We start from the raw sequence: 72089 nt of genomic DNA, 5'->3' as shown, positions 1-72089 counted from the left end.
GGGAATATAACGCCAGCCGACGTAAATCATGCATTGTGATGTCATATTTAGCCTCAACATTTTTTTTCTCTTTCAAATCAAACAATTATTAACAACAATACACCCCGTTTGCAATTTGAAAGACAGTTAAAACAAAACAAAATTAACCAATAAATTCAAAGTGGTAAAAAGTAAGCGTAAATATGTCGTATATTTTTATTTAAAGAAACTCATGAACTCGTTCATTTATTTAGTTGTATTACTGTTTTTCTATTTGATGATTGGCTAAAGACTGTAACAATAATAATCATACCATTCATTTTTAACAAACTGGGTGTTTGGATTACAAATTGCACGTCAGTTTTGTATTTTTGGCATTCAAAATTAAAACATGAATAACTGTAGAAGCAACTAATGATCAAATCATAATGGCGGCGCCCATATGGATCACAAAATTTTCAGTGAACATATATAGAAATTATCTGTATTCATTTGCAAATTTTCTCATTTTTTATTTTACTTATACGTGTTACCTTTAGAGCCTTGCTTCACGGACGGGCCAAAGGCCCATCCGAGCTTTGCTCGGTACAAATCATTTACAACCTATTGCAATTTACAGTTGGGTATTTGAATTATATGTATACACATGTAGCCTTTTCTTTGTAACTTTGATATTTACATATGTATATGCTATATGTGTATTCATTTAATATGTAGGTCTATATACGGTGTGACTGTTGGATCGAGCGAAGCATGAAATGGTCATTGGCATGTCCCAAGTAATAATCATAATTCTGTTAAGCACAGTAAATTATAATTCATTTAAAAATATGTATTTATGAAATTCCCCTTGCGCTAAACGCCCAGTAACATCTAAATATTAAAGGGGGGACATACTTATGGGAATAACTATAGGTTCCGCTTGTTCATTTAACTCAGGAAATATAATGCCAACCGAATTAAACTGTGCGTTGTGACATCACATTCAGCCTCAACTTTTTCTCTTTCAAATCAAACAATTATAAATAACAATACCTCTCATTTGCAATTTAAAAGACAGTTGAAACTAAAAAAAAAAATACAAATTCAAAGGCATTAAGTGATAAAAAGTAAGCGTAAATATGTTGTATATTTTTATTTAAAGAAACTCATGAACTATTCATCTATTTAGTGGTATTACTGTTTTTCTATTTTATGATTGGCTAAAAATTATAACTGTTCAATAATAATTATACCATTCAATGTTGACAAATTGTATGTTTGAATTACATATTGCACGCCAGTCTTGTATTTTCGGCATTCAACATCAAAACACGAATACCTGTATAAGCAACTAAATGAACAAAACAAAATGGCAGTGCCCATATCGATCAAAAAATTTTCAGCGAATGTATGTAGAGATTATCTCTATTTATTTGCTGATTTTCTCTTCTTTTTTTTCTTTTACACTTTTAAGTAATCTGCTGACGGTTTCTTTTCATGGACAGATGGCAGACTGTTTCAAACCGGAATTAGAGTGGTCAGTAGACGATCCAATCACTAGCGAGTCCAGTATTGATGGAGCAACATGCCCGACTGTTACTCTTTCTTCTACGAGTGAAACTGGTTCTCAGCCCCCTACTAATGAGTCCAGTATTGATGGAAAGACAAACAAAATTGGTACTCAGCCCCCTTCTTTCAGTAATCCTTGTCCAGGAACCAGTAAACTAGGACTGGAGAATTTATCAGGGAAAGCTAGAAGAGCACTCATCAGGGTTAGTGTGTTCACAGTATTTCATACCAATACCAAGGTTCATCCGGGTTAGTGTGTTCATATTATTTGCTACTGATTCCGATGTTCATAAGAGTCAATGTGTTCAAACTATTTGCTACATCAGGGTCGGTATGTTCATACTGTTTGCTTTTGACTATGATACTGATAGTATAAATATTTGCTTATGTAATCCATGCATATATATGCTACACAATATGTATAGAAAGACACCCAGTTAACTTGTCAAGCAAGAGACCAGGTTGTATATTTTAAAAATCTTTTAATTCATACTCATTCAGACATTTGACAGCTGAAGATTTGCTTTTGCCACGTTAAACAGTTTTAATGCTTCAGTTTTTCAATTCCTAGAAAGAGAAGTACAAAGAATTGAAAAGAAAAAATAAAGGGCTGACCAGCAATCCTAGCCCAGGCTACAGCATCTTTAATGAGACAGACTACTACTTTGAGAATGGTAATTCAAATCAATGAATAAAAAACAAATGGCACTGCATCGTGAAAGTTGCCTTCAGGTGTTGACCTAAGTAACTGTTAACACACACTGGATACATTTTAGCATAATTATTTAAAATTTAATGAAATCAGAGCTAATGTTCTCCTTGACCAAATTATTAATCTTTGGTAATAATGCATAATTAGATAGAGGACTTTTTATGTCAGTGCAAATCAATAATTAGCACATTTGCATTGACATCAGAATATGACTCTTGCTAAAATATGTACATAGTGTGTACAAAACCACAGAAAGGACACCGTCATGTTGTTCCGATCAGTGTGGACCTTTGTTTATCCAACCATATAAACGATAATTCTAAATCTATCTTTTCTCATGTCGATGTTTTATTGAGTATTATGGTGGGTTTCTCTCTTTTCTCATGTCGATGTTTTATTGAGTATTATGGTGGGTTTCTCTCTTTTCTCATGTCGATGTTTTATTGAGTATTATGGTGGGTTTATTTTTTCTCATGTCGATGTTTTATTGAGTATTATGGTGGGTTTATTTTTTCTCATGTCGATGTTTTATTGAGTATTATGGTGGGTTTATTTTTTCTCATGTCGATGTTTTATTGAGTATTATGGTGGGTTTCTCTCTTTTCTTTTGTCGATGTTTTATTGAGTATTATGGTGGGTTTATTTTTTCTCATGTCGATGTTTTATTGAGTATTATGGTGGGTTTATTTTTTCTCATGTCGATGTTTTATTGAGTATTATGGTGGGTTTCTCTCTTTTCTCATGTCGATGTTTTATTGAGTATTATGGTGGGTTTATTTTTTCTCATGTCGATGTTTTATTGAGTATTATGGTGAGTTTCTCTCTTTTCTCATGTCGATGTTTTATTGAGTATTATGGTGGGTTTATTTTTTCTCATGTCGATGTTTTATTGAGTATTATGGTGGGTTTATTTTTTCTCATGTCGATGTTTTATTGAGTATTATGGTGGGTTTCTCTCTTTTCTCATGTCGATGTTTTATTGAGTATTATGGTGGGTTTCTCTCTTTTCTCATGTCGATGTTTTATTGAGTATTATGGTGGGTTTCTCTCTTTTCTCATGTCGATGTTTTATTGAGTATTATGGTGGGTTTCTCTTTTCTCATGTCGATGTTTTATTGAGTATTATGGTGGGTTTCTCTTTTCTCATGTCGATGTTTTATTGAGTATTATGGTGGGTATCTCTCTTTTCTCATGTCGATGTTTTATTGAGTATTATGGTGGGTTTATTTTTTCTCATGTCGATGTTTTATTGAGTATTATGGTGGGTTTATTTTTTCTCATGTCGATGTTTTATTGAGTATTATGGTGGGTTTATTTTTTCTCATGTTGATGTTTTATTGAGTATTATGGTGAGTATCTATCTTTTCTCATGTCGATGTTTTATTGAGTATTATGGTGGGTTTATTTTTTCTCATGTCGATGTTTTATGAGTATTATGGTGGGTTTATTTTTTCTCATGTCGATGTTTTATTGAGTATTATGGTGGGTTTATTTTTTCTCATGTCGATGTTTTATTGAGTATTATGGTGGGTTTATTTTTTCTCATGTCGATGTTTTATTGAGTATTATGGTGAGTATCTATCTTTTCTCATGTCGATGTTTTATTGAGTATTATGGTGAGTATCTATCTTTTCTCATGTCGATGTTTTATTGAGTATTATGGTGGGTTTATTTTTTCTCATGTCGATGTTTTATTGAGTATTATGGTGGGTTTATTTTTTCTATAGGTCTGAGAAAAGTGTATCCTTATTTCTATGCATTTACCACGTATGTCAAAGGTCGCTGGTTCAACCGCACGCTGTGTGAAATCTTCGGAGAAGAGTTTACGTTGTCAAAGGAATACGATGTGGTAAGACTGAATTGTTCAGTTACATTCCGATTTCCCTATGATGAAATGGTTCATCTCATGCATAAAATAGCTGTGTATATATTTCCTTTCTATTCCCTGTATATTTCTCATTCTTTTCCTATATATGCCCTGTACATTCCCTTTAAAATTTTCTGTATATTCCTTGTTCAAACACCTGGCCATTTGTGCATGATTCGAAAATAAATGGAAAGTAGAAACTTCACTCTTTTATTGTTTTTAAAGCATATATTCAATGGAGTTTATATATACAGATAAACGGAAAAACAGTATGTTCAAATCAAATTTCTAAAGTTCATGATTTTTAAGAGAAAATATATGACATGTTGCAATAAATTTAGATTCAATGAGTCTAGCCCTTGATTAAAAATTTTAAAATAATTCATGCATCTTAATTATCGATGATATTTCCAAATGGCTGTCAATATAAATGTGTAAATATTAGATCAAAAAATGTGCTCTACGATTAAAATCTCAACATAAGATCTCTTAGTCCTAATTCATTTTCTAAATATTTCAAATCCAGAAATGTGCAAATCACCAATTTTGAAATTAAGCTTATTATTATATGAACCATGTCTTTCACACCCATCTATAACGAGCGAAGCTCGCGTCGGGACGAGCTCGCTCCAATGATTATGCAATTGAGTCACATGGTTTGCTCTTCATTAGCTGAAAAATGATGGGGACTACCCATAATGCCTCCGGAAAAATGTCACCGTCACTGCGGTATACTTCATTGACAACCCCGTAGATAAAACAAATAAATAGTTTGGAAAGTACCACAAATGATTTTAAATTCCAAACAAGCTTTCCCATACCTTCGTACGTTTTGTTGTGGATAATTGATTGGTTTGAAAGAAAAAAAATATCGCAGCTAATGATGACGTCACAGTGCACTGTTTACATCAACCACGTTATATTTCCCTGTGTATGTCATGGGTCTTCGCTCGTCTCAACGGTCACACCGTATGCATATTATATTGAGATGTTTTGTGTATTAACATGTATACAGTACTTGTTTATTTGTCTTTCTTTATTTTTAGAAAGCTCTGGTAACAGAAGGTCTGATAACAGTAAATGGTCAAACTGTGTCACTGGACTACAAGATCAAACAGGGGGACATTATTGAAAACAATATACACAGGTACATACTTTTATTGCCACTGTTTTTTCTTCTGAAGTTAAGGAGATGGTATTGTCTACACGTAAATCACTTTTCCTACACAGAGAGTAATTAGATGAATGTTGTCCTTTGTTATGATTGTTAGAATAAACCCACGACCAGCAAAACCCAATCACAATCATTCAAACATTTCACAGTATATTTGCAGATGAAAAAATCTAACTTACAGTAATCAAAGTTCATAAAACAGTATCTATTGTTTTTCTAATGAGTTGAAGTCATACATGAGAATTTTAGCTTTAGCGCTGTCGAAATCGGCTGTGATGTCCAGTCCCCAGTAGTGTACTATCCAATGTAATTCTCCACAGTGCTCGTTGCTACAAAGTTCGCAGTCTATTTATACTAAAACAAACTTCCAGAGAATTCCATTTCTATAAAAAGTATACACTACAAGCAAACAGTTTATTACATCACTATTCTATTGAACACTCACAAACACTGTTCTGAAATTAGAACATCTAAAATCTTGTCTGGGTCACTTGTGTCAATCAACAATATCAATACAAATGTATTACACAACACCTTTATCAGTAAATTTGTTAAATAAAGGGATTTTTTTCTTCATGTATCAGCAAGTTAGCCTAAATCAAGATGAAATACTTTTCATCATTTCACAAGAATCAATTTTTAAAAAAAAGTATTTTGTAGTTTTATTTTACTATTCTTGATATCAGTACATGTACTCTAATTAATTATTTTATTGCCTTGGTGTAGAATCATATTTTCATGTTTTAATGATTCCACACAAAATTAGTGGGCATTTTGCCAAAATTAGGAATTAAAATTTACTCTAAAGAAGGTATATATGTAAATGATGTCATGACCTGTTTTCAGACACGAAAACCCAGTAACAGGGGAGACAATCCAAGTGATCGAGGATAACAAAGATGTGATAGTTGTAAACAAGCCGTCCTCCATTCCGTGTCATCCCTGTGGGGGTTACCGGTACAACTCCATGGTCTTCATCCTCGGCAAGGAGCTGGGATACGGCCATCTTAGAAGTAAGCCATTGCAATCTCTAAAACAGGCACATAGGAGCTTCGAGGTTTCATTCGTACTTAGTATTTAACCCCTAGATGTTGTTTAGCAGTATACTATTTTATGTTGTGTGGGGCTTTTTTTTGGGGGGGGGGGGTGTTGTCCATAATGTTTTTAGATCACCTGAGTCTCTCAGGTGACTTATTGCAGCATCTGTTTTCATCCATCATTGAATGTCAGTCGTAAACTTTTGAACATTTTCAGCTTCTTTTGAATGGCTGAACCAGTTCTAACCAATTTTGATATTTACTATCTATAGGTAAAGGGAACAAAACTTGTGAATTTCCTGTACCCTGCAATTCCTGGGACCAAAACCATCTAAATTAATGCAATCTACAAAAATCTTCTTCACTCTTAACATCAAGCAGTCAAGCTGTTTGCATGGTTATGATAAGCAATGAACCCTCTACCAAAATTTTTTAATTTGTGACCCCTGGATTTGGAGTTTGCCTTACTTCTGAGCAAAGAAAACTTGCAAGTTTTGAGTTTTGGCCAATTGAAAGAAACTGATGGGGATTTTGTGTTTTGTGCATTAAACAGTAAAATATGCTTATAACAAAGACGCTTATAATGAATTCACGCTTATAAAAAATTCACGCTTATAATGAATTCACGCTTATAATGAATTCACACTTATTGTGAAGAGAAACTTGTTTTGCAATGAGAGGAAAATAACAAAGATTGTACTGGATATAACAAAGTTTGGTTACATGTATGTTGAACTGTTTTTGTTGACCCCGGAGATTCACTATATCCTTGTTCTACTGTATATCTCACCTATTTATACTTACACTTATTTTAAACTAACATTATAAAAAAAAAATAAACAAACAGAAACCAAACACCAATGAAAATGGTGTACTTGTGTAGTATAAAAACTGTAAGGTTTTTGGTACAAACTAAAATTTAATCTATGAAAACTGTATGATTTGATATGAGATGTTGATAATATCAACAGTGAATTCATCAAAGTGTACTACAGTTGAATCTGTGTAACAAGACATGCTTAGGGAGACAAATCTCCTGTCAGATTTAACAGGTCACATTGTGTAAAGAATAGATACAAGACAAATCTCCTGTCGGATTTAACAGGTCGCATTGTGTAAAGAATACAGATACAAGACCAATCTCCTGTCGGATTTAACAGGCCGCATTGTGTAAAGAATACAGATACAAGACAAATCTCCTGTCGGATTTAACAGGTCGCATTGTGTAAAGAATACAGATACAAGATAAATCTCCTGTCGGATTTAACAGGTCACATAGTGTAAAGAATACAGATACAAGACAAATCTCCTGTCGGATTTAACAGGTCGCATAGTGTAAAGAAAATAGATACAAGACAAATCTCCTGTCGGATTTAACAGGTTGCATTGTGTAAAGAATATAGATATAAGACAAATCTCCTGTCGGATTTAACAGGTCGCATAGTGTAAAGAAAATAGATACAAGACAAATCTCCTGTCGGATTTAACAGGTCACATAGTGTAAAGAATATAGATATAAGACAAATCTCCTGTCGGATTTAACAGGTCACATAGTGTAAAGAATATAGATTCAAGACAATAGAAAAGGAAAATTAGGGTGAAGGAGATTATCTGGGTGTCAGATCAATCAGCTTTATCAGTTTTGAATTCTATATTTAGCTGTGTATCGACTGGGTGTCTGATTAGTCAGCTTTATCAGTTTTGAATTCTATATTTAGCTGTGTATCGACTGAGTGTCAGATCAGTCAGCTTTAACTGTTTTGAATTCTATATTTAGCTGTGTATCGACTGGATCGACTGACATCGGGCGTACTCATCTTGGCAAAGAACGATGCCTCCACCAGGAAGTATATTGACGATTGAGTGTCAGATCAGTCAGCATTAACTGTTTTGAATTCTATATTTAGCTGTGTATCGACTGGATCGACTGACATCGGGCGTACTCATCTTGGCAAAGAACGATGCCTCCACCAGGAAGTATATTGACGATATTACGAATCGGAATGTTGAGAAGGAGTACATCAGTCGCGTGGAGGGGGAGTTTCCTGAGTAAGTCTGCTTAAAATCAAGGAAATTTAAAAACAAATTAGAATACAGTTGAACTGTGGTATCTTAAACATGGATATCTTGAATACCATGGATTTGTCGAAAGTGAGTCGGAAGTTCCAACTACATTTTCCTCAGACATTTTAATAATCAATATCTCGAATCATCAGATATCTTAATGTCTTTTCTCGACTCCATTGAGTGCAAGATAATGTAGTTTTAATATCAATATCTCGAATCATCAGATATCTTATTGTCTTTTCTCGACTCCATTGAGTAGTTTGACTATTTTTGAATGCTCTCTATTAGGTAATTCATTAATTTCTGTAATTGTTTGAAACTCAAGGTCTGAAAAATGTTCAGATATTTAATTTCTAAACATTCAATCAGTGTTTACAATAATTTACAAAAGTATGACATGCGGAGATGGATTAAGATTTTAGCGTTTAGTTTATAACGTGATATACGGATGTTACAGAGGGGAGGTGGTGTGTGACGGAGATTGATTAAGATTTTAGCGTTTAGTTCTTAACGTGATATGAATGTTATAGAGGGGAGGTGGTGTGTGACGGAGACGGATTAAGATTTTAGCATTTAGTTCTTAAAGTGATATACGGATGTTACAGAGGGGAGGTGGTGTGCGAGCAGCCCATTGTGAAGGTGTCCTTTAAGATGGGAATCATGAAATGTGGAGCAGACGGTAAACCTTCCAAAACTACCTTCACTCGACTCAGCTACAATGGGAAGACCAGTGTTGTCAAATGTAGGTCACGATTCTTCTTATAGTGTCAGTGCTGTGTTAGCTGGTCGTACATGATCTGATACCAAAAAATAAATGGATGCATGGGTTGATATATATTTTTGGCTATAGTTTGGTTGCAAGAAGTGCAAATGTAAAATTCCTAAAGAATAAAAGACTTTCGAATTTATTATGATGTTCAAAAGTTCAGATATATTACCCCTTCTTATATAACTCCATACAAATTTCCACCACTGTTTTGCACATAATTGAGAAATCATGGGAATAAATTACATTCCATATGGTAAATTGGATTCATTTTAAAATATAGTTTTCATATTCATCATTTTTGAAAAGAGTTTGTAGCAGCTATTATTAAGCATGATAGTTTCTTGTTGAATATACATGTATCAAACATTTTTTAAGAATTGTGAGTGCACTTCCTCTGATTTTCACATGGGAATGTTCTTCACACACAACATTTTAGGCATGAATGAATTTTTATCTGTTATTTGTTAAAATTTAAAGTCATTGACTTTCGTAATTGGTGATGTGGGGAACTTGAAGATAGTTACAACTTCTCTTTGGAAAATATATACATTGTACATGTACGCACAAGAAAAGATCTTGTGTAGGGAGAGGGCTTGTATCGGCATTGTGCCTGCTGTCAATCCTATTTATGTATGTATTGTTGATATACATAGAATATTACATGCTAAAATCCATATCGTGTGTCATATCAGCCCGAGTAGCCCCATATAAGCCCGAGGGCCGTGATATGGGACCTGAGGGCTGATATGACATATGATATGAATTTTAGCTTGTAATATTCTATTTATCATATCCTGCACTTTTTTTATACTAATTGATAGATTTTGTATGCATACAGTGTAGTGTTTTTGAGGGGGAGGGGTGGTGGTGGTAATCTGATATAGGGTTCGAGGGCTCATTTTACATGATGGTACTATTCTTTTTGTCATGTGACGGTTAATTTATTTATTATATAGCTAATAAATAGTCTAATATAAATTCTGCGTAAAATCTAGAGAATGTTAGCGTTCAATATCCTGAGAATTTATTGAACGCTAACTTTATATTGCGTAAATTGTATGCTCCCGAAACATTCCGAGTATGAGCGTTCAATATTGACGTTACCGTAACGACGTAAACAGGCAAAAATGGCAGACGACGGTCCTCTGAATCTGACAGAGCCGGTATTTGATATTTACTGAAGCATTATGTTTTACTGTACATAAATTATTATGTCCCCATTTACAAAATCAGTTTGCTTCATGCATTAATGACGGTTTGAATATTGAACAGTTAAGAAATGCATGCTGTTATTGCACACTGGCAATATTGATGAATTCTCATCTATTTTGGAGTAGTTTGAGTGAAAATGGATATAGTTTAACAACCAAATACTTTAGCTATATAATAAGAGGGTTATTGAACTTATATCGGTGAATATTGGCACTCGTTGGCTGTCAAAATGCACTCGCAAGCTCCTGCATTTTGACAGCCAACTCGTGCCAATTTTCACCGATATAAGTTCAATAACCCTATATTATTGCACTTTAAAGATAGATAAAAAAAAATCTAATATATTGCTTGCCTTGATTTACTATGGTAAAAACTTTGATTTACTATAAGGTAAAGACTTGATAGACAACAGTTTGATACACACATTGGTTAACTACATATGTATGTGTATGGTAAAAACTTTGATACACTGATTATTATGAGCGAATACGTAATTTCCGGCTTGATATGCATTTTTGCACGCCGGTCTGATATGTGATATGGATTTTCAGACCGTTCGTTCATATCGGCTATTGTGACGTCACCCGTATCACGCAGTGCAGAATCTGCATAATCATTACCAAGTATATGATAAACATGTATGTACACTGTAAGTGCCCGGAATATTCCAGACGCTGCTCAAAAGTAAAAACCAGTTTTGTCATCGTGAAACAACTCTGTTGTTTCCTGTACGGGCAATGCTACTTACACCTTGTAAATGTTTAGCTTGAATAACACAGGTGGTGGATTTGAAACATCAGGCCAATGTATGGTGGGGAAATTTTGCAATGAGTTTGAAAATAAATTCATCTTTTTTTTTATATTTAGAAAGAAATTTTAAGTCTGTTAGTTGGTGAACAATGAGGAAACACTTTTTACCTCACCTGTGATGGAGAGAGGAACGAAGTGTAATCAACTGTGGGTTTCCGACGATGATGTGAGCTTTCCTGATCAAAATTTGTCCGTTATCTGTCATTGTTGTTGTTGTCGTAAACTTTTCACAATTTTTTCTTCCTCTTCAGAACCACTGGGTCAATTTCAACCAAATTTGGCACAGAGTATCCTTGGGTAAAGGGGATTAAATTTTGTTCAAATGAAGGGTCATGCCCTTTCAAAGGGGAGATAATCACAAAAATGCAAAATTAGGGTAGGGTTATTTAAAAATCTTCTTAAGAACTACCGGGCCAGAGGAGCTGACATTTGCATGAAAGCTTCCTGACATAGTGCAGATTCAAGTTTGTTCAAATCGCGTCCCCCGGGGTTAGGTTGGGGCCACAATAGGGGATCAAAGTATTACATAGAAATATATAACGAAAATCTTTAGTAATCGAAAATCTTTAGAAATCTTCTTCTCAAGAGCCACTGAGCCAGAAGAGCTAAAATTTACATGAAAGCTTCCTGACATAGTGTAGATTCAAGTTTGTTCAAATCTTGTTTAATGATATCATCTATATATATTTTCATCTATGCATGAATATATCCATGATTCTGGTAGATGAAAAATAGGAAATTTGTGTCTGGTAAGCTCTTCATTCTTATGACAATGGCACGGTACTTTGATATTTTTATATATTGAAGATTGTGTAATCATATGCATAATAAGGTAATGATCCTATAAGTTATTTGTAACTTAATGACTTAACTTTTTGTATTTGTTTAATGCAATGAAATACAATGTATGTTTAAATTAGTGGTGTAGTGTCTTATGTTTATTTTGAGTACACTAAGCTGTTCTTGTTTTTGTTTTGTATTAATGAGGAGTTGTGATTTTATGTTTATTTTGAGTACACTAAGCTGTTCTTGTATTTGTTTTGTATTCAATGAGTTGTGTTTTTATGTTTATTTTGAGTACACTAAGCTGTTCTTGTATTTAATTTGTATTCAATGAGCTGTGTTTTTATGTTTATTTTGAGTACACTAAGCTGTTCTTGTATTTGTTTTGTATTAATGAGGAGTTGTGTTTTTATGTTTATTTTGAGTACACTAAACTGTTCTGTATTTGTTTTGTATTCAATGAGTTGTGTTTTTATGTTTATTTTGAGTACACTAAGCTGTTCTTGTATTTGTTTTGTATTAATGAGGAGCTGTGTTTTTATGTTTATTTTGACTACACTAAGCTGTTCTTGTATTTAATATGTATTCAATGAGTTGTGTTTTTATGTTTATTTTGAGTACACTAAGCTGTTCTTGTATTTAATTTGTATTCAATGAGCTGTGTTTTTATGTTTATTTTGAGTACACTAAGCTGTTCTTGTATTTGTTTTGTATTAATGAGGAGTTGTGTTTTTATGTTTATTTTGAGTACACTAAACTGTTCTGTATTTGTTTTGTATTCAATGAGCTGTGTTTTTATGTTTATTTTGAGTACACTAAGCTGTTCTTGTTTTTGTTTTGTATTAATGAGGAGCTGTGTTTTTATGTTTATTTTGACTACACTAAGCTGTTCTTGTATTTAATATGTATTCAATGAGTTGTGTTTTTATGTTTATTTTGAGTACACTAAGCTGTTCTTGTTTTTGTTTTGTATTAATGAGGAGCTGTGTTTTTATGTTTATTTTGAGTACACTAAGCTGTTCTTGTATTTGTTTTGTATTAATGAGGAGCTGTGTTTTTATGTTTATTTTGAGTACACTAAGCTGTTCTTGTATTTAATTTGTATTCAATGAGCTGTGTTTTTATGTTTATTTTGAGTACACTAAGCTGTTCTTGTATTTGTTTTGTATTAATGAGGAGTTGTGTTTTTATGTTTATTTTGAGTACACTAAGCTGTTCTTGTATTTGTTTTGTATTAATGAGGAGTTGTGTTTTTATGTTTATTTTGAGTACACTAAGCTGTTCTTGTATTTGTTTTGTATTAATGAGGAGTTGTGATTTTATGTTTATTTTGAGTACACTAAGCTGTTCTTGTATTTGTTTTGTATTCAATGAGTTGTGTTTTTATGTTTATTTTGAGTACACTAAGCTGTTCTTGTATTTAATTTGTATTCAATGAGCTGTGTTTTTATGTTTATTTTGAGTACACTAAGCTGTTCTTGTATTTGTTTTGTATTAATGAGGAGTTGTGTTTTTATGTTTATTTTGAGTACACTAAGCTGTTCTTGTATTTGTTTTGTATTAATGAGGAGTTGTGATTTTATGTTTATTTTGACTACACTAAGCTGTTCTTGTATTTGTTTTGTATTAATGAGGAGTTGTGATTTTATGTTTATTTTGAGTACACTAAGCTGTTCTTGTATTTAATTTGTATTCAATGAACTGTGTTTTTATGTTTATTTTGAGTACACTCAGCTGTTCTTTTTTTGTTTCATCAGGCAAACCGTACACAGGTCGTACACACCAGATCCGAGTCCATCTCCAGTATCTAGGTCAGTTCCATTGTATCACATTTTGTATATGTATAAAATGTATGTTTACTCACTGGCAGATGTAACATGCTGGGAACACCTTTTCTATCACCGATTCATGAGTGATGGTTGGTTTACTGTGATTGAGTCTGTCTTGATATTCTATCACGAGTGATAGTCGGTTGATCATGTGGTTGGTTAGTCGGTTTGTCTGTCAGTTTGGTTGATTGGTCAGTTTGTATGTCTGTCAGTTCGGCTGATTGGTCAGTCTGTATGTTTGTCAGTTTGGTTGATTGGTCTTTCTGTCAGTCAATTGGCCAGTAGACCAAATGTTGTCCTCTCCATATTTTGAGAACCCTTTGCTTGACAGACATCATAATTAGTATTCTTGTCGTCGCTAATGATATGGAGGGTTGTTGATTGACAGTGATATAGTGTGATGTTATATTCTGGATACTGTTATCATTATTTCTTCGTTTATCACAGGGCACCCGATAGTCAATGACTCGTGCTACAACAGCGTATGTTTTGGTCCTGAAAAGGGGAAGAATGGGAATTATTATCTGACAGATGAACAGGTACATTAAATTTTCATTTTTGTAATCATGCATATCATCATCCGTCATAGCTGCAGAACTGTAGCTCTCTGAAGAAATATTGGGACAGATCAGAGAGCTACAGATCCACCCTTATAAAAACCTTCGATTTACGGTGCACAAAAATATATGCATGGTTGAGGCCCTATATTGTTTTATTCTTGCATCTCTGTCTCATAAATCGAATATCAAAAAATTCTTAACATGTTTTCCAACTGTACTTGTGTCCAAACATACCTTCAAATATTCATTAAAGCCCCATGAAACCCGAAAACTCAGAGAGCTATAGTTCTGCAGCTACATCCATCGCAAACTCGTGGTCTATTGTTTTCTGTTGATTGCTGATGATTTCTGAGAACTGAAGATTATCTCAATAAATAGAACAGTACTAAATCCACGGTGATTTTATTGTACTCCGGTAAGGAAAGATATGTCCTCAGACTTTTAACCCTCACCAAAGAGTATGTCTACAGCATTTCAGGTTTTAATCTTATGAAATATCTCGATTGTTTAATGAACTTGTTTCAGCACAACATATTGAGACATCTTCGTTAGCCATAATGAGGAGCAGAGTGGACCGAACACCCTAAGAATACAAAGGGAAAATTGACATTCTTCCCTAGTAGAAAGATAATTTTTCTGACGTACAGTTATATAGATTTACATTATACAGATATGACAGTTATATATAGGTTTACATTATACAGATACGACAGTTATATATAGGTTTACATTACACAGATACGACAGTTATATATAGGTTTACATTACACAGATACGACAGTTATATATAGGTATATATTGTACAGATACGACAGTTATATATAGGTTTATATTGCACAGATAGGACAGTTATATATAGGTTTACATTGCACAGATACGACAGTTATATATAGGTTTACATTACACAGATACGACAGTTATATATAGGTCTATATTATACAGATACGACAGTTATATATAGGTTTATATTATACAGATACGACAGTTATATATAGGTTTATATTATACAGATACGACAGTTATATATACCCGGTAGGTTTACATTATACAGATACGACAGTTATATATAGGTTTACATTGTACAGATACGACAGTTATATATAGGTTTACATTGCACAGATACGACAGTTATATATAGGTTTACATTGCACAGATACGACAGTTATATATAGGTTTACATTGCACAGATACGACAGTTATATATAGGTTTACATTGCACAGATACGACAGTTATATATAGGTTTACATTGCACAGATACGACAGTTATATATAGGTTTACATTACACAGATACGACAGTTATATATAGGTCTATATTATACAGATACGACAGTTATATATAGGTTTATATTATACAGATACGACAGTTATATATAGGTTTATATTATACAGATACGACAGTTATATATACCCGGTAGGTTTACATTATACAGATACGACAGTTATATATAGGTTTACATTGTACAGATACGACAGTTATATATAGGTTTACATTGCACAGATACGACAGTTATATATAGGTTTACATTGCACAGATACGACAGTTATATATAGGTTTACATTGCACAGATACGACAGTTATATATAGGTTTACATTGCACAGATACGACAGTTATATATAGGTTTACATTGTACAGATACGACAGTTATATATAGGTTTACATTGTACAGATACGACAGTTATATATAGGTCTATATTATACAGATACGACAGTTATATATAGGTTTATATTATACAGATACGACAGTTATATATACCCGGTAGGTTTACATTATACAGATACGACAGTTATATATAGGTTTACATTGTACAGATACGACAGTTATATATAGGTTTACATTACACAGATACGACAGTTATATATAGGTTTACATTACACAGATACGACAGTTATATATAGGTTTATATTGTACAGATACGACAGCTGAAGGAAGAAGAACACAACAGAGAAATGTGGACCTGCGCCGGAGAAAATCCCAACTACCTCAAACGCATCAAGGAGCTCAAAGATCTGGGTGTCCAGAGTGAACATTCATCACAAGATTTGGAACCCACCCCTAAAAAAAAGACCAAGCTCATATCTGATAAAAATGGAGACACACATTCTCTGGACAAGAGTGACTGTGATCTGTCTGATAGTGGTCAGACTTGTAGTGACCAGAGATTGACCATGGCGGGGAAGCCTCAGCCTGCTTTTGATTGGAATAGGTGGTTCCCTTCTGAGGCCTGTCCAATCTGCAAGAAACAGTTTCTGGACCCCAAACCCAGCCAGCTCAAACTCTACCTCCATGCCCTCAGCTACAAAGTAAGTCTCAGCGAACGTATTATTAATCATGATTTCTACCAGCATTTTCTCTTACAGACAACTAGGAGACCATTTTGAATGCAAATGTACTCATTTCCATGCTTGTAGATAAATATGCCTCATTTCCATGCTTGGGATAAATAAACCTCATTTCCATGCCTCTGGATAAATAAGCCTCATTTCCATGCTTGGGATAAATAAGCCTTATTTCCATGCCTCTGGATAAATAAGCCTCATTTCCATGCCTCTGGATAAATAAGCCTCATTTCCATGCTTGGGATAAATAAGCCTTATTTCCATGCCTCTGGATAAATAAGCCTCATTTCCATGCCTCTGGATAAATAAATTATCCAACTTTTTTTGTTATATATGTATTTCACCTCTTTTTTTAAATCCAAGATTCAAATATAAAATATGTATAGATACACTGGATCCAGAATTGTGAGGCATGAAATAGATTTCCTGTTGTGAGTTATGATTAGATTTCCTGTTGTGATGTATGAATTAGATTTCCTGTTGTGATGTATGAATTAGATTTCCTGTTGTGAGGTATGAATTATATTTCCTGTTGTGAGGTAATAATAATAATAATATTAAATAATAAATTCTTTTATTTAGACAGGATAGCACAATTAGTACAAATGACTAGTTTACATTGTGGTCCTGTATAAAACATATTCACAGACAGATAAATGAGAGAATAGAAAAATAGATAACATAATATAAAATATATACATAAAATACACACACGGTATCACTGGGGGGAAAATAAACATATATATATCTATACAGTGGAGCCTCGTTAATCCGGACACTTTGGTTCCCAGCAAAATCGTCCGGATAAATGAAGCGTCCGGATAATTGAATCGCATATTTTCTAGCTTTGCATAAGTAGCCAAAATGTGCCTACTTTATTGATGCATAGTGAATTAAACACATTCTATCATTGGATTTAACCATTTGCATTAGTAAATAAATTATGATAATGTTAACATTTACATGTATTTCAAAGCACTAAAATTTAATGTACGTGTTCAGTGTATTTGCCTGTGCTTACATTGTACATACATATGACCCCTAAAAAAATATACAAAACTGTGTACCGTATGCACTAAAACAAATAATGAAGCACTTTATGTAACTATAAGTAAATAAATTATTAGTAACTAACATAATCATTTACATTTCAAACATTTCATCATACTTTTACTTCTTAAAGAGGCCGGTAATTTCCATCTGTCACGATTCACGGGTTCGGCGGTCTGTTAAAACAATCTTCATCGTCCAAAGTTGATATAAGAATTTCATGATTATCATGTCAGTTGACAACATTCTTTAACCAAAATTCAATCTGCCAGACTTCTATAATTATCCAAGACAATATCAGGAGAACAAAATCATTTAAGCTCGTAATATCAAGACCTACTACTGCTTTGATCTAGTCACGCGCACCTATTATTTTCATGATGCGATAATAACGGAACAAAACTCGGGTGAAACTAACATTACAGGTACATACAGAATTTAATTGTCATTTTCCTTAAAATGGTAATTTTCTCACTTCTACGCAGAGTTTAAAATTTCGAAAGCAATAAAACTCTACAACATCGTAACAAGAATAAATCGTACACAGGTACATTCTACATGCGTGCCATTCTAAACATTAAAACCTTATACTACATATGCATGTGCATGAACATACATGTATATTTCACGCCAATCAACAGAATAAAATCCAGAATCTAGAAGTATAATCTACACTCTTTAGATTTGAATAAGCTGATATGAATTTACGAATCAGTACAACTGATACGTGTAGCAGTTAAAAAAATTATCATTACGGCATGATGTTTAATTTATTAATACTAATAGGGTATTGATCAAAACTATAAAATAATATGCTACAGATTTATTTACAAAATTCAACACTACACGCAATAAAGATCTTATGTGCGAAAATTGGCAATACAATGTCTCGATCGGCACGTGCTATCTAACGGACTTATCATCACACACCACCTAATTGGAGGGAGGTGTTGACAGGGTACAGGTAATCGCTTCAATTAGACAGTTTGGCTTGTTTTCTTTATAATTTACACCTTGCTAAAATTGTCCAACACAGACCTTCCCTAAACAAAATTACCGTCCGGATTAACGGTACAATTTTCAATGCATTATAACGTTTTGTAGTTAAAAGTGACCGTCCGGATCCGGAACGCGAATTTCCGGATTAATGATGCAAAATAATGTATAAAAATTCCGTTCCCTAGAAAAATCGTCCGGAAGGTGAAGCGTCCGGATTAATGGCGTCCGGATTACCGAGGCTCCACTGTGTATATATATATATATATATATATATATACACATATCTATGTATGATTAGATTTCCTGTTGTGAGGTATGATTAGATTTCCTGTTGTGAGGTATGAATTAGATTTCCTGTTGTGGAAACCTGAGGTGTTATTCCCTGATCTCTGTATCATAGTTAAACTGGCCAAATAAAAACAACAGTCCAATACGATACCATTTGTTCTGATGATGGCCAGCTGAAATCGATCAACTCCTGATAAATACATCACTGTGGCTTTGGATTTTTTTGTATACCACTGATGTAAGGTTTAAATAGATAGATTTCTACACGGAGGCTACAAAATAATATGGTATGGTTGAGAGGTGCAAACTGGTGATTAATTTGGATAAGAGTTGGGTCTCCATTTCTATTCTTGTAGATGAATGTTAAGCTTTTTGTCAAATTATTCAACTTTTTTCACAAAATATGTATAATTTTTACCTCTTTTTTTCTTATATAAAATTAATCAGTTAGATTTATAAAATACATTGCAGCTACAAACTATTATAATTTTGAATGGTACAAGTTGTCTCCCTTATACTGGTTTAACAGATTCTTGACTTTTGAGAGAGATGTTTTGAAAGTACATTTTTACTGTCACTGTTGTCAAGCTTTACATTTTTACAGCTAGGGTGCAGTAAAATGGTTACATATTTTTTTTCAGGGTCCTGACTGGTATTACGAAACTGCCATGCCATACTGGGCGGAGCCTGACTGGAAAGAGGACACATGACATCATGGATATAGAATCTGTTGGTTATAGATCAATAAAGAGATTTTAAGATATGATGCAGTTCTCTATGTAATGAATGAACACATGTATTTGATGGCTTAAGGGAAACTTTAAACTGAGAGAGAGAGACAGATAGATAGATAGTTAGATAGATAGATAGATAGATAGATAGATGGAGAGACAACTAGATAGAGGGGGAGAAAGAGAGAGAGAGAGATATAGAGACAGCTAGAGAGAGAGAGATAGAGACAGCTAGAGAGAGAGAGATAGAGACAGCTAGAGAGAGAGAAAGCTAGACAGACAAATGGAGAGCTAGATAGTGGGGGAAAAAGAGAGAGCTAGATAGTGGGGGAGAAAGAGAGAGAGCTAGATAGAGAGAGAGAGAGAGCTAGATAGTGGGGGAGAAAGAGAGAGCTAGATAGAGAGAGAGAGAGCTAGATAGTGGGGGAGAAAGAGAGAGCTAGATAGTGGGGGAGAAAGAGAGAGCTAGATAGAGAAAGAGAGAGCTAGATAGAGAGAGAGAGAGCTAGATAGTGGGGGAGAAAGAGAGAGAGAGCTAGATAGTGGGGGAGAAAGAGAGAGCTAGATAGTGGGGGAGAAAGAGAGAGAGCTAGATAGTGGGGGAGAAAGAGAGAGCTAGATAGAGAAAGAGAGAGCTAGATAGAGAGAGAGCTAGATAGTGGGGGAGAAAGAGAGAGCTAGATAGAGAAAGAGAGAGCTAGATAGTGGGGGAGAAAGAGAGAGCTAGATAGAGAGAGAGAGCTAGATAGAGAGCTAGATAGTGGGGGAGGAAGAGAGCTACATAGAGACAGAACGAGAGAGAGAGATAGATAGTGGGGGAGAAAGAGAGAGCTAGATAGAGAGAGAATGAGAGAGCTAGATAGAGAAAGAGAGAGCTAGATAGAGAAAGAGAGAGAATGAGAGAAAGCTAGACAGATAGAGTGAGACATGTTTTGCTCTTGTTTTATAGACTTTTATGGTCTTGTGTTTACAGTATTTATTGCAACACATCAATGATTGCTTTCTGTCAGCTACACGGATTTTATCCAATGTTTACAATCAAAATCGATATCAAGCATTAGTTACAGTTTATTTACACCCTCTCCACAATGCCCCTAACGGCCCACATTTCCGTAACCCTTCGTTAGAGTACAAAGAGTTAAATATACCATAAGCATACCTCCACAAAGCCTATTGCTAATTTTACCTTGAGTATCCTGTTCTGTGTCCGGGTTTGCATTCTCCGTTACCTTTAACTGTCTATTTATATCCCAAGGTCAGTGTTTGTGTAGCTAATTTTCAGGTATGTGTACAGATTGCATGACTTATTGCATCACAACGCATTTACAATTGCATATGTATTAATTTTCTTATGAAAGAGTCACACTGATATTTAATACCACTCCCAATTAACAAAAGAATTAAATGAAAATTTTCAATAAAAGCCTCTTTTGTAGTATGATTTGTTTAGAATTAGAGAGATATATATACACACAGTCTCTTTCAGAGTAAAATTAAAAACAACTCTAAACTCCGTTTTGAAATATTTCGATAAGTATGACTGAAGAAGAATTGGTAATATGGTCGAAATATTTGAAAACAGTGTTTAGAATTTTTTAGATTATATATATATAAAATATATCCACGATTACTAAGTACACATGATCCACATTGAATTAATTAATATATATATACTAGATAAAACATTTAAGAAAAGGAGTATCATCGACAGTTAAATGACTGTGAAATGACAAGCATTCCAAACTGCAAATCCCCACCAATACTCCAAATCTAATCATTTACCAGAATGTAAATCTACACCAAGATTTCTTGCTTATCAATCACTGAAAAATCTCATCCTAAGTTTCCTCCCAAAATATTGGAAATAAACAAATTGATATTGTTGATTTATATTTTGATAATGCGCCACATATCCCGATTGTCTTGGAACATGTCTAGAAATGTATCCAGAATGTTGTAAATTTTACCTCGGGTATTAAAATGCCATCATATCTGGTCCTCGCTCCAAATAGGTATTTTGTGGGACTCGAGAACTGAAATTTTACCTTCAAACTAGCGTCCTCAAGCAATGGTTTGATCCAAGGTTGCTGCAAAACCCATCTCAAGAAATCGAGCTACAATTACTTCTTTGCTTTCACTCTGTCATACGACAAAAGAATTTCATGTTGGAAATACAGACAGATCGATCGAGATGCATGCAATTTTTCAGTAATAAGATTTGATTTGTGAATTCATGCATAAACTGTTTTAGAGTTATTAGTTAATCAATACATGTATCTTTGATCATGCCTAGTAAGTATGTTAATGCTAATTAGATGTGATGTCATTGTTTCAGCAACATCGCCTATTAAACAAATCATCTTATTGCGAGCTTCTGTAGTTTGATGTCTCTGTGTGTAATGGACGGACTGATTCAATGTGAGCAGAAAGCTCGGTAAAACATTTGGTGACCATGGACTGGTGAAAACGCATGCTAGGGGAGAGTTTGTCTTTGAAAGCAAAAGACAATTTTTGATAAATGAAGAGGAATATAGTGAGGTCAGACCAAAGTTCTAGAAACTGTGACATCCAGTTTTTAGGTCATCTGAGTTTACTTGGTTTTCATCTGTTGTGTGTTAACAATTGAACATTTTTAACTTCTTCTTAATAACTAACTACCTGTCCAATTCTTTTCAAATTTGGTATGAAGCATCATTGGGATAAGGGGGACATAAATTGTAAAGTTCAGGACTCCAGCACCCCTGGGGCCCTAGGGATGGGGCACAAACTGCCCAAAATTGACCAATTTTCAAAAATCTTCTCAAGAGCCACACACATGTAAGAAAAACTAAATGCATAGTGATGTAGAGCAGGAAGGCCTCTACCAAACTTGTAAATTTAATGATTCCCGGGGTAGGGGTTCTGACCCCAGGGTGGGGCCTAACTTGTTATATAGTGTTTATATGTAAAACACTTAAATAACATCTTCTGTAGTGCTTTTGATACTAAATTGAAACTAAATGGATAGAGCAGGTAGTCTTTTACCAAAATTATAAATTTGATTTTCCCCAGAGTAAGGGTTTTGACCCCAGGGTGGGGCCAAACTTAGTATATAGTATTTATGTGTAAGTTTGCTGATACTGTATAAAATCAAAATGCATACTTAGGAATAGCAGAAAAGCTGATGTACAAAAAAATGGTGAATTTCACAATCCAGGGTTATGACTTTAAGATGAGTCCAAATTAGTCATATCTTTTGATGTTTTAATGTTAATACACCTATTATTTAAAGCCTTTCATCAGTGTATGCACTTTTGAGGGCAGTGAAGTTTTAAGAACACATCTTGTTTTATACTGTTGCTGAACATTAGAATTTAGCTTAGATATTTAGAACAGGAAATTTTTCTAGATTTCATAGCCCATGGAAGTAGTGATACTTTTTCACTAGTATCCAGGTGACCGATAAGGCCTGTGGACCTCTTGTATGGTTTTGTTGAAGAGTTCCATGAATTTTATTGGCATGTAATTTGTGGACAGCTTCTCTGATATTAGGTGTTCTTTGTTAATTTTGTGGTCTTAATTGTTAATCAGAAAAACAACAAATAATGGAGAAAGTTCAGTTGGCAGATTAACTGATCGGTAACTCTATTTTGAATCTTCTTTTAGTTCATTGCAGTTTATCCCTGCCTGTTACATGATAATTTATTATGCCCCCCTTTGAAAAAGAGGGGGCATATTGTTTTGCACCTGTCGGTCGGTCGGTCGGTCGGTCTGTAGACCATGTGTTGTCCGCTCAATATCTTGAGAACCATTCACTTGATGATAATGATATTTCATATGTGGGTTAGTTATGAGTAGAAGAGGATCCCTATTGTTTTTCAGGTCAAAAGGTCAAAGGTCAAGGGTCAATCTACTCTGGACATAGGAACATAATGTCCGCTCAATATCTTGAGAACCCTTTGCTTGAAAGACATCAAACTTGGCACACTGGTACATCCTAAAGAGTAGATGACCCCTATTGATTTTGAGGTCATATGGTCAAAGGTCAAGGGTCAAACTGGGCATAGGAATATACTGACCATTCAATATCTAGAGAACCCTTTTCTTGACAGACATCAAACTTGGTATGCCAGTACATCTTCAGAAGAAGATGACCCCCATCGATTTTGAGGTCACATGGTCAAAGGTCAAGGGTCAAACTGGACATAGGAATATACTGTCCGTTAAATATCTCAAGAACCCTTTGCTTGACAGACATCAAACTTGATACACTGGTACATCTTCAAGAGAAGATGACCCCTATTGATTTTGAGGTCACATGGTCAAAGGTCAAGGGTCACACTAGACAGGAATATACTGTCCGTTCAATATTTTGAGAACCCTTCGCTTGACAGACATCAAACTTGGTACACCGGTACATCTTCAAGAGAAAATTACCCCTATTTATTTTGAGGTCACATGTTTAAAGGTCAAGGGTCAAACTGAACATAGGAATATACTGTCCGTTCAATATCTTGAGAACCCTTTGCTTGACAGACATCAAACGTGGTACACTGGTACGTCTTCAGGAGAAGACGACCCCTATTGATTTTCAGATCACATGGTCAAAGGTCAAGGGTCAAACTGGACATTGGAATATACTGTCTGCTCCATATCTTGAGAACCCTTTGCTTGACAGACATGAAACTTGGTACACTGGTACATCTTCAAAAGAAGATGACACCTATTGATTTTGAGGTCGCATGGTCAAAGGTCAAGGGTTAAACTGTACATAGGAATATACTGTCCGCTCAATATCTTAAGAACCCTTTGCTTGACAGACATCAAACGTGGTACACTGGTACATCTTCAGGAGAAGATGACTACTAATTATTTTAAGGTCACATGGTCAAAAGTCAAGGGTCAAATTGGACATAGGAATATACTGTCCGTTCAATATCTTGAGAACCCTTTGCTTGACAGACATCAAACTTGGTACACTGGTACATCTTCAGGAGTTGATGACCCCTATTGAGTTTTAGGTCACATGGTCAATCCACTCTTGACATAGGAAGATATTGTCTGCTCAATATTTTGAATTGATGATACTACTCTCAATTAAATGATGTGTGTGTGTATAACCCTTTTCAATTTTGCACCATGGGGGACATATGTGTTTTACAAACATCTCTTGTTTAATATATAGATTAAAAGAAAAATTCTTATTGTTATAATGACAAATTGTTTTTAAATCAGTTATAACTAGACTCGCTGTTATAATGATAGTTTGTTTTTAAAACTTATAGTTGATATAATTAGACTCACGACAGGTGTGACCGATCAACAGGGGATGCTTACTCCTCTTGTGCACCTGATCCCACCTCTGGTGTGTCCAGGGGTCCGTGTCTGCCCTGCTTTTAATTTTGTATTCTTTATAGGAATTGTGAGAATGATCACTGTTGGTTATCTTCACTTGGTCATGTATATATATAACTTGTCTATATCCTTATTTGATGTTAAACTGAATATCTTTTATTTCATTACCCAAGATCTGAATGAATGTATTTAGTAAATTTTATGATTTAGGTCCAGCCAATGAATTGTTATGTAAGATTATGTAACATGTAATTTGATGTCATTTGTTAGTTTTATGATAAATGATAAATTCACACTTATTCTCTCTCACATGTAATTATGTAATGCACAGCAAAAACAAGCTACAAAATACTAGAATTGGGTGGGGTTTTTTGGGGGTTTAATTTTTGCATTCTTTTGGCAAAATTGTGAATATAAATATATTTTGGATGCATGCAGGACTATTGTTGCAAACAAATGAAAATTGATAAAGAATATAATGTACTGTGATAATTTAACTCGGATTTTTTTTATGTGTGTTTTAATTATCGATCTGGTGACAGACTGATCGAATGTTTATTATCCACAAACTCTCAGTAGCACACTACCGTAGTAAATAGTGTCACACTCAATAATTCTGCCTTGATAAAGTGAAATGAACTGTGTTGTTAATATTTTACTTGATGCACCAATACATCTCTTTGATAAACATTTTTGTACTGCATCATTCAATAAATGGAAAATTTAAAGGTATTTAAATACTTTAAAGATCAGAAATATTATGACTCCAATTTTTCCTTGGCAACAAAATATTGATTTTAAAGGCCCTAAAAACATCTTTGAATAACATGGAACATTGCCAATATATATAACCTGTTTAGAGATTTGTTGGAGGTAATTTGAGGCTTTGGGTTTGGAATTTAAAAAATATATGCATGACAGTCTTCTATATGGAAAATAAAACAAATAACATCATTACTGGCAGGGTTTTAAATAGGTGAAGGTTAGTCCAGTCAGCCCTTCAAGCAATGTTTTTGAGCAAATGCAAGTAGCATACATACTGTAAATATATTGAGAAATCAGTGAAGCCTTAATATTTACCCGCGCTGTCGTCAAGTGACAGTTATTTATTCTGAGTGCATGGGTACATTGAACTTCACCGGCTTCAAAGATCCGCTGTCTGTAAACAGAAGCAGAAGACAGATCTGGTCAGGGTGAGTGTTACACATGGTTTGAGAAATATAAGTCAATTTGTGTAACTACATAGGAATATCATTATGTTAAATCAGTGTGTTTTAGATAATTTTTAGATATTAATTGCATGAGCATCTCTAAGTAAATGTACGTGCATCTAGGTAAATGCTTGTGCATCTCTAGGTAAATGCTTGTGCATCTCTAGGTAAATGCTTATGCATCTCTAGGTAAATGCTTGTGCATCTCTAGGTAAATGCTTATGCATCTCTAGGTAAATGTATATGCATCTCTTGGTAAACACATTTATAGATTCATGCACATGTGTTAAATTTAAAACTGATGATAGTGAAATTAAAGTAATGTATTTAACAGTTTATCATTTAGCAGTGAAATCTCAATTCTCATTACAGAGCCTCATTGTATGTATTATGTAATGTTGATGCCCAGTGAACAGAACTGAGATGTTTATCCCAATCAGTTCTGTAGCTAGGGTGCAATCGACTGCATTCATGCTAGAATATATTTTGAATATTTTCAACAATGCAGATATTTTCAACAAATAAAATAATTTTCATTCTTTTTGAAATCATGAACAGTGTTTGACTCCGGAATGCCACGACGTTTTGGGTACCGGAGCAGGGTTGGGTACCGGCGTAACCCGTACAGGAGGTACCAGCCCCGGACATACCGCCCCTACACCTCAGGGAGCTACTCCTACAACAGGTATGGACTCGGACGTCGTCGACCCTATCCATGGATGAGGGACCTGGAAGAAATGGCTGCAGCTTCCAGAAGAAGGAGGGAGAGGATAGCTAGAGAAAGGGAAGAGAGCGAAGAAAGAAGACGAAGATCTGTAAGTGAATGTTATGTATAGATGATGTTAGGAAGGAGAGGAAGATCTGTAAGTGAATGTTATGTATAGATGATGTTAGGAAGGAGAGGAAGATCTGTAAGTGAATGTTATGTATAGATGATGTTAGGAAGAAGACGAAGATCTGTAAGTGAATGTTATATGTATAGGTGATGTTAGGAAGAAGAGGAAGATCTGTAAGTGAATGTTATATATATAGGTGATGTTAGGAAGAAGAGGAAGATCTGTAAGTGAATGTTATATGTATAGGTGATGTTAGGAAGGAGAGGAAGCTGCAAGAGAGAGGGTGAAGAAAGCATAGAACGAAGATATGGATCTGTAGGTAATGCGAAGTTACTGATGGTGTAATGAAAATCAGGGAAGGAAAGAGAGAAGTGGTCACTTGTAAATAACAGAGAGCAACTGAAATGAAATTCAAAACAGGATACACATAATATGAAATTTCAATTTGAACTCAAGATTTGAGATACTGTAATATCAGTACTTGATCTCAGCAGACTAACTACTTTCATACTCTGATATACCAGCTCAGCAGTATCTGTTATTTACAAGTGACAATTATCTCACTTCTTCCATGCTTTTCATTTCAACATTACATATAGTACACTTAGTATTTACATATTGATGCCTTCTCCCCCTCATCTTATCTTTCTCTCCTCATCTTTCTCTCACAACATTTCACACATTGACATTATTTGATGAATCAAGATCTCTAGTGACTTAACGGTCAAGGGTCAAGAGAACTGGATTCTGGGATAGGAAAACAGCCTCTGAATAAATGATTTCCCTTTTCACTTGGAGACACCATATTTCACACATAGACTGCACATGAGATGAGGATGATCTGTAATAATTTGGGGATGAAAAGATCGAAGGTCTGTGGATCACAAATGGGTTTTTCTTTCACTGGAGTTCACGATACTTAATTGTGGAAGAACCTAATAACACCTAATCCAACATTCACAACACCTAATCCAACATTCACAACACCTAATCCAACATTCACAACACCTAATCCAACATTCACAACACCTAATCCAACATTCACAACACCTAATCCAACATTCACAACACCTAATCCAACATTCACAACACCTAATCCAACATTCACAACACCTAATCCAACATTCACAACACCTAATCCAACATTCACAACACCTAATCCAACATTCACAACACCTAATCCAACATTCACAACACCTAATCCAACATTCACAACACATAATCCAACATTCACAACACATAATCCAACATTCACTGCCTCCAGATCTTCACTCCATATCAGTTGTGTTTGGTAGAGGGCAGCTTCCGGGACATGAAGGTAAGTGGTTCAATTTTAATTCAATCAGGCCAGTTCTAGTTCTGTTTGTAGACTGAAGAAGACAATGAGAGAGAGAGAAGGGAAAGGGAAAGAGAAAACAGAAGGAGAGAAGAAGAAAGACTGGAAAAAGAGAGAAAAGAAGCAGAGGAGTTACTGGAGCGAATGAGGGAAGAGGAGCGGCGGGAAAAAGAAGGTAGGGTAAGACCAGTAGCTCTAGTGGCAATCTGTATGTCAGAGGAAATAGATGATCAAAGAATTTGCTTTTAGTTATGTTCAACATTGCTCTTTCCCTTTTTTCACAAATCGTGCTTTGTTTTTAAATAGAAAGCAAGCAAAATCTGTGTGCATGATTAAGAATTAAACAGTGAGGTTGTTAGAGTTGGCGTCATGATTCCACAGTACAACGCTTTTGTGATGTCATAATAAAAAATAGACTCAATATGGCTGCAGTTACTTGACTATATATCTTAATACAATCATTTATTCTTTATAAATTAGAGCGCGAGAAATTGGAGAGGGAAAGAGCTAAAAAGAGACCCCTGAGCATCAAAGACATCGACCTGAACATCGTAAAGAACAGCGAGGCTCATCACACAAATAAGTACGAGATTACTCAGTTTCTAGGAGACAACAGTGAACTCGTGGTTCGTAGGGGTCAGGAGTTCAACATCACTCTGATACTGGACCAGGAATATGACAAAGCAAGACATGATCTGGCTCTAAACTTCAAAACAGGTTAGGAAGTACTAGGTATTCAATTGAATAGATGTAAGAAGGAATAACACTTATGCTTATCATCACTGTCATGAATGAAAACTGCAGGATATGTGTGCTAATGTTGTGGAGTTTTGCCTCATGTAACAAATAATTAACATTAAAATTATTAAGAAAAAACCCAAATCCCATATTTTTCATAAGCACCCTGGACAGTTATTTATTTAGAAATTTGTTTTGATCTATTTCCAGTGAAAATGTTTATATTCAATAAATAGATTTAAAATTCAAAATGAGTCATTGATATACTTTTCTAGAATCCAATAGGGTCTTATTCATGGATTTAATGTAATATTTCATATCGTCAAAAGAACATAGTTACTGTATTTAAAATACACCGATTTTGCAGCTATTACCCACATAAGTTAGTCTCAGGGGCTGCTTATAGGGATAGGGGCGATCAATAGGATAGATATGGTAACCCACTGAACATATTGCCAGTTAATCAACTTAATCCACTGTGCTCTGGACAGGTGTAAAAATTTTATAAAGGCCAAAAGAATATGTTTATGGACACAGATTTTCTGTCTGATTTTCACTGCATATTGTACATATTGTAGGATTAAATAGTTCTATTACCAATGGAACTGATGTATCTATAACTGTGGATGAAAGTGGCCGGAAACCGTCTGACCCTAATGACTGGCATGTTCGACTGATCAGTCAGGACAAAACCAATGTCACTGTAGGGGTGTTCAGCCCCAGTAATTGTATCATTGGAGAATGGTACCTGTACGTCACAGCAGAAAACAAAACGAGAGATGGGGATGTTCATGAGGAGCAGTTCGAATGTTCTACAGACATCAACATTCTGCTCAACCCTTGGTGCAAAGGTCTCACACTGATTTCATTTCTCAAGTGCATACTCAAAAGTAGTGTTAAAAATTACCACCAAAAGCGTGGTTTTATGTTACGAGTTTTGTGTGTAGTTTATGCAGTTGTCATGGTTTAATGCATCTCCTTTTGTTACAGAGGACCGAGTCTACATGAAAGACACAGACAAGTTAGATGAATACTGCCTCAATGATCATGGTGTCGTGTTCCAGGGAAGCAGTGATAAGATTGGGGCAAAAATCTGGAATTTTGCTCAGGTGCATTAAATGTTTCAATTTTTCAAGTGGAATTCATGATTTTAAAAAAATGGTGGAAAGTCTTGCATTCTGTGTATGAAAAAATGATTTTGGCATATTAGATCTGGCATTACTGCATTCAATTTCAGTTTGAGGTGGGAGTTTTAGAAGCATGCTTTGGTTTGCTTAGAAAATCACATGGTTACAGGGTAGGGTCACACATGTCGGACCCCGTCAGCATTGCCAGATCAGTGTCCGCGATTGTAAGTAAAACAATTAAAAAGCAAACTGAGAGAGGGGGGGCTAAGAGAGAGAGAGATGAGGTGAGAGAGAGAGAGAGAGAGAGAGATGAGGTGAGAGAGAGAGAGAGATCTTGTTATACAGTAAATCATGTTTAAAACAAATATGCTTATAATGAATTTCTGCTTTTTATACCGTGATTGTTTGTACAGCTGTGGTAATTAAGTCTGTTTATACAGTGATTGTTTGTACAGCTGTGGTAATTAAGTCTGTTTATACAGTGATTGTTTGTACAGCTGTGGTAATTAAGTCTGTCTATACAGTGATTGTGTCTACAGCTGTGGTAATTAAGTCTGTTTATACAGTGATTGTTTGTACAGCTGTGGTAATTAAGTCTGCTTATACAGTGATTGTTTGTACAGCTGTGGTAATTAAGTCTGTTAGGTGTTCCTGGCTCTTTGTTACAGCCCGGATTCATTGTATTCCTTTCTTAACCAGATTAATGTTAACGAGGATGATGGAGTCCTCGTTGGGAATTGGTCTGGTAATTATGAAGATGGAATCAGACCCACAGCGTGGATGAACAGTGCAGACATTCTTCTAAAGTACTCCAGATCAGGGGGCCAGGCGGTAAAATACGCACAGTGCTGGGTTTTCTCCGCTGTAGTAACCACAGGTAATAGATCTGATCGCCATAGTAACAACAGGTAATAGATCTGATCGCCATAGTAACAACAGGTAATAGATCTGATCGCCGTAGTAATGACGGGTAATAGTTCCTATTGTCATAGTAACCACAGGTAATAGATCTGTAGTAACAAAGGTAATAGATCTGATTGTCATAGTAACAACAGGTAATAGTTCTTATTGCCATAGTAACAGGTAATAGATCTGATCGCTGTAGTAACGACAGGTAATAGATCTGATTGCCATAGTAACGACAGGTAATGGTTCTGATTGCTGAAGTAACCACAGTCAACTCTGACCAAACTCCGAATTCTATTCAATGTAAGAAAAATAACCAGTATTCTAAATTTTCTTATAATCTCACAAAATTAAGTAAGTGGACAAGTTTTTAGAACTCTGTAACATTTTTAGTCTCATAGTTGTAAGTTTTACATGGCCTAGCTTAGCCCATAGCAACAATTCTTAAGGGAAAGGAGGGAGGAATATTCTAATAAACAAAAATCTGTATGAAAAATACTCATGTCTCCCTTTTGATCATATGTGAATCGCATGTTCAAATTTCAAATGTTTATCATACATGTATGTTGAATCTAATATATTATGTAAAATAATTACAGTGTATATGAATTTTTTAAGTTGTGTAAATCATATGTTTGAAGTTTGCAGGATGGTCAACATATGTTTCAAACATTATGTTAAACAAGCAAACTTTCAAAACATTTGTGTTCACCATATTGTGATGAAATCAATGCTTAACATATTTTAAACATATGATTAATATATGAATATCCAATCATATGTTAAACATGTTGCAATTTTACCTGTGTACTCTGAAGAAATTTCTGCCAATGGGTTTGGCCAGAGTAGACTTTACATATACATGCATTTCCAATGTTTTTGCCTTCAGTATCTTTACCGATTATTATGATAGCCATTTCCTCATGAATGTGATGCAGTTGTGAATAAATTTCATATTTGAGAATACAAAATATAGGAGTGCATGAACTGCAACATTGTACACCAGCATACTTTTCATGAGTCGCTAACGTGCCCTGTGTAATTTCAAAAATGAAATTTATTTATTAACTGTACAATATAACCAAACACCGTAATGTGTCTATGCTTGCAGTGTGTCGAGCCCTCGGACTGCCCTGTAAAAGCGTGACCTGTTTTGATTCGGCCCACGACACAGACACAAGCACAACCATCGACCAGATCTTCACTAAAGATGAAGATGACAATCTTATCATTGACAGACGTAAAACAAAAGATTCTATCTGGTAATTTTATGTTTTTGAATTATCTGGGTTTTTTGTTTTTTTGACAATTGAGAGGGTTTTTACCAGCACGTGTCTTAAACTGTGCATCACGATAGTGATATTTGCTTCATCAAATTTAAAATTATGATAATTGATAATAAGAGTAAATGATGCGATTGTGAGCTTCTTTTAGGATCTGATTTTAATCAGACTGATTTTAATCAGACTGTGTCTTACAGCTGCATGGTTGATCTGATTTTAATCAGACTGTGTCTTACAGCTCCATGGCTGGTAATTAAGATGTACGATTTTGCAGGAACTTCCACGTCTGGAATGAAGTGTGGATGAAACGCCCAGACCTGAAGGATGAGTACAATGGGTGGCAGGTCATCGATGCCACACCCCAGGAATTAAGTGACGGTCAGTACGCAGCAACATTACCCCAAAATACAAAATTCCATTCAATTCAATTCAATTCAATCTATTGATTCACCAAACATGTTGGCATACAATCACGTTAAACAATATGAGATATATGATAATACAAGTACATACAGTTCATATACATATTTGAATATATATACATACACATACATACATATACACATACATACCCCACATGTACATGTGACATATTAAACTGTATGGATGCAATTTGGTATTGTATATATAATATTAGTAATATAATTACAGTACTCTACTTTTCTTGCGCAATTCAAACCATTCAAATAAGAATTCACATAACCTTCTAGCATAAACTACATTGACAGGGTTACATAGTACTTTACAATGGTTTTCCATTGATATATCATCATTTGAATTATAGATGTTTAAAGGATAATATTTCTTTCTTATATCTTTACACATAAAGCCGTCAAATAAAAAGTGTAACTCATCTTCAACAGTAGTTTTACAAAATTGACAAAAACGACATTCTTTTGGGATGCATGGTTTTGAATATCTACCAGTTTCGATTTCTAAAGGGTGAGCAGATATCCTTAGCTTTGTTAATTTAGAGTGTACTACTTTTGTAGTACTAGCCCCACCCCAATACACAGTGATGTAGTACTACACCCCCCAATACACAGTACTGTAGTACTATACCCCCCCAAATACACAGTACTGTAGTACTACACCCCCCCCCCCCCCAATACACAGTACTGTAGTACTACCCCCCCCCCAATACACAGTACTGTAGTACTACCCCCCCCCCAATACACAGTACTGTAGTACTACCCCCCCCCCCCCAATACACAGTACTGTAGTACTACCCCCCCCCCCCAATACACAGTAATGTACCCCCCCCAATACACAGTACTGTAGTACTACCCCCCCCCCCCCCCAATACACAGTACTGTAGTACTACCCCCCCCCCCCCAATACACAGTACTGTAGTACTACCCCCCCCCCCAAATACACAGTACTATTGTACTACCCCCCCCCCCCCAATACACATTACTGTAGTACTACGCCCTCCAATACACAGTACTGTAGTACTACCCCCTCCAATACACAGTACTGTAGTACTGTATTACTTGAAAGTCAATTGTTTACTAATGTTCTAATTAGTCATGAATTATTTTTTTCAATCAGTGTAGATAATTGAGCAAGCTGAATTGAATGGCTAACTTTTGTTTGGTCTTGTGTACAGGAAACTGATGACAGGACTTGGAAATCTTTCATAATTAAAGTGCTTGAATTTGAAATTGATTAGTCTGCAACGCTTTTGTAACTGTACACATAGGTAATCCTTTCAGAACTTATTTATATAATCACAAGTTTGATGTCTAATCAATCACTTCTAGGAATCCATTGTTGTGGACCAGCGCCTGTTGCCGCCATCAAAACTGGAAACTGTACAATGGTGTACGATGTTCCATTTGTTTTTGCTGAAGTAAATTCGGATGTCGTCCGATGGGAGTATGTAAACAAACACACATGGAAACAAATGGGCAGAGACTCAAAAAGGTGAGATATCATTAAATAGGATCATGTGAACAGACATGCATGAGATATCATTAGATAAGGAGCATGTGAACAGACACACATGGTTGAACATGGACACAGACACGCATGGTTTAACATGGACACAGACACGCATGGTTTAACATGGACACAGACACACATGGTTTAACATGGACACAGACATGCATGGTTAAACATGGACACAGACATGCATGGTTAAACATGGACACAGACATGCATGGTTGAACATGGACACAGACACATATAGACACAGACATGCATGGTTTAACTATGAAACAGATACACTTGATTTAACATAGACACAAACACACAGGTGAGTTTTGATAAATCATTAAATAGTATGTCAACAGACACGCATGATTTAACATGGACACAAACACACACAGGTAAGTTGTTGAGATATCAAAAGGTATCCTAGGCACCTGATCCCACCTCTGGTATATCCAGGGGTCCGTGTTTACCCAACTCTCTATTTTGTATTCCATGTAAGAGTTATCTTCACCTGTCATACAGAGGAAGTATGAGATTGATATTGATTTAGTGAATGTCTCGCTCATTTATAGACACTGATGTTTCTCTTGTCGTGGTACACCATTATGGAGCTGGGGTAGAACACAGGGATATGCTCTCACATTCCATTTTAGTTTGAGAAATGATGTTACAGCTGTTAAGATGGATCTTTATAAGACAGATACTTATATAATCTACAATGTCTTCACAAAGTATTCTGACTATTTTGTCTTCCAGAACAGGATCCAGGATTTATTCCAAGTATCCGGATGGGAAACCATACACAGACAGTTTGACTATTTCTTGGAGAATGTTGGATGATAATCCGCATGATGTGACGTCAGACTATAAATTCCCTGAGGGTCAGTGTGTCCATTTTCTACAAGGCCTTACAACTTATATGAAAAATAACGTTTGCAATATATCTAGTGCTGCACATTCTATCTTTTCAAACACATAATAAATCTCTACAGATGAAGAAGTGTGCATCACCATATTATCACCAGTTTTACACACATTCAAATATATTTTTAACTGAAATGAAAATATTTGATTTAATATTAAGACCCGCATTTATTATGCCAGTCTGTAGACGGGACGTATTATGGTACAGCATGTCTCAACGTCCGTCCGTCTGTCTGTCCGTCCATTCGGGGTTTTCTGTTTTTATTTCATTTCGTTGAGATGAGATGTTGAGAAGAGATGAGATGATAATATGAGATGTTGAGGTGATATATTGCGATGGTTTGACAAGTTGAGTTGAGATATTGAGATGAGATAATCAGATGATATGAGATGTTGAGTTGAGATGAGATGTTCAGATGATATGAGATATTGAGTTGAGATTATTGAGATGAGGTGTTGAAATGATGAGATGAGGTATTGACATGTGTTGAAAAGAGATGTTGAAATGAGATGATGAGATGAGATATTGCAATGAGTTTAGATTATATGAGATGTTGAAATGATATGAGAAGTTATGCAACCTTTCACTGACTACTAGGGTATAGTCACAAGCATCAGACACACCTTATTCCTTCATGTTTTATTGTTATTGAATTTTGTTTAAACTTTGCTTGTGTTTTAAAATGAACAACAATTGTGCTAAGTGACATATAAAGATTTTAAAATCAAAAGAAACAAGTAATGTTAATATGAAAAAAATCATTTGATATCATATTGTGTATTGCAGAGAAATTTGATGTAAAAATGAAATATGACTGGTGAAAGGAATTGCGACATTTGTTTTTTTTCTTCAGGGTCAAGAGAAGAGAGATTGGCCGTTGCTAATGCAGCTCAGGCTTCTAGAACACGCAGAGGAACACCAAAGCAAGAGGTGTGTCTGCAGAATGTAAATCTGCATCTCCGCAACGTTTGTTTATGAAGGCTGTAGTTTGATTATCGTATGGAATTTTTTATGATTAGAAACTAAGATCACACTATACGTACAAGACACAATATCATAATTATATATACAGTAAAACATGATTACAGAGAACACTCATATAATGAATTCATACTTAAAGTGAAGTGATTTTCATGTCCTGTAGTTTTAAAACTTTTTATGGATATACCAAATAATGTTTATTTATGTAACAAAATTGTTCATCTCCAGTACTTCACTATAAGTATGTTTTCTTGTAAAATTATTGATAGTCTTCTTCTTCATTTCGATAGTGTACAAAATTACCCATCATACTGATAAATGTTCCGGATAGTGATCTAACAAAACATTGATCTGTTTGAATTAGGATGTGACAATAGAAATGGCAGCGCAGGATGGAGTAATGGTAGGGGAAGACTTCTCCTTGAATTTTAAAGTTAAAAACTCCAGTAGTGGCAAGCGAGAGATTTCTAAGCTGCACGTCGATCTCTACTCCAAATTCTACAACGGCGAGATCAAATCCAAAATCAGCTTTACTCCTCTCTCTGGCTTCACACTGAACGGAAAACAAGGTAACTACACTCACAGAATCATCAACTCAACTAGTTACTCTGTAAACTTCAGTCATGTGGATGTACAATCCAGCCTTGTTAAGCTGAACCCTTTGATTCCTGACAGGTCTGGATAAATGAGACATCCGATAATCGAGGTGCCTTTATTAATCATCCGAATAAGTAATGCCATACTATATTGTATAGATTATTGACATCCAAATATTTTAAGCCTGTCTGTATTCTGTAGTTTTGAAGCCTGACTGTATTCTTTAGTTTTGAAGCCTAATATCAACAAATACGTAGAATACAGTCCAACCTCATTTATCCAAATGTCAACAATCCATAAAATACAGTCCAACTTCATTTATCCAAATGTCAATAATCTGTTAAATACAGTCCAACTTCATTTATTCAAATGTTAACATTTTGTAGAATACAGTCCAACTTCATTTAATATCCGAATATCAACAATCTGTAGAATACAGTCCAACTTCATTTATCTGAATGTCAACAATCCATAGAATACAGTTGAACTTCATTTTTCCGAATGTCAACAATCTGTAGAATACAGTCCAACTTCATTTATCCAAATGTTAACAATTCGTAGAATACAGTCCAACTTCATTTTTCTGAATGTCAACAATCTGTAGCATACAGTCGAACTTCATTTATCCGAATGTCAACAATCCGTAGAATACATTCCAACTTCATTTATCCAAATGTCAATGATCTGTGGAATACAGTACACTTATACAGATGTTAACAATCTCCATTGTATTTTTTTTTCAAGATAAAGATCTAAGTGTGAGTGTACCGACAAAGCAGTACCTGGACAAATTAGCAGAACAAGCCAATATGGAGGTCATTATCTCAGCGCAGGTGACCTGGGAAAACAATAGACACAGCAATGTAGTGAAAGTTGACAACTTCCGTTTACGAAGACCAGACATTGAAATCAAAGTAAGTTGCTTGTTTGAATAAAAACCACATAGCTGTGTTATCTAATGATGCGTACAAAGTATTTTGAGAAATGCTTTATCTACATTATGAAATGTTACACAAGATAAATTACTGTGTAAATTTTACTTGCTTAAAGCTCCTCTCCCAAGCGATTTTGACTGTTTATATCTAGTATAATATATATGCTGTGAGATTATTAAAGTCTTTCAGGGTTTCACAATAAGATAAAAAATGTAAAATGAGTATAGAATGATAAGGTAAACATAAAATGACTACACTGACCCAACTACAGTCTACTCCACTTATGTTGAAGTTGCTTATATTGAACTATCTGTTATATTGAAATAAAGTCTACTCCACAAATATTGAAGTTGTTTATATTAAGGAGTGAGATCAAACAATCGATGTCAGATAAAAATCTAAATTCAAATAGTTAGGGGAGGGGGAATAAAAACTCTTATAAGTTTCTGTCATCCGACCTCGATTACAGTTTAGTGGGGGAAAAAAAAGACATTAAATAAATATTGCATTTTAATGAGCATTTAATAGAGTTTTAATGTACACTTTCATTTGTGAATAAACAGTAGAAAAGGTATACAGAGTGTCATTTATAGTTGTATAGTTTTTACTCGTTAATTTATTAATTATTAGTTTCAACATTCATCATATTTTTTAGTTTTGTGTGTGTGTGTGTCTTGGTGAAAACTATGTGAATTTAGTTTTTTGTCAGACATTAAACTTTTGATCTCGCCCCTAAACTATCTGTTATATTGAACAATAGATCCCCAGTAACATTATTATAGAGTTAAACATTGGTAATATTGAACTTCATGTGTAAGGGAAAATTCAGGTCAGTCCACCTGAATTCAATACATCCGGAGCAGACTGTAGCTGAAAAACAAGACACCTAAAATTACTAATACCTACACAGAATTTTCTTTATGTTTTTGTTTTTCTATCCAAGATGTCCAGTGCATGTAAGAAAGGAGAAGAGTTAACGGTTAACCTCAGCTTTAAGAACTACCTACCCAAACCTATGACAAAGTGTGTTCTATACTTGAATGGACCAGGATTTGAAAAAGTGAAGGAAAATCCTCAGAAGTAAGTAACTGTACAACATACAGAAGTAAGTAACTGTACAACATACAGAAGTAAGTTACTGTACAACATACAGAAGTAAGTAACTGTACAACATACAGAATTAAGTTACTGTACAACACACAGAAGTAAGTAACTGTACAACATACAGAAGTAAGTTACTGTACAACATACAGAAGTAAGTAACTGTACAACATACAGAAGTAAGTTACTGTACAACACACAGAAGTAAGTTACTGTACAACACACAGAAGTAAGTAACTGTACAACATACAGAAGTAAGTTACTGTACAACACAGAAGTAAGTTACTGTACAACATACAGATGTAAGTTACTGTACAACAAACAGAAGTAAGTTACTGTACAACATACAGAAGTAAGTTACTGTACAACATACAGAAGTAAGTCACTGTACAACATACAGAAGTAAGTTACTGTACAACATACAGAAGTAAGTTACTGTACAACACACAGAAGTAAGTAACTGTACAACATACAGAAGTAAGTTACTGTACAACACACAGAAGTAAGTAACTGTACAACATACAGAAGTAAGTTACTGTACAACACACAGAAGTAAGTTACTGTACAACACAGAAGTAAGTAACTGTACAACACACAGAAGTAAGTAACTGTACAACACACAGAAGTAAGTTACTGTACAACACACAGAAGTAAGTAACTGTACAACATACAGAAGTAAGTTACTGTACAACACAGAAGTAAGTTACTGTACAACACAGAAGTAAGTTACTGTACAACATACAGATGTAAGTTACTGTACAACATACAGAAGTAAGTAACCGTAAAACATACAGAAGTAAGTTACTGTACAACATACAGATGTAAGTTACTGTACAACACAGAAGTAAGTTACTGTACAACATTCAGATGTAAGTTACTGAACAATATACAGAAGTAAGTCACTGTACAACATACAGAAGTAAGTCACTGTACAACAAACAGAAGTAAGTTACTGTACAACATACAGAAGTATGTTACTGTACAACATACAGAAGTAAGTTACTGTACAACATACAGAAGTAAGTTACTGTACAACATACAGAAGTAAGTTACTGTACAACAAACAGAAGTAAGTTACTGTACAACAAACAGAAGTAAGTTACTGTACAACATACAGATGTAAGTTACTGCACAACGTAAATCCTCAGCAGCTACTACCTTATTAGTTCTCTTAAAAACCAATATAGTAAGTTTTCATAAAACCTTACTCAGCCCAAATGATTCAAACTATGAAACATCCAAGTTGAAAACCAATATGTAATGGTTCTGCATTTTTTTTTGTAGAGATGTTCCGCCCCGATCTGAATGGAAGCTGTCTGTGAAGGTCAAGGCCAAGAGAAAGGGTTTAGAGCAGTTGTCTGCTACATTTGACAGTCAGGAAGTTCCCGACATTACTGGGAAAGCTGAAGTGCAGATCACATAGAACACAAGTGTGTGGAGATTATCCACATGACAGAAGATGCAGGCAGATGTATCCCGAAATCTGTGGACCTGTCCCCCCGAGGAGATCACTTGTAGTCTATTCCGTCCATTTTGTTTCAGAAACATAGCAGTTCACCAGATTAGATTTAGGTGGTGTCAGCGTAGAATTTCTATGTCTTGTAAAGATGAATGTTATATGTAAATGTGTTATAAATTACTAATAGCTCACATGTAGAAGTTTGCACCTGTGAATAATAAAACCTGTTTTTAAAGAATCTCATCTAATATTGTCTCATGTTGTTGCAATTCAACCCACAAATCCCCTATCTGGGGCAGATCACAAACACTGGCGGATTTTAACTCAGGATCTGCTGTTCATTAACCTGATACCTTATCCACTGAGCTACCATGATATACAAACAAATTGATCGATGATTTCCACAAAATATTGAAATTGCCATCTGATGATGTTGTGTCATAATATATATTGAACTACCTTAATTGTGCTATTTGAGAGGCTGCACCCCTATCCCCACCCCCTATTTAGTGCAGATAAAGCACCGTCTGTGGATGGAACCAGCTCAGCAGAGGACCCTGTATATGTTTTCATAATCCAGACTTGGTCAACGTGAATACTGTCACAGACTACATGGCAGCCATATTGTCAAGATGGTGATCTGACACACCCACAAAATAACACAATAGTAATGGTGTTCTGACACACCCACAAAATAACACAATAGTAATGGTGTTCTGACACACCCACAAAATAACACAATAATAATGGTGTTCTGACACACCCACAAAATAACACAATAGTAATGGTGTTCTGACACACCCACAAAATAACACAATTAGTAATGGTGTTCTGACACACCCACAAAATAACAATAGTAATGGTGTTCTGACACACCCACAAAATAACACAATAGTAATGGTGTTCTGACACACCCACAAAATAACACAATTAGTACTGGTGTTCTGACACACCCACAAAATAACACAATAGTAATGGTGTTCTGACACACCCACAAAATAACACAATTAGTACTGGTGTTCTGACACACCCACAAAATAACACAATAGTAATGGTGTTCTGACACACCCACAAAATAACACAATAGTAATGGTGTTCTGACACACCCACAAAATAACAATAGTAATGGTGTTCTGACACACCCACAAAATAACACAATAGTAATGGTGTTCTGACACACCCACACAATAACAATAGTAATGGTGTTCTGACACACCCACAAAATAACACAATAGTAATGGTGTTTCTGACACACCCACAAAATAACAATAGTAATGGTGTTCTGACACACCCACAAAATAACACAATTAGTACTGGTGTTTTAAACAGACAACTTTGCTTACAAACTGATTGTGGTAGAGTGTTCACCTTCTGGTTTCTCGAAACATCATGGCCTCCTTTGTCCGCCAAACAGATGTCTCCATTTGGCACAAGTGGGGCACGAGTTATCTGGAATACAGGTCTAGAATATCAAGAAAATATCCATAGGTCAACCGTTTCCAATAGGTAACCTCGAGTTATTCAGTTGTAGTACACATACACGATACAAATATAGCAGGACGATATTGGAGTCATGGTTGATGCGATAAATCATTGGTTGACCGGTATGAACATGTTACTTTCTGGTAGCCTTTGCAGTTGACAATACTTCTATCAACTTCAAATGTGATCAATTTAGACTGACTTCCCTCGGATATTACCCGTGGGATCTATGGAGCGCCAAATTAACATAAACTCAAATAATTGAAGATATCTTCAATTATTTGAAGATATCATCAATTCAATTATTGCTGTCTTTAATTGAACTAATGCGCGCATTAAATCAATTATTGCTCTCATCAAATGAATTAATGCGCGCTTCAATTCAATTATTGCTCTTATCAATTGAGTTAATGCGCGCATCAATTGAATTAATGAGAGCAATAATAGATTTGATACGCGCATTAATTCAATTATTGCTCTCTTCAATTCATTTGATGAGAGCATCAATTTAATAGAAATATTGCTCGCAATAATTAATTTAGAGCTCGGTTTAAATAATTTGATGATCTCTTTAATTCAATTGAAGATATCTTTAAATCATTTACAATGCTTTTGTATAAGGAATTATTGCGCGCATCAATTCTTTTAAAGAGAGTAACAATTCAATTAAAGATATCATTAATTCAATTGTGGATATGTTGAATTGAAAATATCTTTAATTATATAGTTGCTCTCTCTAAAAGAATTATTGCTCTCTTAAAATGAATTAAAGATATCATTAATTCAGTTGAAGAGAGTAATAATTGAATTAATGCGCGCATTAAATCAATTATTGTTCTCATCAAATGAATTAATGCGCGCATCAATTCAATTATTGCTCTCATCAATTGATTTAATGCGCGCATTATATCAATTATTGCTCTCTTCAATTGATTTGTAGCGCGCATCAATTCAATAGTTGATATCATTAATTCATTTGAAGAGATCATTAATTCAATTAAAGCGCGCATCAAATCAGCTGAAGAATAAATGCTCTCATCAATTCAATTAATGCGCGCAATAATTCAGAATTGAAGATATCATTAATTATTTGAAGAGATCTTTAATTCAATTGTTGCGCGCATCAAATGAATTGATGATATCTTCAAATAATTGAAGATATCTTCAATTATTTGAGTTTATGTTAATTTGGCGCTCCATAGGGATCAGGGTTAGAATAGGTCCTCAGTACCCCTTGCTTATGGTAAGAGGCGACTAAATGGGCGGTCCTTCGGATGAGACCGCAAAAATCGAGGCTCTGTGTCACAGCAGGTGTGGCAAAAATCAACCAACCAACTCGAGAATACAAAGTGATTTAATTAATCGCCAAATTACCAACCCTCGAATACAAAGTGATTTAATTAGTCGCTAAATTACCAACCCTCGAATACAAAGTGATTTAATTAGTCGCTAAATTACCAACCCTCGAATACAAAGTGATTTAATTAGTCGCTAAATTACCAACCCTCGAATACAAAGTGATTTAATTAATCGCTAAATTAATTGTAGTGTAATGAATCATATACAGTTGTAAAAACGCATGTTGTTTCAAATTGCTGTTTTAAGTTATTCTATATATCTATGCAGGTTTTATATTTAATGCAGCTGAAGTAATATTTATTTGGCATTGCCGCGCCATTTCTCAGTTTTCTGATTATACTGTGTTGGCATGAACTTCTTATCCTTACATATCTCCTATATTTTGTGTTGTTATGTTACACTGTATATAGTTTTAGTGTCTGTGATATACGATACACGTCTAATACGAAATCTAGGTCTATAATCGCTTTAGAATTAATTCTCAATATCTATGTCTAGTCTAAATAACTCTTTAGAATTAATTCTCAATGCGTGCTTGTCAAACATTAAAGAAGAAACATCCACACTTTTGTTTAAATTTTAATAATTTCAAGTAATGATTATAAATAATGATTGGTTTTTATAGAGCGCCTTTCCAGTGTATGCTGCTCAAAGTAGCTTTACAATACATTAGTACCCCGGCAGACCTTATATCAATCTAGAATTTTCTCAGCTTCCTGGGAAACATACAGTACAAGCTGCCATTACAGGCAGCTAGAGCATTAACAATCTAACAACATTCTTTCAATGTCTGTAGCCAGGTACTCCTTTTAGCCAGGTACCCCTTATACACTTGCGTGGAGTGAGGAAATTCGTGTAAAGTGTCTTTCCCAAGGAAACAACGTCGGCCCTGCCGCGGTCAGGACTCAAACACACGACCTTTCCGTCGAGAGTCTGACAGCCTAACCACTAGGCCAGCGACGCCACAAGTCATTTGAAACTAAAACATATATCATTAGAAACTATATGTAATTTTGGGCTTTATAAATGAATAAAATAATAATACGAATATATCGCGTGAGCAAATAGCAAGGCGTGTGGAATAGGATCGTTAATTGTTTTATTTTGCCAAACCTGTTTTCAGTCCGTGCAGACTACAAGCTGTGATCACAATTGTTGACAACATACCACAGATGTGTTGTTACATAACATGGCTGGAAATCTGAGCCTGTGTTTACTCAGACAAACAACCGTTTTATAATTAGCCTAATCGAGCCTTCAATCAGAGACGGATATCCTGCTCCAATATAAAAGAAATATTTTAAAAAAATTGAGGGTATGTCACGGAGGCCTGCTGTTTTGGATCTGTCTTTTCCGTCCAGCTTCCTTCAACATTAACCTAAGTGTCTATCTGTCACATCTTTATTTTAGAATAAAAATCTGCGCACTATGACTTCTCCCCCCCCCCCCCCACCTAAGACTGATTGTGTCATAAGCTAAGTTTTGAACCGTGTTGAGTGTGAGGAATCTGAGACATATATAACGTGATATGTGTATGTCTCTGGAGATACGCGGGATTCATATTTACATGCACCTGGGTACGTCTAATGAAAAACTTGGCTTTCATCATCTTTGAGGTTACAAGAGACATGGGCGTGCAACTGGATATTTGCTGTTTTTGTCAATAACTTGTTTAATTACACATTAGGTTTGTCCAATGAAGAGGCTTTCTTTCTGAGATTGTATATTGGGTCAAAGTGTATCAGCTAGTACTGAAAATAGATACCGGTATTTAGTTTCAAAGCAAACATCTTTGTTAGTTTGTTCTCTTGGGCCTCATTCAAGAGTCTTTAACTCCTTTTGAGAATCGTCAGATGTAAGTGACAATGTATGACGCCCAAGGCCGAAGAAATGAGGGATTTCCCCCCATCAAATGACTACCGTGATATGTGATTTCAGTTTTAAAGCTTTAAACATTCAGACAAATTGCCAAATGTGCAAGCATTTTTTTCAGTTATAAAACAGCCTTATTACTCTTTCTTACTCACAGTTGTTACATTGAACGCTAAAATGGTGTCTAGGGAATTCGAATGATCGGGGACTACATTTTCAATGATCGGGGACTACATTTTCAGCGGAATAAACGGCGTAGTAAAATATCACTTTCTTCCCTCGTTTGAAATCACCGACTTTTGTCTCCAGCAAAACAAAATTAATACAAGATTTCCAAAACCATGGGAATAAGTCGTACCTGATAAAAGTAACATGGTGTAGTAAATAGTGGTGTTTTGTAGAAAATTTCCAAAGGAATATGAAACGTAGGAGTATGGCAACCTCCATTGCATCGAATGATGTTTGACGTGTTTCATATCCATTGTTAGCTGTTCTTTACACACCGATTTTGACAACGGGTTACTCCGTTTACCTAATTAAGATAGAGGGCTCATTGTGGGCGTGACCGGTCAACAGGATGCTTATTCCTCCTAGGCATAGATCTGAGCCCACCTCTGGTGTGTCCAGGGGTCTGTTTGTCCTACTCTTTATTTTATATTATTTATGGGATTGGTCACTGTTTTTCATTATCTCTGGGGCCACAGGATCAAAATACATGACCCCTGTTGCTTGAAATAGACATTTGGTTTCTCAGCAATACTTGAGAAAGTTTTTGACTTGTATGGTTATTGTTGACCTGGTTGTAAAGACAAGCTTGTCTGGGATTGCTGCCCTGATCTCAAGGTCATGTGGATGTCATCTCTATTACAGTTTGGGAATCATCTGTAGTTGGGATTTTTGTGACATCTGAAGTTGGGATTTGTGACATCTGTTGTGATTTGTGTGATATCTGTTGTTGTGATTTGTGTGACATCTGTAGTTGTGATTTGTGTGATATCTGTTGTGAATTGTGTGATATCTGTAGTTGTGTTTTGTGATATCTGTTGTTGTGTTTTGTGTGATATCTGTTGTGATTTGTGACATTTGTAGTTGTGAATTTTGTGATATCTGTAGTTGTGTTTTGTGTGATATCTGTTGTTGTGATTTGTGTGATATCTGTAGTTGTGATTTGTGTGATATCTGTAGTTGTGATTTGTGTGATATCTGTAGTTGTGATTTGTGTGATATCTGTAGTTGTGATTTGTGTGATATCTGTAGTTGTGATTTGTGTGATATCTGTTGTTTGTATTCTTGTGACATCTGTATTTGTGTTGAATAGATTTTTCAGTTTTTGATAACCATTGTTTAGAATATGGAAAGTGGGATTTGTGTTTGGAATTTTTAGGTAATCTTGTAGTTTTGTGTTTTACGAACTTTTGGGTAATCTTATAGCAGTGATTTTTCTACATTTTTACAAGGGTCCTGTGACTTTCGAATTGGGAAAGATTGTCGACATTTCAGTCAAATTGGGAAAAATCAATTTTATCGTAAATAAGTTTTAAATTCATATCAACCATTATGATATCATTATTTTACACATCTAATTTTCTTTAACCTTCTAAAAGTTTTAACTATTCTATCCAAATCATTCCCATAACTCTTTGTTAAGTCTTGTGTATATAATTCACATCGAATGTTTATTTTTTCAAATACGTTTTCCTTTCATAATTTTATTATTGGGGAAAATGAAAGCTAAATGGGGGGGGGGGGGGGGTGGGTGGGGGGTGGGGGTGGCAATGTTTAGGAGGGGAAAGGGCCGAAATTCGGACCCCAAAATGAGCCTTAAAAAATCACTGTATAGGTTTGTATTTTATGAACTTTTGGGTAATCCTTTAGGTTTGTGTTTTTATGAACACTTTCTTTGCTTATGGCAAGTAGTGTTTTTGTTGTTGATGTACCTTTAAAACAACTTTTCATCAGGGAAAGATACCGTTGATCATATTCCTGACACGCGAATAAATGTAAACGTATACCATATTTTAAATTGTGGAGAATTTTGCACAGCGTATTATCGATTTATATTGACTGATTAATCATTATCAAGTTATACTATGTAAAAAAAAAATTAAATCCGGTGGGGGTAGTGTTAGGTACAACTCATATAGTATGACAGTATAATCACTTTAAGTAATTTTTAAAAAAGATTTGCTTAGCAAAGAATCTTAACCTTGAAATAAAAATAAACAAGATAGTTAAAGGGAGGCCTAACGGAGAACCCCCAGACACCGAACACAATACTCAAGGTAAAAATATAAATAGGCCTTATGGTGCATTTAACATTTTATATAATAATGAGGGTTGACAGAAGAGTGGGTCACTAGGGCCGTCGTGGTGGGGTGTTGCGCATGTGGGTGCATTATGCTTTATATGGATTTCAAAGTATAAACAGAAATTCGATAAAATTCAGTGAAGCATAGAAAGTAGTCCTTGACGCTTCTCTATAGATACTGTAAACAGTTCAACAACTCGCTGAAGATCACAGCACCGGGTGTTAGGAAAATACGCTACACCTAAAACGTAAGTCTCTCTCTCTCTCCCTCTTTCTCTCTCTCTCTTCTCTCTCTCTCTCTCTCTCATCGTCTGCTTGGAAAGCTGACACATACTGTACCTCAGCTTTTTCCGCAGATAAGGCGAGATCGTGCAATGCTTGATTGATTATCAGATATACCACAGCTGTACTAATTGTACTGATGCATATATATATATATATATATATATATATATATAGAGAGAGAGAGAGAGAGAGAGAGAGAGAGAGAGAGAGAGAGAGAGAGACAGACAGACAGACATATGCATAATCTCTGTTAACTTTACGATCTCTATGCGACATCTTTAAAGTATATAAAATCGACAGCGTTCGATTTTTGAAATATTATTCCATGCGCTATTTGAACACATATGGGTCTTATAAAGGACCAGGTTATATGGTTGAAAGACGACAACCTATAGACGAATCAGCAAACTGCCTACAATACATATTTCCCCATCGGTTCACCTGTATCGTGTGTTCCTTTTTAAATTTTAGAAAAATATGTACACTAGACTTTACCGTAGTGGAAATCACCCGGCTCTACAACCCTCGACAGACAGCGGCGAGGAAGCATCGCAACCGCGGACTATCGCCACGTATGGGCCACCCCGACGGAAGGAAGCGCCATGGGTACGAGATGAGAAACTTGCAAAACCTCTAGATGCAACTAAAGCAGATGATGGTACAAACGATTTTTGCTAGCTCTGTAAATGTCAAATGTCCGTTTCTGTTGTATGCACATTTTCGAACTTAATTCATTTATTGAATGTAAGTATGTGTATGAATAGAATAGAATAGAATATGATTTATTTCCAAATTAGGGCCCTCTAGGGCATACAGCATACATGGTTGTTAACATTTCAATGTGCAATGACGATAAAAAGAAAAACAAAACAAAACAAGAATAAAATATGCACTATTAGTATGAGCAATGTTCATACATGAGACATTTGAACATGATAATACTTATTTGTATTATATGTAAGTTCCACCGTGTATCCTAATGCAAAACAGTCAGAAATACACATAGGGGAATATATATATATATATATATATATATATATATATATATAGATGTCTATATATATACATGTACATAACAACTCTACATGTAATAATGGTAAAGGTAGTATAAGTACGTATGTTACATATGCACATTGCTATTATAGAAGTTGTTGGGGATAAAGAAGAAATTGCTTCACGGGATGAGCTGTCGAAAACTTTATATGTTGAATCAGTGGATGTCAACATTCCCGAGAACACCAAGAACCATAGAACAGACCAATACGCGTGCATCAAAACCCGCAAGACCAAAGACGGAACAGAACTCCCGCCTGAGCTTGTTGTTAGACGTGGTCAAGCTTTTACAATCAAGATCAACTTCAACCAGACCTTCTCCCGAGAAAAGCACCACACGCACCTTATCATGGCGACAGGTAAACGTTTCTGTACATCAGATTGCAGGGAACCCAATGACTCTTCTCGCAATGTTGCTTTAGTTGTCTTGTATTTCACGTTCCATTCGAGACTTTTTTTTACTTATGTAAGGACATCGCTAGTTTTAGGTGAAGTGCATGTCGTAAGTCTTTTTTTCGTTCTTGGACGACGCTTACAGTCGTAACTGGCATGACAGGGTTGTTTTAAAAATCGTGCCAGCGCTTAACTTAACTGACACAGGACCTCCAATGTCCGAGAGACCCGTGACTCTCACTTCGAATACCGAGCGTTTGGCAAAGGAACATTAAATGTTTGGGGTTTGACGCGGCGCCATCATCAGTAATTATGAACTTTGACTACACAATAATAATATAAATAGGATCGTCCTTCATTAAGTCATACGAAATTTCATAGCTTCATCGCTGAAGCTCGAGGAATATTATATATATTATCCAAAAAACAATTTCTTGCAATACATGTATATGAACAGGTGACATTGACATAGGAATCTGGGAAACAGTCAGAATCAACCTGTTGTCATGGCGATTCATGATATGAGGTATTCTTGCTAAAGCTCAAATTGTATTTGATATACCCCGGAAACCTATCTAAGCTGATCGCCTGGACCATTTTTATCTCAGAAGCAATGAGAGTCGGCCTCCTGTTCTAGAGAGCCTGTATGACGTTAACTGCTAAAGCGTGAGTTTAAAATATCGTCAAGAAAGGAAAACACGCATCTACCATAGGTCAGCTAGTGACCATGACCTTTAATTCCTTTAGGCCAAATTTTTTTTAAATATTTTCTCAGGCAAATAAAATTTCAAATTTTGATGAGGCATTTTACTTGACTGTATCATGAGTTATCTTTCCTTTTCATATTAACTGTAGCTTGAGTTACCTCCTCTTTGTCGTGAACATGTTTATATAGAATAAGCAATGAAATGTTTATATAAAGAATAGCTTCACATTACTTACCATTAAGTGTGTACTATTAATATTCCCAAACACTTGCACATAAATGAGTATTCATTCAATGATTATTTGATCAAAACTGTGCTTGCAATTCTATTAGTTTGACATAAAAATCTATGATATAAGAGTTGCCTCATTTACCAAATTAAACAAATAATTAAAAAAAAACCCCTTCCATGCAATACCTTTTAACGCTGCATCGGCTGTGCTTGATAAACTATTAATTAATGTGTTTTGACCATATCTTGTAAAATATTTCTGTCAAGCCCAAATGGTTAAACATATCTATTGCAAAAACCATTTCTAACTAAATTGATGATCTTGATTATTGGACCCCAGAAACCAAAAGGATCATCCTGTAAGCTCACAGACCCTTCTTCATGTGAAGTTTGCAAAACTAAATCTGACTTAAACCTGTCCTTGTTTCATTGAATTTGCTTCAGCCTGTTCTCGTTTCATCAAATTTGACTTAAGTCTGCTCTCGTTTCATTGAATTTGACTTAAGTTTGCTCTCGTTTCATTGAATTTGACTTAAGCCTGCTCTCATTTTATTGACTTTGACTTAAGCCTGCTCTCGTTTTATTGAGTTTGACTTAAGTTTGCTCTCGTTTCATTGAATTTGACTTCAATCTGCTCTCGTTTTATTGAATTTGACTTAAGCCTGCTCTCGTTTCATTGAGTTTAACTTAAGTTTGCTCTCGTATCATTGAGTTTGACTTAAGCCTGTTCTCATTTTATTGACTTTGACTTAAGCCTGCTCTCGTTTCATTGAATTTGACTTAAGTTTGCTCTCGTTTTATTGAATTTGACTTAAGCCTGCTCTCGTTTCATTGAGTTTAACTTAAGTTTGCTCTCGTATCATTGAGTTTGACTTAAGCCTGTTCTCATTTTATTGACTTTGACTTAAGCCTGCTCTCGTTTCATTGAATTTGACTTAAGTTTGCTCTCGTTTCATTGAATTTGACTTAAGTTTGCTCTCGTTTTATTGAATTTGACTTAAGCCTGCTCTCGTTTCATTGAATTTGACTTAGCCCCTTCTTCGTATAACGATCTTCAGATTAGATGAGCTTAATCCTATGAACTCAATAGGAAACACGTTCCATTACTAAAATTCAAATGGTATACTATTTCAGCTATCACGTGCCATAATTTCTTATAACATGTGACCAACGTGATCCTTACTTGTGACCTGTAAATGAATATATATATATATATATTATATATATATATATATATATATATATATATATATATATATATATATATTCATACGTACGTACATACATACATACATACATAGATACATATTATATATAGGTATTTCACAAAACTGTTCAAAACTTTTAAATGTGTAAAATTAAAATCTTCGGTTCAAAATAGTTGTTTTCGTGTCAATACAAAAAGTTACTGTAGAGTAAAATAATAGTATGATCTCTTCTAGGCAAAGATCCCCGGCCCTCCGACTGTACATTAGTGCAATTGGAGCCACTGAAGACCACTAAGCATGCGCATGGCTGGAAGTGCGCAATCCAAACGATGCAGGGATCATGTGCCGTGGTGGATATCACGCCCTCCAGTTCTTGCGCAATTGGTGAATGGACACTTTGCGTCATGACGTCACCGGTCGATAAAACAGTTGAAAAGATGTATTGTTTTGAGTTCCCGGATGATATCAACATCTTGCTGAATCCATGGTGCAAAAGTACATGTTTTTAAAATTCATTTCACTTTTTTTTTCCGTTTCAAATGATTGATCTATTTTGTGTTTTCTCCTGCCTCCTCAAAATGCAAATGCGTAATGAATATCATTGTAAATTTGTAGATGATGCTGTTTACCTTGACGATGACAAGCTTTTGAAAGAATATGCTCTAAATGATAAAGGTGTTTTGTTTTATGGGACCTATCGACAGATTGGCTGTCGCACGTGGAATTTTGGACAGGTGTGTAATAAAGTGATTAAAGTGCAAACTCTGTCAATATTTCACATTTCGACTCCTTTTAATGAACCACTAGACCCATTCCATACTTGACACAAAGCATGCTTAGGTAAAAATGGTGATAATGAAAGGACGTGTCCTCAAAAGAGGATATAATGTTTTAAAAAATAGTGAAACCACGGGTGGGTGATAGAAATCTTCTCAACAAAGGACTAATTACCAATTACACTTACTTAAAAATAAGATTAACGTTTGATGAAACCGAAACCCTCGTAGGCAGTTCTAAGTGATCCACAATGTGATTTAAGTTTTACATAGGGATATATCGAACATTTATCAAAAATCATCCAAATAACATGAAAAGGCATATCCTCATGTTCTGTAGACTCAAACTTGTTCAAACCATGAGCCAATGTTTTCATGCTTGAACAACAATTGGGATTCGAAAGTTTGGTATCGAAATATTTTTTTCTTTAAATCTTAAGAGTAACAACACTACAATATGTCAGATCACCATGCCAACATATAGCTGCAACACGACTTCAAGATTTCCAAACCACACCCCCTTGGATTGAGTTGAGCAAAGTCTCAATAGACATTCAATGTTTTGCATAGCAAAGTCCTCTTCTCGACAACTACAATTTGTCAAGTTGATGTTCAAAATGCATCATGTAAGGCTGATTTACTTATTCGAGTCCTCAGGACAGAACCAGAAAAGGGCTTTAAATCTTACATAAGGAATAGATAGGAAACTTCTTTAAGAATCTTCTTATTGAGATCGAAATACAAGGGTGAACTTGTCAAATTAAGATGCTCTTGTCCTCGTATTGTGTAAATTCAAGGTGTTCTTGCTTGTTTTCCCAGAAGCCATTGTTGGCTACAATAGAGGGTTTGACGTTTTGCAAGTTTACCGGGAAAATGCAACAGCTCTGATGAACAATATGACCCAAGGGCCTCTTTTTCATTGTTATGAGAACTACTATATCATGAAATGATCTGATACAATTAACATTATAACTATTTTATTCATTTTGAAGTTTGAGGATTTTGTATTAGAACGTTCTTTTCACCTTCTGCGGAAAGCCAATGGAAATTGTGTGAATGCAGCAGCGATGTCTGACCCCGTTAGAATCTCACGCGCCATCAGTGGTATTGTAAGTGTCCCCCTGAATCTACTTCACATGATCTGTAATATTCCACAATCGTTGAATTGTTTTAATGTCTATTTACCATTTACACAGTTAAACTGCCAAGATGATGAGGGCGTCCTGTACGGCAACTGGAGTGGGAACTATAAAGATGGTAAAAAACCCACTCACTGGACCGGAAGTCCAAAAATACTGCAGCAGTACATCAAAAATCAAGGAGGTCCTGTTTGTTTTGGTCAATGTTGGGTGTTTTCTGGACTTGTGACCACAGGTAATCAAAGTTCAAAGATGGCGTCTAGGCCACAATGGACCTTGCTAATTAATGTATTAATTGCACTAAATTTGGTTTACCATTAATTTTGCCGAGAATTTATATTTATATCCTTAAAATTTGAAACTGCATAGTGGCTCTTATAAATAAGCCATTGAACCCTTGCAGTCTTTGTGACCTTGGAAATAATCCAATTTGGAAAAAAAAATTGACAATTATATGCACAACTTTCAAACTAAGCTATCTTATATTTATATCCTTAAAATTTGAAACTGCATAGTGGCTCTTATAAATAAGCCATTGAACCCTTGCAGTCTTTGTGACCTTGGAAATGATCTATTTTGGAAAAAAAATTGACAATTATATGCACAACTTTCAAACTAAGCTATCTTAAAGTTTAAAAAGATCATAGGAAGAAAATATTTTTCCTTATTAAACGTTTTTCATTTACTTACTCAACACGTGTTTACCGAGCAGCATTCATACAACACGTGGTTAACAAGCGGCATTCATACAACACGTGGTTACCGAGCGGCATTCATCCAACACGTGGTTACCGATCGGCATTCATACAACACGTGCTTACTGGGCGGCATTCATACAACACGTGGTTACTGAGCAGCATTCATACAACACGTTCTACATTTGTCTACCGAGCAGCATTTATGCTATAATATTTTAAACGGTTCAATTAATATATATATATATATATTAGTTTGTAGAGCACTTGGATTGCCCTGCAGAAGCGTGACAAATTTCAAATCAGCTCACGACACAGATCAAAGTCTCACAATAGATACAGTTATGTGTGAAGAAAAGGACGGTAATTTCACCAAGATTGATGAGCTCTCGAACGATTCGGTATGGTAAGTAGAATGCCTTTTGCCATGAATCAAACGACATCTTGCCAAAGCAGACTTCCCCTAACTCACATCGACTGACGGTCTATACTTAACACTGACTGACGGTCTATACTTAACACTGACTGACGGTCTATACTTAACATCGACTGACGGTCTATACTCAACATCGACTGACGGTCTATACTTAACATCGACTGACGTCTATACTTAACATCGACTGACGGTCTATACTTAACACTGACTGACAGTCTATATTTAACACTGACTGAAGGTCAATGAATTTGGTTGGCATTAGTCACAATTTTGAAATCGCTACTCAAAGTTCTAGATAGGTTTGCGGATATGCTTAGCATACATTAGAACTTTTAATCAATTTATTTGCGAATAGATGTATTATTAAACCTTTATAAAATCTTGATTTTAAGAAATTATCTCAGTTCATTCAAGATTTTGCTTTTAGTAATTGATTTAACAATATAATTCCAATGTTATTTATTACAATTGTTTTGATTGGACAAAAATAAAACTAAACGAGAATTTACACATCAATAAATCCAAAAAACACTAATACACATACGCGCCTGAAAACAAATAACAGAGTGCGGGGAAACTGTTCATTTAAAAAAACAAAAATTGACAATACAGGAAACGAAGTTTGTGAGTAAAATGTCCAGTGTTTACACATCGATAAATTCTTCAAAAAGAATGTTTAATCCTATATCAAACATCTTGCTAACTCGCACATTACCGTTCTCGGTTTGATGTAATACAGGAATTTCCACGTTTGGAATGAAGTATGGATGACTAGAAGAGATTTGGGGAAAGGTTATGACGGATGGCAAGTAATAGACGCCACACCACAAGAACTGAGCGGAGGTTAGTCCAATAATATACAAAAGATATCAAATATACATACTCAATAGCATCTTCTAGTGACTCTCTGGAGAGTAGGGAAAGAGAACTGTAGCTGTCGGGTGGGGTGGGGGTGGGTGGGGGTAAAACCATAGAGCTACAGACCCACCACTTGTGAAAAGTGCATCATTTTCTTTTCACGATCTACTCGACACAAGCGTAGTGGGAAAATATGTTTGGAAATTTTCCTTAAGTTTTAGGCGGCGATGTAGATTATAGGTAAATATGGCAGTAATATGCTAAAACACAGAAAAGAGTGCTCAGTGTGAGGTCTCTATAACGAGTGGTACAGTAGCTCTCCGGTTACCCCGATTACTTCCCAGGGAGCTACAATGATGCAGCTATAGGGCAGCGGAGAGCGATATGTTTCTCGGCGTTTACCTGAAAGGCCCGAGAAGTTACAATTGACTACTTACAAGTCTGTTGATGCTCTTAATATATTCTCATTGAATTTCGCAGTGGTAAAAATTGAAATTCTTCTTGATTTTTTTTCTTTTGGATCACCGTTTAATAATTTGTTTTCTATTCTAAATGTTTTAAAATATAATTGTTGGAACATTAAACTATAATAGTGCTGTATTTTACAGGTGTGTATTGTTGTGGCCCGGCACCAGTTGCAGCCATTAAAAAGGGAGACTGTTCTGTTAACTATGACACAGGATTCGTTTTTGCGGAAGTTAACGCCGACAGAGTAACGTGGAATCGCCTGACGGCGAACAAGTGGCAAATGTTGTATTCTGACAAGAATGAGTAAGTACTGAAACAGTGGGGGATCCAGGGGGTTGAAACCTCCCTCCCTCACTTTTGTCAAAACATTTTGCCTAAAATTTAAAAAATAACGCATTTGGAGGGTATACCCCACTTTTTGAAAACCAAAATGAATGGCAGACCCCCTTTTCAAAAGTTCCCGGATTCACCCTTGTGAAAGGAATATTTTGCCTAAAGGAAGACATTTTCTTATGTATACATGTATTTCTAAAACGTCGAGAGATTGTGTGTGAATGCAGGAGAGAGGATGTTGGAAAAAGAAAGGCTTCTTAAAAGATATAAGTATCATTGATACCACGACAAGGCTTTGCTAGATAATAATAATGATAGAACAAAAAGTACATTTATTTTACATAATCTAAGTGAAGAAAGTTTTTATCAAATATTTGAAAAAATAACGTGCAGTTGTTTTTTTCTTTTCGTAGCGTTGGACAGCGCATCAGCACTAAGATTCCTGACGGAGAACCATTCAACTCGGTGCTTGGCGTCGGTTGTGAAAAAGTCCGAGAAGACGTGACTGATCTCTATAAATGTGGAGAGGGTACGCGGGGGGATATATGTATATCTATGTGCACACTTTTCATATTAGTGCAACCTCTAGAAAGTTAAACTGAATGATGATTGTCATGCAGATGAATGTATAAAATTGCAGGGACATTGGAAGAAAGACTAGCAGTTATGCATGCCAACAGGGCTTCGAAAGTAGACCGGAAGTTACTGAATCCAAAGAACAAGGTCGGGAGCAAGCTAACAAAGAATGCACACAAATACATCTATCGCGTATAATGCCTTCTAAAGATCGTTTTAAATGAACCTGTTCACAGCAGTTTTTGATCAGGTGTTTGTCACCACCATCTGAAAGGAATGACGATATCATCACCTGAAATGAATAGCCATTTTCAGATTATAAAAGATATGCGTGTCATCAAACTAAAAAAAAAAAAACCCCTTATAATTTGTGATCAACTACAAAGTACATGTTTATTATTATTGTTTGGGCTTGATATTCAATATGTCTTCTCAGGAGCGAAATAGGAGGAGTCCTATTCGTCCATTGGGCTGACCCAATTTTTGAATGTATCTTGTATTTTTATACAGGATCTCCGTTTGAATCTAGTGGATGAAGACGGCATCATGGTGGGAGAGAGTTTTTCAGTCAAGTTGAATGTGACGAAATTGTGTGAAGAGAAGCGAACGATCGCTAAATTAACTGTAGATGTTTACATGAAGCGTTACAATGGCAAAATTGAAGCTAAAGTCACCAGCCACATTTTGAAAGACATTGAACTTGCTGGAAAGAGTGGCGAAGGTAAGAAATGGAGTGGCTTATATACATGTAGGTTTGAATTTCTTGTGTATTATCTACAGATGGCGACATCTCCATTGAATGAAAAGAGACGATAATTCTAAATTACTGAGTGATCAGGTGACTGTGTAGATCCTCGAGTTAATAGAAATGTGCTATATAAGTACTTGTAAGGACACGTGCTATATAAGTACTTGTACGGACACGTAATTACATAGACTGGACATTATAGAAATGTGCTATATAAGTACTTGTAAGGACACGTAATTACAGGGACTGGACATTATAGAAATGTGCTATATAAGTACTTGTACGGACATGTGCTATATAAGTACTTGTACGGACATGTGCTATATAAGTACTTGTACGGACACGTAATTACATAGAGACTGGACATTGTAGTCTTAGGTAAGGCACAGCCGTAATTAAAAACTAAATAGTACGCGAAAGTACCAAAAATGTACATGTACCAAGAAAATACCGATTCTTTGCAGAGAAATTTATCTACCATGAGGTGAAAGGAGAGACATATATCCCTCATCTTATTGAGCAGTGCGCGATGGAAGTTCGCATCACTGCTTTGGTGAAAGAAACCGGAGCCATCTATATAAAAACCGACGACTTCCGTCTCCGAAGACCAGATTTAACTTTTGAGGTATTCATTATGTTACTTCTTAAGCCGGTTACTTCCGTGATAAATCAAATTCTGAAGCCGGTTACTTCCGTGTTAAATTAAATCGTTCAATGTCGTTTTGAGCTTTGCTTTCAAATTCATATCCTAGTTTAAGGGTTTCTATGTGAATGTTGTTTAACGAAAGGTTTCGTTCGTGTATACCTAGTTTACCGATTTGATTGCACTTATAATTCGTGAAATTCGATGCTTTTAAGACGTAATGTTCAGCAATACTGTGATATTCTTATTGTAATTACTTTATCCGTTTCCACCATGCAATTCCAGAGGTTTTCTCAGCTTGTTTAAAAGTATCTGCATTTGTAGGTTCCGAAGGAAGTAAAGAAAGGAGTTCCTTTTGATTTGACTGTGTCTTTCAAGAACTCTCTTCCGCATCCGCTGACGAATTGCACTCTGGATCTAGACGGAGTGGTTGAAGATGAAGAGATGAAAATACCGTAAGCGTTAATAAAATTAATGATGTTTAAAAAGAATATAGAACAAGATTAGCGAAGGTAGTGTAAAGGTGAAGCTGGGTTGTTCCTTAGATACCGAAAGTGACGCAGGATTGTTCCTTAGATACCGGAAGTGACGCTGGATGTTCCTTAGATACCGGAAGTGAAATTTGAGATATGGTCCTATATTATCTTTCGTCTAGAATTGAAAAAAGTATTGCAATATCAGTCGTCATTTAGAACTTCATATTTGTAGTCAAAAAGGAGGTTATGTAATATTGTTTGTTGCATGTCTTCCGGCTGTTTGGACCATTCCATGAAGAAATTTTAAATGACACCAGCTCAAATAAGTAGGTTTTCCGGTACACCACTTCCGGTAGACAGCTTCCTGTTCCTTCCAGAACCATTAAACAATCTCCGAGATAGTATCCTGACCAAAACAAAAAAAACCAAAAAAAAAAAAAAACCGGGTAAACAATAATAGAAATTTAAATAAAAAAACTAATATTTATAAGAACTTCTGGTGTGAACGAGCACCTAATCTTTTCGGATTTTGGCATTCAGTTTACACCGAGTTTGCCCGTGACACATGTCTCCGTTGTGATCGGAAATGTCACAACAAACGCTGAAACTACCAGTTACAATTGCTACATGAAGTCAGCACTACATGTAGTCAGCAACCTAAACTGTATTAAAGTAAAACTTCGCCCCTTTTTATTTCTGCCTATTTTGACCTTACCCTACTTGAAGCTAAGCATATTTGGTAAATAAAATTCATTCCATTTCTTTCAGAAGCAAGAAAGAACTTTAGGTGAATTAAAATCTAGTATAATCATTTACCTTGTGAATGGATAAAAATACCACGGTGTTATAATATTCCCATATGTACTAATCATAAGACTCTTTGATGGGGCAATAGGAAAATAATAATGGAATAGTTCAGGCTAGCTTAGTAAATGAAAAACACCTTAAGCAATGCACCTGAAACATTATAGACTGGAAGAAATCAGTGCCCCACCGATAGGAGACAATCTTTATATGAAAAGGTACACAAATTTTCTGAACCCGTGGGGATCCGGGTTAGAAGAGGTCCTCAGTACCCCCTTGCTTCTCGTAAGAGGCGACTAAATGGGGCGGTCCTTCGGATGACACTGTAAGAACCGAGGTCTCGTGTCACAGCAGGATAAAGATCCCTCCCTGCTCCAAGGCCTTAAGCGCCGAGAATAGGCATACATTTTGCAGCCCTTCACCGGCAATTGTGACTTCTTTATATGAGTGAAAGATTCTCGAGAGGGACATTAAACAATATACAACCAACCAACAATTTTTCTGTACCCTCTGTCCATTCTTTTACAGGGACGTTCCTGGCAGTTCTATGTGGAAACACGTGGTTAAGGTAACGATCAACAGAAGCGGAAGACATCAGATCAGCGGAAGTTTTGACAGTAACGAACTGGAGGATGTCTCGGGGTACATCAACTTCACTCTGCAGGAGTAACCACATTGATAATTCCAAATAAGTTAAATCAGAATACAGTCATTTCTCATGAGTATCGAGTCGGCTTACGACATAGCGACGTCATAGGAATGGAGGGTGGATAGAACGAATTCGCCGTAATAACTTATCATAGACACACCCTTATACATCAGTATTCTGATTTAGATATTGTGGTATGACATACTGGTGCCATGAATCTATGTTTTAGACTTTTCGTAGTTTCCATATTAGCAGAATTGGGCATTATACATGTATTAATTTTCTCAAGTTGCGAAATTACATGTAACATTCATTGTGTTGTTTGAGAAGTGTATTTAGTAATAAAAAAAAACCTTAATTATCTGAGAACTATCAGATGATATGTTTTTGTATTTTGAAATAGTGGTTTAAAAAAACCCAGAATGCGCTGTCATTTTAAAATTTGGCAGAAGAAATTCGAACGTGCATGTCTCATTCATATAAAGACAAAAAACTTGTGTATGGTTCATAGTTTTTTCATGAAATTTGGTATGAATATTTGATTACGTTACGTATAGCTAAAATTTCCTCAATGTTTGTATGCTTTCTCCTGGTGTTAGAAATATATTATTGTAGTGTACTGCTGCCTTGTTCAGTTTAGTTAACTATTAAAGCAATCATTTTCCTCTTTGTCTTTTTTGTAACTTTCAATGATTCTGAATGGAAATGCTCATATGGGGCTTACGGCGGGTGTGACCGGTCGACAGGGGATGCTTACGCCTCCTAGGCACCTGATCCCAACTCTGGTGTGCCCAGAGGTCCGTGATTTCCCAACTCTTAATATTTGTTTGTATTCCGTGCAGGGTTATGAGATTGATCACTGCTGGTTATCTTCACCTTTTCATATATTTTACTCGAGATTTGTTGTATACCAAAATATTATTGAAGAAAATTAAGCCCCATAATGCATGTGAAAAGTATTATATCCTTGGTATTACAACGTCCTCCAATAGCTAAAACAAATTAACACGAACAATTTTACAAGTGTTGGTAGCCGCGAGGAGATTTACGTAAATTTCATTTGTCCATTTTCTCGTATACTTCCTCTTCCATTGCGTGACTTCAGCGTGGTGATTCCTGAACTCTTTCCTGAGTTGTTGATAAAATGAAAGGTGAAGATAACGAACAGTGATCAATCACATAACTCCTGCAAGAAATACAAAATAGAGAGTTGGGCAAACAAGGACCCCTGGACACACCAGGGGTGGGATCAGGTGCCTAGGAGGAGTAAGCATTCCCTGTCGACCGGTCACACCCGCCGTGAACCCTATATCCTGATCATGCATATGGAGTTATCCGTATCCAATATAAATACTGTAAAGAACAGCCTAACCAGACTAGTGGTATGAAACACATCAGACAGAATTCTACCTAATAACAGTGGTATGAAACACATCAGACAGAATTCTACCTAATAACAGTGGTATGAAATACACCAGACAGAATTCTACCTATTAACAGTGGTATGAAACACATCAGACAGAATTCTACCTAATAACAGTGGTATGAAACACATCAGACAGAATTCTACCTAACAACAGTGGTATGAAACACATCAGACAGAATTCTACCTAATAACAGTGGTATGAAACACATCAGACAGAATTCTACCTAACAACAGTGGTATGAAACACATCAGACAGAATTCTACCTAACAACAGTGGTATGAAACACATCAGACAGAATTCTACCTAATAACAGTGGTATATATAAATAAGACTGTTGTAACATAAACTTATTTATCAGTAGCCTGTCGTGATTGAAAAACTGATCTTGCGTATCGAATCAGATGAGAGATATAAACACCATATGCAGGTAATAATGAAATATCGCTACATAAATATCGGAAGTTGATGAGGGAGAAGCACGGTCATTTGTTTGCTGTTAACGTCCATGTTCAATATAATATCCAAACATGTAGACTGTGTTGTATTTTTTATTACCTGAGCAAGTGAGCTTTCCTGGTCACCTTGGAGGGCTTTGAAGTTTGTTCAAATGAAGGACCATGCCCCTTCAAAGGGGACATAATCACAAAAATGCCAAAGGAGAGTGGGATCATTTAAAAATCTTCTCGAGAACCACCGAGCCAAAAGAGCAGAAATTTATAGGAAAGACATAGTGCAGATTCAGGTTTGTTAAAATTGTGACCCTTGGATGTAATATGGGGTCACAAAAGGGGAGCAAAGCTTTACATACAAATAAATAGGGGGGAATTATTAAAAATCTTCTGATGAAGAATCACTGGGCCAAAAAAGTTTATATTTACATGAAGTGTTCTTGACATAGTGCAAATTCAAGATTGTTAAAATCATGGCCCCGGTAGTAGGATGGGGCCACAACAAGGGATCAAAGTTTTACATACAAATATATAGGAGAAAATCATTTAAAATCTTCTGATTAAGAATCACTGGGCCAGAAAAGTTTATGTTTACATGAAGTGTTCCTGACATAGTGCGAATTCAAGATGATTAAAATCATGCCCCTGGGGTAGGATGGGCCACAATAGGGGATCAAATTTTACATGCAAATATATAGGTAAAATCTTTGTAAATCGTTTCAAGAACCACTGGGCCAGGAAAGTAGAAATTTACATGAAAGCTTCCCGACATTGTGCAGATTCAAGTTTGCGAAAATCATGGTCCCCAGGGGTAGGATTGGGCTACAATAGGGGATAAAAGTTTTACATACAAATATATTGAGGAGATCTTTAAAAATCTTCGCAAGAACCACTGGGCCGAAGAAGTTTACATTTACATGAAAGGTTCCTGAAATATCGCAGATTCAAGTTTGTTAAAATCATGGCCCCGGGGGTAGGTTGGGTCCACATTAGGGGATCAAATTTTTACATACAATTATATAGGGGAAAATAATTAAAAACGTCTTCTGAAGAATCACTGGGCCATAAAAGTTTATATTTACATGAAGAGTTCCTGACATAGTGCAGATTCAAGGTTGCTAAAATCATTACCACAATAGGGGATCAAAGTTTTAGATGCAAATATATAGGTAAAATCTTTGAAAATCTTTTTAAAAAACACTGGGCCAAGAAAGAAGAAATTTACATGAAGAGTTCCTGACATAGTACAGATTCAAGATTGTTAAAATCATGACCATCGGGGGTAGGATGGGACCACAATAGGGAATCAAAGTTTTAGATGCAAATATATTAGGTAAAATCTTTGAAAACCTTCTCAAGAACCACTGGGCAAGGGAAGAAGAAATTTACATGAAGGATTCCTGACATAGTGCAGATTCAAGGTTGTCAAAATCATGCCCCCGGGGTATGATGAGGCCACAATAGGGGATAAAAGTTTTACATACAAATATACAGAGAAAATCTTTAAAAATCTTCTTCTCAAGAACCACAGGATCAAAGAAGTTTACATTTACACGAAACCTTCCTGATATTGTGCAGTTTGTAAAAATCATATTCCCTAGGGGTAGGTTGGGACCACAATAGGGATAAAAGTTTTTCATACGAATATATGGGACAAATCTTTAAATATGGGCCAAGGTGACTCAGGTGAGCGATGTGGTCCATGGGCCTCTTGTTTACGTTCAGTGGGATAGATCAACTGAACTTATGGATGAAATTGATGTATTGTTAACACAATGTTGCATAAAACGTGTTCTGCTTTGCTTAAATACAAACACTTGTCGCTGGTCCATTTAGGTTTCCCATTCTCTGAAGTGATGGAACAGCTCCGTTCTCTGCCATATCGCAGTTGATTGATTGTATATTGTTTAACGTCCCGTTCGAGAATTTTTTACTCATATGGAAACGTCACCATTGCCGGTGAAGGGCTGCAAAATTTAGGCTTATGCTCGGATCTTAGGACCATTGAGCAGGGAGGGATCTTGATCGTGACACACCTGCTGTGACACGGGACCTCGGTTTTTGCGGTCTCATCTGAAGGACCTCCCCATTTAGTCACCTCTTACGACAAGCAAGGGGTACTAAGGACTTCTTCATTCCCAGATCCCCGATAATCTCGTTATGATTGCGAGCAATGAATATGCTTAGCTTATACTTAAAGTTAAACCTTGTCTTCACTTGTCTTAAGTTCTTAAGCATAATGTTTCAATATGGCTGACAATCAAATGACAAGACAGAGGAGGATGGTAAAACTCAGCTGGCTTCACTATCACCACTCACACCTGATGACTTCACCTACACATGTACTAGTTATAGTATTCATCTACACGTGTACTAGTTATAGTATTCACCTACACGTGTACTAGTTATAGTATTCACCTACACATGTACTAGTTATAGTATTCACCTACACGTGTACTAGTTATAGTATTCACCTACACGTGTACTAGTTATAGTATTCACCTACACGTGGACTAGTTATAGTATTCATCTACACATGTACTAGTTATAGTATTCACCTACACGTGTACTAGTTATAGTATTCACCTACACGTGTACTAGTTATAGTATTCACCTACACGTGTACTAGTTATAGTATTCACCTACACGTGGACTAGTTATAGTATTCACCTACACATGTACTAGTTATAGTATTCACCTACACATGTACTAGTTATAGTATTCACTTACACATGTACTAGTTATAGTATTCACCTACACGTGGACTATTTATAGTATTCACCTACACGTGTACTAGTTATAGTATTCACCTACACATTGACTAGTTATAGTATTCACCTACACATGTACTAGTTATAGTATTCACTTACACGTGTACTAGTTATAGTATTCACCTATACGTGTACCATAGTATTCATCTACACATGTACTAGTTATAGCATTCACCTACACGTGTACTAGTTATAGTATTCACCTACACATGGACTAGTTATAGTATTCACCTACACGTGTACTAGTTATAGTATTCATCTACACGTGTACTAGTTATAGTATTCACCTACACATGGACTAGTTATAGTATTCACCTACACGTGTACTAGTTATAGTATTCACCTACACGTGGACTAGTCATAGTATTCATCTACACGTGGACTAGTTAGAGTATTCATCTACACGTGGACTAGTTATAATATTCACCTACACGTGTACTAGTTATAGTATTCATCTACACGTGTACTAGTTATAGTATTCACCTACACGTGTACTAGTTATAGTAGTCACCTACACGTGTACTAGTTATAGTATTCATCTACACGTGTACTAGTTATAGTATTCATCTACACGTGTACTATAGTATTCACCTACACGTGTACTAGTTATAGTATTCACCTACACGTGTACTAGTTATAGTATTCATCTACACGTGTACTAGTTATAGTATTCATCTACACGTGTACTAGTTATAGTATTCACCTACACGTGTGCTAGGTATAGTATTCATCTACACGTGTACTAGTTATAGTTATAGTATTCACCTACACGTGTACTATAGTATTCATCTACACATGGAGTAGTTATTGTATTCACCTACACATGTACTATAGTATTCACCTACACGTGTACTATAGTATTCATCTACACATGTACTAGTTATTGTATTTACCTACACGTGTACTATAGTATTCACCTACACGTGTACTAGTTATAGTATTCACCTACACGTGTACTAGTTATAGTATTCATCTACACGTGTACTAGTTATAGTATTCATCTACACGTGTACTAGTTATAGTATTCATCTACACGTGTACTAGTTATAGTATTCACCTACACGTGTACTAGTTATAGTATTCACCTACACATGTACTAGTTATAGTATTCACCTACACATGGACTAGTTATAGTAGTCACCTACACGTGTACTAGTTATAGTATTCATCTACACATGTACTAGTTATAGTATTCACCTACACGTGTACTAGTTATAGTATTCACCTACACGTGTACTAGTTATAGTATTCACCTACACATGTACTAGTTATAGTATTCACCTACACATGTACTAGTTATAGTATTCACTTACACATTTACTAATTATAGTATTCACCTACACGTGTACTAGTTATAGTATTCACCTACACGTGTACTATAGTATTCACCTACACATGTACTAGTTATAGTAGTCACCTACACGTGGACTATTTATAGTATTCACCTACACGTGTACTAGTTATAGTATTCACCTACACGTGGACTAGTTATAGTATTCACCTACACATGTACTAGTTATAGTATTCACTTACACGTGTACTAGTTATAGTATTCACCTATACGTGTACCATAGTATTCACCTACACATGTACTAGTTATAGTATTCATCTACACGTGTACTAGTTATAGTATTCACCTACACGTGGACTAGTTATAGTATTCACCTACACGTGGACTAGTTATAGTATTCACCTACACGTGGACTAGTTATAGTATTCACCTACACGTGTACTAGTTATAGTATTCATCTACACGTGTACTAGTTATAGTATTCATCTACACGTGTACTAGTTATAGTATTCATCTACACGTGTACTAGTTATAGTATTCATCTACACGTGTACTAGTTATAGTATTCATCTACACGTGTACTAGTTATAGTATTCACCTACACGTGTACTAGTTATAGTATTCATCTACACGTGTACTAGTTATAGTATTCACCTACACGTGTTCTATAGTTATGCATGACAAAACTAAGTCGTTAAACAGATATTGACAGCTCCATCGCCAAACACTCGGCATCAAATGAGAATATCACGGGTCCTTGATGATGACCTTGAAAACGGATATCTCGTGTCACAGTAGGTGTGGCACGCTAAAGAATCCTCACTGCTCAATGACCGTAAGCACCGAACAGAGACATACATTTGAAGCCCTTCACCGGTGACGTCTCCATATGAGTGAAAAATTCTCAAGAGTGACGTTAAACAGAGATACAATCGATCAATTGGATATTCATCGACCGATTTTCATAAAATTTTAATAATATGTTCTACAGTGTGACCGTTGAGACGAGCGAAGCCCATTTTAAAACATCTTGCAACTCGACTTATAGACCTCATTTAACGCGGGAAATATAACGCAGTGGATGTAAACAGTTACATTGTGATGTCATATTAGTTGCAATGTTTTTCTTCTTCTCTCAAACTAAGCAAAAACAAAACGTTTGAAGCTATGAGATAGCTTGTCTGAAATTTAAAAACGTTTATGGTACTTTCTAAACAATCTAATTTTTTTAATTACGGGATTGTCAATGAAGTATACCGCAGTGACAGCGACATTTTTCTAGAAGCATTATGGGTAATACTCATCTTTTCAGCTGCAAACTCCCCGTCGAGGCCTCATTACGTCACCTACGAAGAGCTGGAATTGATTTGTAAGCAAACGAACTCTGGCGGAAGTTTGTTTCAGCTAAAGTCACGTGACTCATGTGTAATCATTGGAGCGAGCTCGTCGCTTCGCGAGCTTAGCTCGCTAATATGATTACGGTGTGACCGTTGGGGCGAGCGCAGCATATCTGAATACATTTTCAAAAAAATTATATGATCTGGTTCACTGTCAATACGTAGGATTACTGTCTTGCTCTTCTCGCCAATGTAGGAACCAGTTTAGCGGGAAATGCAACGAGCGTGTTGTGACGTAGCCTGGTAGTTGTGACGTGACTGTTTACATTTCTTTAGACAATATTTTAAAAAGAAAAAGAAAGGGGGAAGAATATGATTTTTATCCTTTCCTTTCAAATAAGAAAGGTTTGTAATACTTCAAAGATTTTTTTTAATTATTATTTTACGAATCGAACCATCCGCCATTTTGTACGGGGGACTTCTGGGATTGGCGTCAAAAAAAAAATTCTTGTTAGAGGTTGAGATTTAGCTCGGATTATTTCCCGCGCTCTAGTCATTAGAGCTCGCAGTACGAACCAGCGCTCCGCGCTGGCTCGCTATAAACGGTTTTAGATTGTGTCATGGAACTTTCCAGGATGATAGATGGTGGCTTGTAGACGTGACACTTGAACAAGATACAATCAATCAATCTGAACTATTTAAGGCAGGGCTTTCATATTTTGTATATACATATAGTTTCTCTACCAAGATACCTTACTATTTCGTGAAGTTTGACCTCGAGACCTTGGAGTTGGACGTACTATTTCAATCTCTGACCTATTCAATTTCTTCTGAACTATTTAAGGTAGATATATTTCATATTTTGTATAGATATTATTTATGTCACGGCTTTGTGATACAATCATAGTTGATCTTGTGACCTTGATCAACTTTCTTGAAAACCTGACCGAATAAATATTGCCTGAACTATTCAAGGTAAAGTTTTCATATTTGTGCAGATCCTTAATGACAAGACTTTCTTATACTTTGGTGCTCGACCTTGTCACTTTGACCTAGTTTTGATAAAAAATCTTATCTACTCAATATCTCCTGAAGTATTTGAGAAAGAGCTTTCATATTTTGCATATCGATTTCTTATGGCAAGATATCATATCATGATCTATGACCTTGCCATGTGACCTTGTCTTATCCAGAACAGCAAGGTCCTGTTAGTCATGTTGGTGTTGAGGCATCTCTGTGTTATGTGAATTCATTTTCAGTTATGCCGTGGTTCTTTGGGGCTAGGTTGAGGCCACAATATGGAGTCAAAATTCTTCATGGGAATAAAGATCGATAAAAAAAAATCTTTTAAAATTCACAACGGCAGGATCAAGGTGACTCAGGTGAGCGATGCGACCCACAGGCCTCTTGTTTCGACTTCCTCGGTTGAGGAGGTGGCATTTGTGGTGTCTGTGATTTCACTCCAAACTTTTTCTTTCTTTTCTATCGTTACTGCAGTCTCAAAACGCACGAGTTGCCTTCAACTAGTTTTTTCAAATGCAAATACTCACCGATGGTTTTGTGTATCTTTTTAAAATTTGAATGATAAAACATTGCTCTTTCCTTCCATACAGCGGTCAATAATCTCATAATCATTGCAAGGAATGGATATTTGTTTTTTAATTCATTTTTTTAATTAATCATGTATTGTACATAATAACATTTTTCATTTATTTACCGACATGTATTGGACATTGATCGTGAAAGTGAAAGTGATTTCAAGAGATTCATTCGTTTGTCACTAATATACAAAGATATGATACAGAGACGTAAAAGAAACCAAGAGTTGGTACTTACGCATTACAGGTACGGATCCAGGAATTTTTTAAAGGGATGGGGGTCTATCATCAATTTTGCTTTTCAAAGGGGGAGTGGGGCTAGAAAGGTGTTATTTTAACATTTTCTTAGTCAACTTTTCTGACGATACCCCGTCAGGAGCCGTCACTGCATCAGCAAGTAATGCAAACGTGAAATACAGTCCTTGTAGAGGAAAACTCGCGTTATTATAACTGTAAAGTATGGTCATTCTAGGTAGGAGAGACAATCGCGTTATTATAAATGTTAAGTAAGGCCATTCTAGGTATGGGAGCACATTTTCTTTATTTTCATAAAGAAATTGCATAGTTCTCTCAAAAACAGTGTTTGCTGTAAGGTATAATTTGTTTCAAAGTAAGGATTTTTAAAATTCTTATTTGTTTAGGTGCTAGACAGTACATTCTTTATTTTGTAGTGAATTATTCAGTGATGGTTTGTTTTATTACAACGTTAAGCAAATTGTGATATGATCTGCTTCACAAAGAACTACTAATTATGTTGTTTAAAAGTTATGTAACGGAACTCGAGAATCTTCTTTAGCTGAATATATACATTGTACTTAAGAAGTTTTAGAAAAGAATTTTTATGCATACTAATCCTGGAATATTACGAGCTTCGCTTTTCATATACTTGTTTTAGTCTATTACGTTTATAACTTGCTGCCATGAACGAAAATTTTTTTTTAACGAAAACATCATATCAAAATATATGTTACAACGTAAGAGATGCAAGAATCACCTAATTTTTTTCCACAGCATGCATGGTTTGCAAAAATTATGTCTAACCATGGCTTGCAGTCTTTTCACCCCAGTGCATTTCAGAGACTTTGTGATGCAATCTATATATCATTTACCCAATAACTGTTTTTATCTATACATATACATGTAGTTCCGAAAAGAAATCTGAAACATCAAAAGCAGAAAAAAGTTATTTTGGTGAACCATTGTCTGCAAGAGAAAGAGAGGTAGCATCGGTGTATCGAGAAATTTTATGTTCTCTCACATAAATTTGTTTTTCGCGGGATTTTTTGGTAATCGTTTGTAGATGCACTGTCTGACTAACAACCCAGTTTAATTTCTGAATCGGAAATTAAACAATATTTGGCGCCGACTTTTCAAAACTTCTTGAACTGCTGTCTTCATAGTGGTTGGCATGTCTACCGTTCCCTACAGGGCCGGCTGGGGTCTTGGAGGGTTCTTGGTCTTGCTTTAGTAGTTGTGGTTGGGATCCACTACCTGCACGATACGTAAGTAAAATGTGAGAGGAGTTTAGAAAACATGGTTTTAGAATAAAAACGTCGTTTTCCGGCCCCATCTGCCCCCCCCCCCCCCCCCCCCCGATGAAAATGAAACCTTATGGCACATCTACAGCACTATACATATCATATTCCAAAAGATAATTTAGCTACTATGTAAAATGTTAGAGGAATTTGAGAAAGACAGACGGACGGACCAGATTAACTATATTAAACCCGAACTTTCTATAAAAGCATCAGTATAAAAACTCGAAAAGGCTTTCATTTAACAAAACAAAGAAATATTTACCAGTAATGATACCTCTTTCACCCCTTCCTGTGCCACCATATTTCATTTTTCTGGAACATAAAAGAGCAAACATGGAAAATGTGAAAATAAATAATGCAAAATGAAGAGAAAGGCAAAAAGCCCCCTAAAACACCAGAGCTGCAATCAGAATTAAGAGTAGGGCAAACATAGTCCAGAGCTGGAATCAGAATTAAGAGTGGGGCAAACATAGACCAGAGCTGGAATCAGAATTAAGAGTGGGGCAAATATAGACCCCTAAAACATCAGAGTTGGAATCGGGTGTATGGGATGAGTATGCGTCTCCTGTTGACCGGTCACATCCGTTGTGATCTTTCTTTCTTGATCAGGTAAGCGGAGAAATAGTTAAATTATGTTAGTAAAGAATGACCTAATAATTGGTATAAAACACGTCAGATAGCAATCAGATTGCATTTGCAAATTAGACCGTAGAATTTAATAAATAGAAATGCTGACTTTAAAAGGGACCGTTAAAACCTTATAGCATCAGCGTATTTGTCAGTTGCCTACCTAAGTTTAAGTATTGATTAGTATTTAGTTTTAGCAGAACAGGCTCTCGCGTATCGAATCACGTGAGTTAACGTCACGCATTTATTAAATATAGCATAAGAAATGTTGTATATTGTAAATGAATTACGAGAAAAAAAAAATCTTCACCAACATTTATGAATTAATATGCAAAAAAAAATTATGTTTATATCAATAGATTTAGTGTAGAGCTAAAAAGTTTGGAAATGGATCGTCGTTCGCGTTCTTAAGAAATGAATATAAATTGACTCTCGTGTAGATAATGTTCGGGTTATTTTAAGCCTCTACCAATCTAGATACTCGCATATATAGGGTTTTTTTCTGACGAAGCCACAGCTTTGAAGTAGTAAAACACTTACCTGAATGCAAAGATGAAGATGATGATGGCCGCTATCAGAACAATGGCGATCGCCCCCACGCTTCCGGCTATTATCAACGTTGTTTCCGTATTGACGGCTGAAATATGAGAAATTTGAAATAGACGTGACCTTAATATATATCAATCAAGTACCTTGACCTTTCAATTCACAAAGTATGAAGTCTAGCTGTGTCTTGTTAAGTTCAAGGTTTTTCGATCAATGTTAGTTACAGACATACAAAGAGACATTCTCTCACCAGAGGGCGCGCTACGCAAGCTTCACTTTCACCTCTGTTATCGTCTGATAAATAGTTCGGCTAACCACATGATCTCGCACGGAAAAAATGACGTCTTTGACTCCAACAGAAAGGCACGTTTCTGTTCTTTGTGCAATGTCAGATTTTCATCATTATAATCTCGCTAGTTTTTTTTAATGTAGAGTCCATAGTTACGAAGTGAAAATGAAATAATACATTTGACAAGACAAAATAGTTCCATAAATATGGAGGTTGCACTAACGTAATACAGCGTTTCGATACCTACCAATGTG

The 72089-nt window shown here is 35.6% G+C and overlaps 3 protein-coding genes across 3 annotated transcripts in view; 2 read left to right on the top strand and 1 right to left on the bottom strand.

Annotated features, from left to right (window-relative positions):
- LOC125664157 (pseudouridylate synthase RPUSD2-like) overlaps positions 1-19791 on the top strand; it is a 20519-nt gene extending 728 nt beyond the window's left edge. The window contains exons 2-12 of the mRNA XM_056152619.1: positions 1467-1733; positions 2102-2204; positions 3970-4091; positions 5156-5256; positions 6130-6296; positions 8228-8369; positions 8993-9129; positions 13719-13772; positions 14238-14329; positions 16266-16655; positions 19670-19791. Coding sequence (XP_056008594.1) covers positions 1467-1733; positions 2102-2204; positions 3970-4091; positions 5156-5256; positions 6130-6296; positions 8228-8369; positions 8993-9129; positions 13719-13772; positions 14238-14329; positions 16266-16655; positions 19670-19738 — 1644 coding nt within the window. The 3' untranslated portion in view covers positions 19739-19791. The remainder of the gene's footprint in view (positions 1-1466; positions 1734-2101; positions 2205-3969; positions 4092-5155; positions 5257-6129; positions 6297-8227; positions 8370-8992; positions 9130-13718; positions 13773-14237; positions 14330-16265; positions 16656-19669) is intronic.
- Positions 19792-24338: 4547 nt separating this feature from the next.
- LOC125664463 (uncharacterized) lies at positions 24339-60627 on the top strand. Its single transcript, XM_056142263.1, has 32 exons — positions 24339-26286; positions 26863-27119; positions 28510-28651; positions 28957-29193; positions 29793-30065; positions 30205-30323; positions 30452-30565; positions 31041-31218; positions 32359-32509; positions 32805-32908; positions 34294-34456; positions 35222-35346; positions 36244-36320; positions 36736-36940; positions 37713-37882; positions 38847-38983; positions 40289-40424; positions 48241-48427; positions 48915-49181; positions 51596-51856; positions 51977-52095; positions 53130-53246; positions 53334-53511; positions 54227-54377; positions 55147-55250; positions 55874-56036; positions 56480-56595; positions 56707-56789; positions 57153-57363; positions 57855-58015; positions 58358-58488; positions 59842-60627. The coding sequence occupies exons 2-32, from the start codon at positions 26877-26879 to the stop codon at positions 59981-59983; spliced, it is 4965 nt and encodes a 1654-aa protein (XP_055998238.1). The 5' UTR covers positions 24339-26286; positions 26863-26876; the 3' UTR covers positions 59984-60627.
- An 8260-nt stretch (positions 60628-68887) lies between these two features.
- Positions 68888-72089, bottom strand: part of LOC125664181 (uncharacterized) — a 5807-nt gene continuing 2605 nt past the window's right edge. The window contains exons 5-7 of the mRNA XM_048896762.2: positions 71541-71637; positions 70636-70685; positions 68888-70326 (exon numbers count right to left, since the gene is read on the bottom strand). Of these exons, the coding sequence (XP_048752719.1) occupies positions 70181-70326; positions 70636-70685; positions 71541-71637 (293 nt within the window). The 3' untranslated portion in view covers positions 68888-70180. The remainder of the gene's footprint in view (positions 70327-70635; positions 70686-71540; positions 71638-72089) is intronic.

The sequence above is a fragment of the Ostrea edulis genome, chromosome 1 (assembly GCF_947568905.1).
Source record: "Ostrea edulis chromosome 1, xbOstEdul1.1, whole genome shotgun sequence".
Taxonomy (NCBI): Eukaryota; Metazoa; Mollusca; class Bivalvia; order Ostreida; family Ostreidae; genus Ostrea; species Ostrea edulis.
This window is presented reverse-complemented; position numbering and strand designations above follow the sequence as displayed.

Excerpts from the sequence above, each read along its gene's own strand:
- LOC125664463 (XM_056142263.1), top strand. The coding sequence starts at position 26,877 with ATGCCACGACGTTTTGGGTACCGGAGCAGGGTTGGGTACCGGCGTAAC. Across the intron at positions 34,457-35,221 it reads ATGGGCAGAGACTCAAAAAG|AACAGGATCCAGGATTTATT; the intron begins GTGAGATATCAT and ends TTTGTCTTCCAG. Across the intron at positions 54,378-55,146 it reads CTCTCGAACGATTCGGTATG|GAATTTCCACGTTTGGAATG; the intron begins GTAAGTAGAATG and ends GATGTAATACAG.